The following is a 68,182-nucleotide window of genomic DNA, read 5'->3' on the forward strand; positions in this document are numbered from 1 at the left end:
GCCTTCCAACCTTAAATGGTACTGTATATCTGATGAACTGTTGCCTAGTACTACTTCTCACAGTAACAATGTTGTATATCTGATGAACTGTTGCCTAGTACTACTTCTTACAGTAACAATGTCCAAAACTGTCTAGAAAACTATACTTTCAGTGTGCCAAAATACCATGAGCTAGCTTAGCTAGCGTTCTATGCGAAAAACACAAGACTTGTCATGATATGAGCAGTTGACTTGACTCGCATTCAAACACCTAGTACAAGGATGCTGCCCCTATCAAGTATCAAACTCTCGTCCATGCATCATTCCCACTGCCTCGCTGGGTCTCTGCATCCTTGTCTCCAGCTTCAGAGGCACCTCTTGCAACCGAGTCTTCCAATGCCTCCAGGAATGAGGCCACCGTGAACTTATCTGCCATAATCACAACACGCACAAAAGTTCAGATACCAAAAATGATGCTACCATACTTACCCTGACTGCAAAATTTGCGAAGGGAAAAAATGTTTCCAAAGTTCAGCAACAAGCATCATGAATGGTTGGCATTTAGTTTTTTTATCATTATTATACTGCCTAAGCCTTAGGTATAATAACAAGGCTTCCTCGCTGAACAGATTGCCTTTTTATTTATTTTACAGACATTAATTACCCCAAGCACACTACATATACGAATCTACTATCAAGTGGTTAGAGTTGGAGTCTGTGAAAAGGATTTACATTTGCTGGGGTCAACCCAAATTGAGCAAGATCTATCTGCCCAGTCCGTAGAACCTGTCACACAACCAAACATCAAAATCAGCATACCACTACTACCAGGAACTAGTAACATCACCATGTAGCACATGTGAATGGTAAGGATGAGTAACTAACGTGGGTGAATGCATCTAATTGTTGGCGCAAAGGAGGACTTTGGAGAAGCTCAACAATATCACCAGGAGTCCATGAGCCCTGGAATTGAGCAATGACAATGAATGTGAGCTGCAAGGTTCGGTTAATCTGGAAGCACAGGGTAACATATCATCTCAGTAGTACATGTTAGTCGCTGAATTCTCATTCTTGGTAGGAGAATTCTTACTCTCATCGAGAGAGGATGACACTAGGAGTTGGGCAATTTTTCTTGTCTATTTCTCACACAAGCTCACACAAATGCCATACCAACCTAAGGGGTTGGGGTTACATATTTATAGGCTGCTAGCTAGCCAAGCATATGCCAAGATGCTAGTCTAAGATGCTAATATGTGTCCTAGCTAAGATGATGTCCTCTAGTCTAAGATGCTGTCCTAAAAACAGAAAAACAGCCACAAGGACCATGTGAGCATCACAGCCCCACAAAGACCAGCCACACATGAGACTTATCCATCATTCTCCCCCTAAGTCTTGTGCGTCGTCTTGTGGGAGAGTTGAACCATCCCGGTCCTGGAGCAGAGCTCAAGGAACTTGATCCTCCCAAGGGGCTTGGTGAGCAGGTCCGCAAGCTGGTCCTTGGTGTTGATGTAGCTCGCCTTGATGCTGCCTTCCTCCAAACAGCCTCGGATGAAGTGGTACCTCACCGGATGTGCTTGCTGCGTTCGTGGAACACGGGGTTCTTTGCCAGGGCCAGAGCGGTCTTGCTGTCCACCCTGAGCTCCACCGCTCTAGTCTCTGCTGAGGAGATCACCAAGCAGTCGAGCGAGCCAGAGCGCCTGAGTCGAAGCGGTGGAGGCCGCTATGTACTCGGCCTCGCAGCTGGACAGGCCACCACTGCTGCTTGACCGACTGCCAGCTAACGAGGCACTTGCCGAGGAAGAAGAGGATCCCGCTCGTGCTCTTGCTGGTGTCGATGTCGCCGGCGTGGTCGCTGTCGTTGTACCCACGAAGTTGCCGCCCCAGGGCACCTCGGGTAGTAGAGGCCGTGGTCGAGAGTCCCCGCAACGTAGCGGATGATCCTCTTCAACCACAGCCCCCCCCCCGGAGAGAGCCAAGCATCCTCCACCCTGCTGGTGCTCCGTCGTCGGTCGCTGCATGAACGACTAACGTAGCCGACGGAGAATGCCAAGTCCGGCCGTGTGTGGGCGAGGTAGCGAAGGCTCCCCACAAGACGCCGGTACTGCGTAGCGTCCACCTCCTCCGTCGTGCTGTCGCGGCTCAGCTTCAGCCTCTCCTCCATCGGAGTGAGAGCTGGGTTGCAGTCGGTGAGCCCAGCTAGCTCAACGACGCGCTTGGCGTAGGCGGTCTGTCGAAGCGTGATCCCAGAGTCATCCTGGTGTACCTCGATTCCCAGGTAGAAGGAGAGAGGCCCCAGGTCACTCATCTGGAAGGTGGCCTTCATCTCTTCCTTGAATGCCGCCACCTCCGCATCCTTGGTGCCGGTGATCACCAAGTCGTCGACGTAGACACCCACCAGCAGGGCATTACCTCCATTGCCCCGTCGGTAGATGGCCGCCTCGTGCGGGCTTTGCTCGAAGCCCATCCCCTTTAGCGTGGAATCCAGCTTGGCATTCCACGCCCTCGGTGCCTGCCGCAAGCCATAGAGGGCCTTGCGCAGGCGGAGCACCTTGCCCTCCTTGCCGGGGATCGCAAATCCCGGCGGCTGGTGCACGTAGACCTCCTCCTTCAAGTCGCCGTTAAGGAACGCCGACTTGACGTCCATGTGATGAACACGCCAGCCCTCCTGGGCAGCTAGCGCAAGGAGGAGTCGCACGGACTCCATCCGTGCCACGGGAGCAAAGGCGTCGTCGAAGTCGACCCCCTCCTGCTGCACGAAACCTCGTGCCACCAAGCGAGCCTTGTGCTTGACGATGGCACCGGCTTCATCCCTCTTCAGCTTGTACACCCACTTAAGGGTGATCGCGCGATGACCACGAGGAAGGTCAGCAAGCTCCCAGGTGCGGTTCTTCTCAACCGCATCCATCTCCAACTGCATCGCGGCGCGCCATGCCGCGTGTCTCTCGGCCTCTGCGAACGACCGAGGCTCGCCGTCGTCACACGCAAGGTGCAACTGCGCCTCCAGGTCGTGAGGCACCAGTCCCGGCACCGGCTGGTCGCCGAGAAGGTTCTCCATCGTACGGTACCGCAACGGCTCGCCGTCGTGGTACGCGTCGACGCGCTCCTCGTCGTGAGAGAGCGGAGTAGCGAGCTCAACCGGGCGTGCTCGACACGAGCTGGTGGTGGAGTAGACGTGCCCGGAGTGGTGCCTGTCGGTGCTGGAGTGCGTGGCGTTGCCGGCTGTGGTGGAGCCGGCGAAGAACTCATCGCAGCCGAGGTCCTGGCTGGAGAGCGTGGTGCTGTCGGAGTAGCAGGCGCCGGGGTCGGTGGAGGCTCGGGGACTGGGGTAGACGCGCTCGCCGAAGAAGAGCTGCCTACTCCCCCAGCTCCCTCGAAGTGGACGTACTCGACAGTGAAGTCGTCGTACGTCGGAGCCGAGCCGTCGTCCACCGCCTTGTCCCACGCCCATCCTCGCCCTTCGTCGAACACAACGTCGCGCGCCGTGCGCACACGCTGTGTCTTCGGGTCGAGGATGCGGTAGGCCTTCGAGCCCTCCGCGTAGCCGATGAACACTCCCGGAGTGCTCCTGTCGTCGAGCTTGCTGATGTGGCCAAGCTCCTTGGCGAACGCGAGGCAGCCGAAGACCCGCAAGTGGGAGACCGCCGGCTTGCGCCCATGCCAAGCCTCGTACGGCGTCCTGCCGTCGAGCGCCTTGGTAGGCGAGCGGTTGAGGATGTAGACGGCCGTCACCACCGCCTCTCCCCAGAAGACAGCCGGCATCCCCCTCTGCTTGAGGAGGGCCCGAGCCATCCCCACAACCGTCTGGTTGCGCCGCTCGACGACGCCGTTCTGCTGCGGGCTGTACGGCGCGGAGTAGTGGCGCTGAATGCCCTCGTCAGCGCAGTACGACGCGAATTCAGCCGCCGTGAATTCGCCGCCGTTGTCGGTGCGCAGCACGCGCAGCTTGCGGCCGCACTCCGCCTCCGCAGCAGCCTGCGCGCGTCTGATGGCGTCCGCAGCCTCTCCCTTGCTGCCGAGGACCATCACCCACATGTAGCGGGAGAGGTCGTCGACGAGCAGCAGGAAGTAGCGTCGTCCTCCCGGTGTGGCCGGTGTCACCGGGCCACACAAGTCCCCGTGCACGAGCTCGAGCCTCTCCTTGGCTCGAAAGCTCCCGCTGGGGAAAGGGGAGTCGCCTCTGCTTCGTCAACACGCAGACGTCGCAGAGCTGCTCCACATGGTCGAGGCACGGCAGGCCTCGCACCATCTCCGTGGCACTGAGCCGCTTCAGGGCCTCAAAGTGAAGGTGCCCGAAACGCTCGTGCCACTGCCACGCCTCGTCGTCCCGACGAGCAGCGAGACAGAGGGGTTGTGCCACCTGCACGTTAAGGACGTAGAGTCGATTTGCGCTTCTGGATACCTTGGCAAGAAGGCGACGACGACGATCCCAAATCCTCATGACTCCGTCCTCAACCACCACGCGCGAACCGTTCTCATCCAGCTGTCCCAAGCTGATGATGGAGTTCCTCAACGCGGGGATGTAGTAGACTCCGGTGAGCAGCCTGTGCTCACCAGACACGGCGGTGAAGATGATGGAGCCGACGCCCTTGATCTCCACGCCGGAGGCATCCCCAAACTTGACGGAGCCTCGGACGCTAGAGTCAAGCTCGGTGAAGAACTCCCGTCGACCGGTCATGTGATGGGTGGCGCCGGTGTCGAGGCACCACCCGTCAGTCTTGTCGTTGCCGGAGCTGTCGCCGAGGAGGGCGTGTGCTTTTGGCTCGTCAAGGTGGAGGAGAGCCGCTGCGGCCGGTGCCGCTGGAGGTAGCTCGATGCTGGCATGTGCCATGAACAGAGCCGGCTCCTCCTCCGCCTGTGCGACGTGGGCCTGGCCGCGTCGTGGCTGTCGACAGTCCTTGGCCCAATGGCCAAGCTGGCCGCAGTTGCGGCAGGCGTCGTCTCGTGCCGGCTTGTGCCTGCCGGCGGCGCCGCCCTGGGCGCCTCCGCGGGCATCACCCTCGGCACGTCCTCGCGCCCCGGCCTGGGCGTCTCTGCGCGCCTTGCGTGGCTTGCCACGCTTGCGGCCGCCTGTCGCGGAAGAAGGCTCCCCCTTCCTCCGGTCACCTGGCTGGCAAGCCACTGCTCCCGAGTGAGAAGGAGCTTCCCGCCAGTGGTGATGGGCCCCGAGAGGGACTGTGGCTCATCGCTGTCGACGACCTTGAGGCGACCTATCGCCTCCTCGATCGACATCGTGGAGAGATCCAGCAGAGACTCGATCGAGCGAGCCATCTGCTTGTACTTCTCGGGGACGCAGCGGAAGAGCTTTTCGACAGCTCTCTCCTCGCCGTAGGTGTCGTCGCCGAACTGCACCATCTTCTGCAACAGAGTGTTGAGACGGAGAGCAAAGTCATCAACGTCCTCACCTGGCTTGAAGGCCAGGTTCTCCCACTCCTTGCGAAGTGCCTGCAGTGTGGACTTGCGGGCGCGGTCGCGATGCGTGCGTGCCGCAGCGATGGCGTCCCAAGCCTCCTTGGCAGTCCGCTTGCTGGTAAGCGAGAACTGCATCTCGGGCGGGACTGCAGCGATGAGAGCATCCAGCGCCCGTCGATCTAGGTCGTAGTCGACGTCGCCGTACCGGACTGCCTCCCACATGTGCCGCACCTGGAGCTTTACCCTCATCACCGCAGCCCACTCGACGTAGTTGGTCTTGGTGAGGGTAGGCCACCCACCGCCGGGACCGACGTCCCTGACAACAGCCTGGAGCCCGTGGTAACCACGGTACCGATCCGGGGAGAGAGAGCCACGCTGCCTGTGAAGGCCGCGCTCTCCATCGACCCGTCGGTACCGATCCGGGGAGAGAGAGCCACGCTGCCTGTGAAGGCCGCGCTCTCCACCGTTGCCGTGCGCGCCTCCTCCAGGAGCGCCGCCGCCGTGCGCGCCTCCTCCAGGAGCGCCACCGGCGCGTCCGCGCCTGTCTGGGCTGCCGCCGCGCTCGTGGGCGTGCGCGGCTGCCCCAGGAGCGCCACCGCCGTGCGCCTCCTCCAGGAGCGCCGCCAGCGCGTCCGCGCCTGTCTGGGCTGCCGCCACGCTCGTGGACGTGCGCGGCTGCCACTGCGCCGCGCGCGGCTGCCTCCCTCTCTAGCAGCTCGAGGTCCGCGTCGGCGGTGTCGTCGCGGAAATGGAGCTGCCGATGCTGCCGCGCAAAGCCTCGACCTCCCGCCGCCGCCCCGCTGCTTCCGCCTCCGCTCTGGCTGTTGCCAGCTCCGCCGCTCTAGCCTCGACCCCTTGCCGCCGCCGCACGGGTCTCTGCCGCCGCTCGCTACGCGTTCCTCTGCCGCGCAAGTTCGGCCCTCTGCCGACGGCCTGCTCGAGGCGACCGAGCGCTGAGACTGCCCGCGGACATGACGCGCTACCGGTGGCGCTGCTACGTGTGAGAGGGCTGCTTCAGACGAGCTGGGAGAGGAGTGAACAGGAGCGGCCGGAGGAGCTGCTGCTGTCAACAGCTGGGGCTGTTGTGGGGCTGAGAGAGAAGATGAGCAAGAGATGCTCAAGCTACAGGATAATACGGCTCTGATACCAGTTGTTAGTCGCTGAATTCTCACTCTTGGTAGTAGGAGAATTCTTACTCTCATCGAGAGAGGATGACACTAGGAGTTGGGGCAATTTTTCTTGTCTATTTCTCATACAAGCTCACACAAATGCCATACCAACCTGAGGGGTTGGGGTTACATATTTATAGGCTGCTAGCCAGCCAAGCATATGCCAAGATGCTAGTTAAGATGCTAATATGCTGTCCTAGCTAAGATGTTGTCCTCTAGTCTAAGATGCTGTCCTCTAAGATGCTGTCCTCTAATCTAAGATGCTGTCCTAAAAACAGAAAAACAGCCACAAGGACCATGTGAGCATCACAGCCCCACAAAGACCAGCCACACATGAGACTTATCCATCAGTACAAACCTCCGGAAGATGTGATGCCAATTGTTCAATGAGCAAGTTCTCAATTAATGGCAAGACCAAATCAGGCTTCAAGATGTCTCCTAGTCCTAGTCCTGCAACACCAGCACGAACCAAGAGATTAAAAAGAAACCTAGTTGATCAATAACAAGAGTGCACCAGTTTACCATAGCACTTACCAGCATCAGGGTCAGAAGATGCAGCACCTGATGTACCAAGAGAATGTAAGTACAAGTTCAGAGAAGCATATAGGAACTCACACAATGGAAAGTATTTTTAAGCTGGTACCTGATGGCTGTATTGCACTCAGAATTCTCTGCAGATCCTCCAAGCGTACAGGTCCAGCAGCAGACGTCACTTCACCAGCCAAATCAGCAGTCATGCTCTCAACTAAATTCCCAGCTCTGGCATGAAAGAAAGGTACAGAAGTTATCAAACAAGATCGTATGCAAAAAAATGTAAAGCTTTCATCCATTAATATGTAAAAATATCGCAGGTTTAGATGAGAGCAATTTTTTCCCCACATTTTGAAAAACTGTATTTGCTTATAACTGCATAATAAAATATCATGATGCAAACAAGGGCAGTGAAGGCAATGGACAACATCAGCCAGATAAAGACGATGCTGACATTGTTTCTGACACTGCATCGAGCATATATATTAATACATGCAGTTTCTATTGCCATGGCCATACAGGTTGATAGGGGGTTAAAAACACATTGGATTTATGTACCTGGAAGAGATATCATCATCAGCCGTATCTTCAGACATTTCTGCTTCAATAGGTACTCGAAGATCAGCCTCAGCATCTGCACAGCAATATGACTTAAGACAAATGACCAAGAACCAAAAGATATGTGCTGACTCCCAACATTAAGAGCTTACCTAATGGTCTATTTATGTAGGCATTAACTTGCGTGCAAGTCTGCGCATCCCCATCAGCATTTGGTTCCTGAAAAAAAAAAGAGAGCACCATGATAGTCAAACCTTGAGAATGACAAAAGTGCTACATCTTTCACAACAGAAACTTTCAGTTTCACACATAACTGACCTGCATCCAGAAGAAGAATTTTCTGCTGTCATGCTTGAACTTCAAGATGTAAACCCTTCCAGAAGATTCTGTGACCTAATGAAGTCAACTAGGGTTGATCACTGAAGCATAGAAGTTCAATAGAATAACATGGAAAACATCTTAAACTTATATTACTCAATACCTTCTCAAACACTGCCTCATCAGGAAAGATGATTTGATCCTTTGAAAGATGGAATCAAGGACAGACAAAACTTCTGTGATGATGATATGAACTAAAAGCAGGGAAAAGTGGAGGCACAATATTCAAAGTCCACAGAGGAACCATATATAAGTTCAAACATTTGAAACAGGCACTTTCCGCAAACTAGGATTTCTAGCACAGCAAGAATTTCTTTGAAGTATTACTATCAACTAAGAAAACCAGAACAGAGCAAGAAGTGCCTACAAAAAATACACGTGCAAGAGGATACATCTTCAATGATGTTCTGTCCACGATCAAGCCACTGAAAATGGACTAAGCCTTCTTCACCCTACAAAAGAGAGGTTTGCAGTGAAATTCAAATAAAGAAATAATCAACTAGCTTAGAAGTTCTATTGTTGAGCTTAGTATAAGTTTCAGTATCCATACCCTCCCAACACGGACAAGACCCTTGCGTGTGTCTGGAACCACTCGTGTTCCCTCACGAGACATCTTACCGGCACGAAACTCACACATGATATCCTGACAAATACATCAAGGAAATACATTAATACACATTTACCAATTTAACAGCTTATATGATATAACAACAAAGCAATGAGATTGCAAATTTTAAACATACAGATCATTCACATTCTGGCAACTGAAGAAGATTTCAGTGCTCTGTCATTGAATGTAAAACTATTAAGCATTATTGACTAGTGTCCGAACAAATGATGGTAACACAGATTACTTCCCGATTAAAATAGGACTTCATCAAGGGTCAGCCTTGAGCCAATATCTCTTTGCCTTGGTAATGGATGAAGTGACAAGGGACATTCAAGGGGATATCCCTTGGTGTATGCTTTTTGCAGACGATGTAGTGCTAGTTGATGAAAGCCAGGCGGGAGTAAATAGGAAACTGGAGTTGTGGTGACATACCCTTGAGTCCAAAGGTTTTAGAGTAAGTCGAACTAAAACAGAATACATGAGATGCGACTTTGGCAACGCTGCACATGAGGAGGGAGAGGTGAATTTGGAAGGTCAAGTGGTGCCTAAGAAAGATACCTTTCGTTATCTAGGATTGATGCTACAGAAGAAGGATGGAGATATTGATCCAGACGTTTGCCATAGGATCAAAGTAGGGTGGATGATGAAGTAGCACCAAACATCTGGCATTCTCTGTGACAAGAGGGTACCACAAAAGCTTAAAGACAAGTTTTATAGAACGATGATTAGACCCGCTATGTTGTATGGAGCAGAATGTTGGACTACAAAAAGACATGTCCAACAACTGACTGACGCGGAAATACGCATGTTGCGTTGGATTTGTTCAAGTGTTAGAGTTGGAGTCTGTGAAAAGGATTTACATTTGCTGGGGTCAACTCCAAATTGAGCAAGATCTATCTGCCCAGTCCGTAGAACCTGTCACACAACCAAACATCAAAATCAGCATACCACTACTACCAGGAACTAGTAACATCACCATGTAGCACATGTGAATGGTAAGGATGAGTAACTAACGTGGGTGAATGCATCTAATTGTTGGCGCAAAGGAGGACTTTGGAGAAGCTCAACAATATCACCAGGAGTCCATGAGCCCTGGAATTGAGCAATGACAATGAATTGTTGAGCTGCAAGGTTCGGTTAATCTGGAAGCCAGGGTAACATATCATCTCAGTAGTACATGTTAGTCGCTGAATTCTCATTCTTGGTAGTAGGAGAATTCTTACTCTCATCGAGAGAGGATGACACTAGGAGTTGGGGCAATTTTTCTTGTCTATTTCTCACACAAGCTCACACAAATGCCATACCAACCTAAGGGGTTGGGGTTACATATTTATAGGCTTCTAGCTAGCCAAGCATATGCCAAGATGCTAGTCTAAGATGCTAATATGCTGTCCTCTAGTCTAAGATGCTGTCCTAAAAACAGAAAAACAGCCGCAAGGACCATGTGAGCATCACAGCCCCACAAAGACCAGCCACACATGAGACTTATCCATCATTCTCCCCCTAAGTCTTGTGCGTCGTCTTGTGGGAGAGTTGAACCATCCCGGTCCTGGAGCAGAGCTCAAGGAACTTGATCCTCCCAAGGGGCTTGGTGAGCAGGTCCGCAAGCTGGTTCTTGGTGGTGTTGATGTAGCTCGCCTTGATGCTGCCTTCCTCCAAACAGCCTCGGATGAAGTGGTACCTCACCCGGATGTGCTTGCTGCGTTCGTGGAACACGGGGTTCTTTGCCAGGGCCAGAGCGGACTTGCTGTCCACCCTGAGCTCCACCGCTCTAGTGTCTCTGCCGAGGAGATCACCAAGCAGTCGAGCGAGCCAGAGCGCCTGAGTCGAAGCGGTGGAGGCCGCTATGTACTCGGCCTCGCAGCTGGACAGGGCCACCACCTGCTGCTTGACCGACTGCCAGCTAACGAGGCACTTGCCGAGGAAGAAGAGGATCCCGCTCGTGCTCTTGCTGGTGTCGATGTCGCCGGCGTGGTCGCTGTCGCTTGTACCCGACGAAGTGTGCCGCCCCAGGGCACCTCGGGTAGTAGAGGCCGTGGTCGAGAGTCCCCGCAACGTAGCGGATGATCCTCTTCACAGCCTGCTGGTGCTCCGTCGTCGGTCGCTGTATGAACCGACTAACGTAGCCGACGGAGAATGCCAAGTCCGGCCGTGTGTGGGCGAGGTAGCGAAGGCTCCCCACAAGACGCCGGTACTGCGTAGCATCCACCTCCTCTGTCGTGCTGTCGCGGCTCAGCTTCAACCTCTCCTCCATCGGAGTGAGAGCTGGGTTGCAGTCGGTGAGCCCAGCTAGCTCAACGACGCGCTTGGCGTAGGCGGTCTGTCGAAGCGTGACCCCAGAGTCATCCTGGTGCACCTCGATTCCCAAGTAGAAGGAGAGAGGCCCCAGGTCACTCATCTGAAAAGTGGCCTTCATCTCTTCCTTGAATGCCGCCACCTCCGCATCCTTGGTGCCGGTGATCACCAAGTCGTCGACGTAGACACCCACCAGCAGGGCATTTCCTCCATTGCCCCGTCGGTAGATGGCCGCCTCGTGCGGGCTTTGCTCGAAGCCCATCCCCTTTAGCGTGGAATCCAGCTTGGCATTCCACGCCCTTGGTGCCTGCCGCAAGCCATAGAGGGCCTTGCGCAGGCGGAGCACCTTGCCCTCCTTGCCGGGGATCGCAAATCCCGGCGGCTGGTGCACGTAGACCTCCTCCTTCAAGTCGCCGTTAAGGAACGCCGACTTGACTGTCCATGTGATGGACACGCCAGCCCTCCTGGGCAGCTAGTGCAAGGAGGAGTCGCACGGACTCCATCCGTGCCACGGGAGCAAAGGCGTCGTCGAAGTCGACCCCCTCCTGCTGCACGAAACCTCGTGCCACCAAGCGAGCCTTGTGCTTGACGATGGCACCGGCTTCATCCCTCTTCAGCTTGTACACCCACTTAAGGGTGATCGCGCGATGACCACGAGGAAGGTCAGCAAGCTCCCAGGTGCGGTTCTTCTCAACCGCATCCATCTCCAACTGCATCGCGGCGCGCCATGCCGCGTGTCTCTCGGCCTCTGCAAACGACCGAGGCTCGCTGTCGTCACATGCAAGGTGCAACTGCGCCTCCAGGTCGTGAGGCACCGGTCCCGGCACCGGCTGGTCGCCGAGAAGGTTCTCCATCGTACGGTATCCGCAACGGCTCGCCGTCGTGGTACGCGTCGACGCGCTCCTCGTCGTGAGAGAGCGGAGTAGCGAGCTCAACTGGGCCGTGCTCGACACTGAGCTGGTGGTGGAGTAGACGTGCCCGGAGTGGTGCCTGTCGGTGCTGGAGTGCGTGGCGTTGCCGGCTGTGATGGAGCCGGCGAAGAACTCATCGCAGCCGAGGTCCTGGCAGGAGAGCGTGGTGCTGTCGGAGTAGCAGGCGCCGGGGTCGGTGGAGGCTCGGGGACTGGGGTAGACGCGCTCGCCGAAGAAGAGCCGCCTACTCCCCCAGCTCCCTCGAAGTGGACGTACTCGACAGAGAAGTCGTCGTACGTCGGAGCCGAGCCGTCGTCCACCGCCTTGTCCCACGCCCATCCTCGCCCTTCGTCGAACACAACGTCGCGCGCCGTGCGCACACGCTGTGTCTTCGGGTCGAGGATGCGGTAGGCCTTCGAGCCCTCCGCGTAGCCGATGAACACTCCCGGAGTGCTCCTGTCGTCGAGCTTGCTGATGTGGCCAAGCTCCTTGGCAAACGCGAGGCAGCCGAAGACCCGCAAGTGGGAGACCGCCGGCTTGCGCCCATACCAAGCCTCGTACGGCGTCCTGCCGTCGAGCGCCTTGGTAGGCGAGCGGTTGAGGATGTAGACGGCCGTCACCACCGCCTCTCCCCAGAAGACAGCCGGCATCCCCCTCTGCTTGAGGAGGGCCCGAGCCATCCCCACAACCGTCTGGTTGCGCCGCTCGACGACACCGTTCTGCTGCGGGCTGTACGGCGCGGAGTAGTGGCGCTGAATGCCCTCGTCAGCGCTAGTACGACGCGAATTCAGTCGCCGTGAATTCGCCGCCGTTGTCGGTGCGCAGCACGCGCAGCTTGCGGCCGCACTCCGCCTCCGCAGCAGCCTGCGCGCGCCTGATGGCGTCCGCAGCCTCTCCCTTGCTGCCGAGGACCATCACCCACATGTAGCGGGAGAGGTCGTCGACGAGCAGCAGGAAGTAGCGTCGTCCTCCCGGTGTGGCCGGTGTCACCGGGCCACACAAGTCTCCGTGCACAAGCTCGAGCCTCTCCTTGGCTCGAAAGCTAGCCCGCTGTGGAAAGGGGAGTTGCCTCTGCTTCGTCAACACGCAGACGTCGCAGAACTGCTCCACATGGTCGAGGCACGGCAGGCCTCGCACCATCTCCGTGGCACTGAGCCGCTTCAGGGCCTCAAAGTGAAGGTGCCCGAAACGCTCGTGCCACTGCCACGCCTCGTCGTCCCGACGAGCAGCGAGACAGAGGGGTTGTGCCACCTGCACGTTAAGGACGTAGAGTCGATTTGCGCTTCTGGATACCTTGGCAAGAAGGCGACGACGACGATCCCAAATCCTCATGACTCCGTCCTCAACCACCACGCGCGAACCGTTCTCATCCAGCTGTCCCAAGCTGATGATGGAGTTCCTCAACGCGGGGATGTAGTAGACTCCGGTGAGCAGCCTGTGCTCACTAGACACGGCGGTGAAGATGATGGAGCCGACGCCCTTGATCTCCACGTCGGAGGCATCCCCAAACTTGACGGAGCCTCGGACGCTAGAGTCAAGCTCGGTGAAGAACTCCCGTCGACCGGATCATGTGATGGGTGGCGCCGGTGTCGAGGCACCACCCGTCAGTCTTGTCGTTGCCGGAGCTGTCGCCGAGGAGGGCGTGTGCTTTTGGCTCGTCAAGGTGGAGGAGAGCCGCTGCGGCCGGTGCCGCTGGAGGTAGCTCGATGCTGGCATGTGCCATGAACAGAGCCGGCTCCTCCTCCTCCGCCTGTGCGACGTGGGCCTGGCCGCGTCGTGGCTGTCGACAGTCTTTGGCCCAATGGCCAAGCTGGCCGCAGTTGCGGCAGGCGTCGTCTCGTGCCGGCTTGTGCCTGCCGGCGGCGCCGCCCTGGGCGCCTCTGCGGGCATCACCCTCGGCACGTCCTCGCGCCCCGGCCTGGGCGTCTCTGCGCGCCTTGCGTGGCTTGCCACGCTTGCGGCCCCCTGTCGCGGAAGAAGGCTCCCCCTTCCTCCGGTCACCTTGGCTGGCAAGCCACTGCTCCCGAGTGAGAAGGAGCTTCCCGCCAGTGGTGATGGGCCCCGAGAGGGACTGTGGCTCATCGCTGTCGACGACCTTGAGGCGACCTATCGCCTCCTCGATCGACATCGTGGAGAGATCCAGCAGAGACTCGATCGAGCGAGCCATCTGCTTGTACTTCTCCAGGGACGCAGCGGAAGAGCTTTTCGACAGCTCTCTCCTCGCCGTAAGTGTCGTCGCCGAACTGCACCATCTTCTGCAACAGAGTGTTGAGACGGAGAGCAAAGTCATCAACGTCCTCACCTGGCTTGAAGGCCAGGTTCTCCCACTCCTTGCGAAGTGTCTGCAGTGTGGACTTGCGGGCGCGGTCGCTGCCGATGCGTGCCGCAGCGATGGCGTCCCAAGCCTCCTTGGCAGTCCGCTTGCTGGTAAGCGAGAACTGCATCTCGGGCGGGACTGCAGCGATGAGAGCATCCAGCGCCCGTCGATCTAGGTCGTAGTCGACGTCGCCGTACCGGACTGCCTCCCACATGTGCCGCACCTGGAGCTTTACCCTCATCACCGCAGCCCACTCGACGTAGTTGGTCTTGGTGAGGGTAGGCCACCCACCGCCGGGACCGACGTCCCTGACAACAGCCTGGAGCCCGTGGTAACCACGGTACCGATCCGGGGAGAGAGAGCCACGCTGCCTATGAAGGCCGCGCTCTCCATCGACCCGTCGGGACCGATCCGGGGAGAGAGAGCCACGCTGCCTGTGAAGGCCGCGCTCTCCACCGTTGCCGTGCGCGCCTCCTCCAGGAGCGCCGCCGCCGTGCACGCCTCCTCCAGGAGCGCCACCGGCGCGTCCGCGCCTGTCTGGGCTGCCGCCGCACTCGTGGGCGTGCGCGGCTTGCCCCAGGAGCGCCACCGCCGTGCGCACCTCCTCCAGGAGCGCCGCCAGCGCGTCCGCGCCTATCTGGGCTGCCGCCACGCTCGTGGACGTGCGCGGCTGTCCACTGCGCCGCCCGCGCTCGCGCTGCCTCCCTCTCTAGCAGCTCGAGGTCCGCCTCGGCGGTGTCGTCAGCGGAAATGGAGCTGCCGATGCTGCCGCGCAGAGCCTCGACCTCCGCCGCCGCCGCACGCGCTGCATTCGCCGCCGCCGCTGCTTCCGCCTCCGCTCTGGCTGTTGCCAGCTCCGCCGCTGCTAGCCTCGACGCCCTTGCCGCCGCCGCAGCGGTCTCTGCCGCCGCTCGCTCGCGTTCCTCTGCCGCGGCAAGTTCGGCCTCCTGCCGACGCCGCGTGCTCGAGGCGACCGAGCGCTGAGACTGCTCTGCGGACATGACGCGCTACCGGGGGGCTGCTACGTGAGGAGAGGGCTGCTTCAGACGAGCTGGGAGAGGAGTGAACAGGAGCGGCCGGAGGAGCTGCTGCTGTCAACAGCTGGGGCTGTTGTGGGGCTGGAGAGAGAAGATGAGCAAGAGATGCTCAGGCTACAGGATAATACGGCTCTGATACCAGTTGTTAGTCGCTGAATTCTCACTCTTGTTAGTAGGAGAATTCTTACTCTCATCGAGAGAGGATGACACTAGGAGTTGGGGCAATTTTTCTTGTCTATTTCTCACACAAGCTCACACAAATGCCATACCAACCTGAGGGGTTGGGGTTACATATTTATAGGCTGCTAGCCAGCCAAGCATATGCCAAGATGCTAGTCTAAGATGCTAATATGCTGTCCTAGCTAAGATGTTGTCCTCTAGTCTAAGATGCTGTCCTCTAAGATGCTTGTCCTCTAGTCTAAGATGCTGTCCTAAAAACAGAAAAACAGCCACAAGGACCATGTGAGCATCACAGCCCCACAAAGACCAGCCACACATGAGACTTATCCATCAGTACAAACCTCCGGAAGATGTGATGCCAATTGTTCAATGAGCAAGTTCTCAATTAATGGCAAGACCAAATCAGGCTTCAAGATGTCTCCTAGTCCTAGTCCTGCAACACCAGCACGAACCAAGAGATTAAAAAGAAACCTAGTTGATCAATAACAAGAGTGCACCAGTTTACCATAGCACTTACCAGCATCAGGGTCAGAAGATGCAGCACCTGATGTACCAAGAGAATGTAAGTACAAGTTCAGAGAAGCATATAGGAACTCACACAATGGAAAGTATTTTTAAGCTGGTACCTGATGGCTGTATTGCACTCAGAATTCTCTGCAGATCCTCCAAGCGTACAGGTCCAGCAGCAGACGTCACTTCACCAGCCAAATCAGCAGTCATGCTCTCAACTAAATTCCCAGCTCTGGCATGAAAGAAAGGTACAGAAGTTATCAAACAAGATCGTATGCAAAAAAATGTAAAGCTTTCATCCATTAATATGTAAAAATATCGCAGGTTTAGATGAGAGCAATTTTTTCCCCACATTTTAAGAAAAACTGTATTTGCTTATAACTGCATAATAAAATATCATGATGCAAACAAGGGCAGTGAAGGCAATGGACAACATCAGCCAGATAAAGACGATGCTGACATTGTTTCTGACACTGCATCGAGCATATATATTAATACATGCAGTTTCTATTGCCATGGCCATACAGGTTGATAGGGGGTTAAAAACACATTGGATTTATGTACCTGGAAGAGATATCATCATCAGCCGTATCTTCAGACATTTCTGCTTCAATAGGTACTCGAAGATCAGCCTCAGCATCTGCACAGCAATATGACTTAAGACAAATGACCAAGAACCAAAAGATATGTGCTGACTCCCAACATTAAGAGCTTACCTAATGGTCTATTTATGTAGGCATTAACTTGCGTGCAAGTCTGGGCATCCCCATCAGCATTTGGTTCCTGAAAAAAAAAGAGAGCACCATGATAGTCAAACCTTGAGAATGACAAAAGTGCTACATCTTTCACAACAGAAACTTTCAGTTTCACACATAACTGACCTGCATCCAGAAGAAGAATTTTCTGCTGTCATGCTTGAACTTCAAGATGTAAACCCTTCCAGAAGATTCTGTGACCTAATGAAGTCAACTAGGGTTGATCACTGAAGCATAGAAGTTCAATAGAATAACATGGAAAACATCTTAAACTTATATTACTCAATACCTTCTCAAACACTGCCTCATCAGGAAAGATGATTTGATCCTTTGAAAGATGGAATCAAGGACAGACAAAACTTCTGTGATGCTGATATGAACTAAAAGCAGGGAAAAGTGGAGGCACAATATTCAAAGTCCACAGAGGAACCATATATAAGTTCAAACATTTGAAACAGGCACTTTCCGCAAACTAGGATTTCTAGCACAGCAAGAATTTCTTTGAAGTATTACTATCAACTAAGAAAACCAGAACAGAGCAAGAAGTGCCTACAAAAAATACACGTGCAAGAGGATACATCTTCAATGATGTTCTGTCCACGATCAAGCCACTGAAAATGGACTAAGCCTTCTTCACCCTACAAAAGAGAGGTTTGCAGTGAAATTCAAATAAAGAAATAATCAACTAGCTTAGAAGTTCTATTGTTGAGCTTAGTATAAGTTTCAGTATCCATACCCTCCCAACACGGACAAGACCCTTGCGTGTGTCTGGAACCACTCGTGTTCCCTCACGAGACATCTTACCGGCACGAAACTCACACATGATATCCTGACAAATACATCAAGGAAATACATTAATACACATTTACCAATTTAACAGCTTATATGATATAACAACAAAGCAATGAGATTGCAAATTTTAAACATACAGATCATTCACATTCTGGCAACTGAAGAAGATTTCAGTGCTCTGTCATTGAATGTAAAACTATTAAGCATTATTGACTAGTGTCCGAACAAATGATGGTAACACAGATTACTTCCCGATTAAAATAGGACTTCATCAAGGGTCAGCCTTGAGCCAGTATCTCTTTGCCTTGGTAATGGATGAAGTGACAAGGGACATTCAAGGGGATATCCCTTGGTGTATGCTTTTTGCAGACGATGTAGTGCTAGTTGATGAAAGCCAGGCGGGAGTAAATAGGAAACTGGAGTTGTGGTGACATACCCTTGAGTCCAAAGGTTTTAGAGTAAGTCGAACTAAAACAGAATACATGAGATGCGACTTTGGCAACGCTGCACATGAGGAGGGAGAGGTGAAGTTTGGAAGGTCAAGTGGTGCCTAAGAAAGATACCTTTCGTTATCTAGGATTGATGCTACAGAAGGATGGAGATATTGATCCAGACGTTTGCCATAGGATCAAAGTAGGGTGGATGATGAAGTAGCACCAAACATCTGGCATTCTCTGTGACAAGAGGGTACCACAAAAGCTTAAAGACAAGTTTTATAGAACGATGATTAGACCCGCTATGTTGTATGGAGCAGAATGTTGGACTACAAAAAGACATGTCCAACAACTGACTGACGCGGAAATACTGTATGTTGCGTTGGATTTGTGGTCACACAAGGATGGACCGAGTTCGGAACGATGATATACGTGATCGTCTAGGGGTAGCACCAATTGAAGAAAAGCTTGTCCACCATCGGCTGAGGTGGTTTGGCCATGTCCAAAGGAGACCTTCAGTGCACCAATGCATTGTGGAGTCCTAAGTCGAGATATCAATGTGAAGAGAGATAGAGGAAGACCATAGCTGACATGGGGGGAGACAATAAAAAGAGATTTAAAGGGTTGGGATATACCTAGAGATCTTTATTTGGATAGAAGTGCTTGGAAAGTAGCTATTGACGTGCCTGAACCATGACTAGGGGCTCATGTTGGGTTTCAACTCTAGCCTATCCCAACGTACTTGGGACTAAAAGGCTTTGTTGTTGTTGTACCAAGAGAAACTATAAGACCAAACAAATCCAGATATTGCCCAGCTCACATAACCAGATTGGAATGAAAGCAGCCTTCAGACGTGGCATATTGACATGTTTGAGTACCCTGTGCAGTAGCAGCAGAGGTGGGCTGGTGGCTTCTAAATTTGCATAGAAGTAGCATAAGTTCAGTGTCCGGAACAATTCTATCTGTACTGATCTCAATTCACAAGCACTTGAGCCTGTTGTTTGGGCTGTATATGTAATAGGGCCCAAGATACCATGTGGAAGCATATATGTACTCCATAGCATAGCAATGGCGTAGCAATCCAAATATTGTATACCAAAAGGCTACACTGCTGTAGAACTTAAATGGGGGAAAAACATTGTTACTCTTCTGAGAGGAAAACCATGAAGTCACTACAATTCACTATCTAATAAGCTAGAACTGATAGGTTCAGTGGTAGAGTCTTACCGCCTGTGACCGGAAGGTCCCGGGTTCGAGTCGCGGTCTCCTCGCATTGCACGGGCGAGGGTAAGGCTTGCCAATAACACCCTTCCCCAGACCCCGCACAGAGCGGGAGCTCTCTGCACTGGGTACGCCCTTTTTGATAGGTTCAGTGGTCTCCATCGGCAAAAGAAGGTGATTGACGCAAAGTATAAGCCCTACAAGACAGAAATGATTAATGCGGATGAGTACAATCTTTGGGAGTAGCACACGACACAATAGGCCACCGGCATTTTTTTTTTTTTTTTTTTTTGCAAATAACGGCTGTCTGTTTCGTGCCTGAATAATTAAGATTAATGAAAGATATGACACGTACAAGATAGTGGAAGTAAATTCCAGTAAAACTCTATGGATATCTGTTATAACCGGTATAGATGCATGTGCACGTGGTCCCCTTTCCCGGAATGCAGAAATAGGCACTTCAATTTTATAAGTTATTATTATTAGGAATAAGCATGGACTCGTCAACATAATAAGAGATTTAAAGAGATATGACTAATGAATCTGTAGTTTTCGCATTATCAATTCCCCTATTGTCAGTCAATTGTATCTACAGAACCACCTGCACTGCCATCTGTCCTAGGTATTCAGTAGTACCGAAAAAACGGCATTGCTTAGCAAGCTTGCCAGGGCTAGCACACACAGACACAGGGGCCGGGCTGTTTATAATAAATAAGCTTGAAAAAGACAAAACAGATGCGTTTGCTTGGATCGCGGCGGGCGGAACAAACCCGAAATCCTTTTTTTGGGGCATAATATCACCGTACGAGACGCTAGCTGTAAAGAAACGATCAGCATAACAAGCCGTAGTAAACTCGGATGGTCGGAGCACGAGCATCCGACCCCAGCAACATGTGGAACTCGCATTGAAGGGGGGGAGGCAAGAGTCGCTCCCCCGAGAAAGCTAGGGATTGCTTTGCTTACCGAGAGTTGCTTGTATCCCAAGCCCCGAGTGGCGACGGATCTGCAGTCCGGTCCGCAGCAGCCCGGCTCCAGCAGAGGGGAAGAGAGAGGCGGCCGCGTTCGCCGGTTTCGCCCCCTTGTCGTTGTGTTGTGGGATGGCCGCCTCGCCTCGCCTGGATGGAGAGAAGAAGAAGGACGAAGAAAGCGGGCCACCAGCCTATTTGTGTTGTGTTATGTTAGTAGGCCGTTTTTACGATGGGATGGGAGCAATGAATGAGCCCACACGGCCCACTTCCACCTCTCAATTATTCGCTCGCTTCCGCCGCCACAGGGTTCATCAGCAGAAGCTGCTTGCTTGTCTGGTGGTCTCAAGCGCCGCCGCCACCGCCACCGCCGTCCTCCTCCTCTACTGGTACGCTCGCTCACTTGTATCGATTTCTTCTCTTCCCACGCCTCTATTCACAGCAGAGCAGTTGCTGATTCCCTTGCTGCGCTAGTTTCATCTCAGATTTTGCTTCGGGGTTCGACTAAATTTCGTCGGATGGACACCCAGCCGGTTCTAGCTCCCGCTATCGATGCCAGCGCTAGCGTCATGTGCCAGCTGCTGAGCCCCGAGGGAGACCCTCTCGGCGCTGCGCTCTATCTGCCCCAGAACGTCGGGCCCCCGCAGCTCCAGGAGATTGTCAATCAGCTCCTCCACAATGTATTACTTTACTCTAATTGTTTTCTTTCCCCTCTATCCAATTCTTTCATCTTACCTTGCTTCCCTATTGCTAATTCATTGATGTATTGTATTCATTCATTCAGGAGGAGAAGCTGCCCTATGCATTCTACGTTGGAGACGAGGAGCTCTCTGTCCAGCTGGGCGCTTACATGCGGCAAAAGAATGGTGAGATGAGATCCCTCAGCAGTTTAGCGCATTCCCCTTTTGCCTCTCTTTTTTTTATGAAAGGCAAACTGTGTCGTATGTGCTGCCATCTAATTCCTACTTCCATACCTTGTTTTCTTAAAATCTAGCCAATGTTGAGGTTACTCTGCGCATAGTATGCCAACCACAAGCACTTTTCCGGATCAGGCCAGTCAACCGATGCTCTGCCACAATTGCTGGTATGTCTCCCTGCCTGTTGTTCTGTTAATCATCCCTCCTAGCTATTATTTTGTCGACAAAATAAAATATACACACAATTGTTATTTTGCTGGTCATGTCCAGTTAATTCAATAATATCTTGTCTACCACAACATTATGGTCATATCCAGTTAATTCAATAATATCTTGTCTACCACAACATTGTGGTCATATCCAGTTAATTCAATAATAAAAATACACGCAATTATTATGTTTCTTTTGGGAGTGTTTGTTTGCCAACCACAACATGCCACAACTCGCCATGCCCTAACCTGCAGCATGCTTAGCCACCGTTTGGAGGAAACTCCAGCGTCTCTTGTGTGTTTTTAGCAGCCATTCCTTGCCAAAAGTTTGGCGCAGGATTTCAGCACCGCAACTTGCCGTAGGTTGGGCGAGCTGTGCTTTAGTTATGGCTGGTTGCAGCATGCAACCAAACAATATGTTTCTCCTTGAATGGTCTACTCACAATCTTCTCTTTCTGCAGGCCACACGGAAGCTGTAATTGCTGTTTCTTTTAGCCCTGACGGAAAGAGTTTGGCGAGTGGTTCAGGTGACACCACTGTTCGCTTTTGGGACCTGAGTACGCAGACTCCATTGTTCACATGCAAAGGTGGAATGCTCAGTACCCTATCCTTGTTTATTAGTGATTTACTGCAATGCTGCCCGTTCCTTAAATTCTGGTTCTTGGGTAGGTTGCATACATCCATGTTGGCCAATTTAATCTTAGTTGCATGGCAAACCACTAAAATGACCTTGGAACTAGCCTTTTATATTATTAGCAGAGTAATTGGACAAAGAGAGGATTACTACAATATAATACGCTGATGATCCATCTATGCACTTTTGCTGTATAAACTTATGAATTGGAACCTTTGAATCATTGAATGATGGCATATTACAGCTTCTTTTAATGACAAAGTGTTTTTCCAATCTATATTGTGCATGTTCAAACCCATTCCTTGCAATGAACATTGAACACACTACATGAACCATTTTTAAGCCTAATACTCCCTCCGTCCAAAAGTCTAAAGCGCCTTAGCAAAATTGAATTTTCTAGAAGTCTAAATCATCTAAGCTTCTCTCTCCTGTTGTACTTGGTTTCCAGCGCTCACAACTTGTGTTCCTGGCCAAATGAATGCATTGCCGTTCATATACTCCCTCTGTCAGGTTGGTTATTCATCTAGGAGCTTCCGCATGCAACAGCGTTAGCATCTGTTTACACGGGAAAACCGACAGACACTGGTGCATTAAAGGGAGCACGCGATTAAATGAAAATTGGCATGCCTGGAGTCCTCCTTGATCACAGTGCTCGAGGCTTTGGATGGAGACCTTATCTTCTATATGCAATCTCTGTTGTAGCACACTTTAATCTTTTGCTAGTAAAGCCTGCCAGTTTCTACCGTGACACTATTGTCAAGTTTGTCTTGCTTGTATGTTCTTTCTTTGCTGCACTCTATAACTTATGAGACTTTTGATAGTTGCACATCTGTGCACTGCGCTTCGCCTATGTTGTTTCTAACCCTCATATTACAGGACACAAAAATTGGGTTCTCTGCATTGCGTGGTCACCTGATGGAAAACAACTTGTTAGTGGAAGCAAGTCGGGAGAACTTATATTATGGGACCCAAAAACTGGAAACCAATTGGGCACTCCACTTATGGTACAATCATGCGTTGCTTAGTTTTTTAGTCCTAGGCCTGCTGAACAATGATTTTATAATTATGGTAGCCTTTCTTTTCTGTGTTGTTAGGCTAGACTGTCCTGTGTATATATTCCCAAGCATGCATTTGTATGACCCACAATTCGAAATAGATGATAATTACTACTACAAACTTTATTCTTTCTTAGTAGGTTAAATGTGTCCATATCATACTTTGCATCTTTCAGATGTTTCTGTTTCCAATGTCCACCACTCATTTAGTGTGCCTTGTGTTACAAAATAGGGACACAGGAAATGGATTACTGCTGTATCATGGGAGCCAGTTCATTTACAGTCTCCATGCCGCCGCTTTGTAAGTGCAAGCAAGGATGGTGATGCTCGCATTTGGGACGTCACCACAAGGAAATGTGTTATTTCCCTTACAGGGCACACTAGTTCAGTGACTTGTGTCAAGTGGGGTGGAGATGGTTTGATTTATACTGGGTAAGACATAAATTATTGGTCCTTTCCTTTTTTTTGGAAAAAATATTATAGCTTTGGCCTCTTGTATTCTGCACTTATTCATTTACTACCGTGGGAAATATGAGTGCTCTTGAATAATTGATGTTTACTAACAAATCCAGTGATTCCATCATGGTTCAATACTGTATACTATATACTAGCGTTATACAGAGTACGAGAAAATAAAAATTAGACCTGCTGATCTATTAAGTGTGAAAACTTTGCTTTTTATCTTTTCATCAGTAGGAGTAAATTGTCTTCATCATAGATTCATTGCAAATTCTTCTGATGGTCTTGTTCCCCTTTTTCTATGAATATAAGGTGAAGTCTGCATGTGTGCCAATTCTTAAGGTTTTTCTTTCGAGAATTGTGGAAAAAGAATTTGATTCTCAGTTAGATAATTCCTAGATTTACTATTGACCTATTGTAACCTAATCGGGTAACAAGTTGAAATTATCTGTCAACCAGAAATAAAAGGCTCGTTCACTTACATATGTTTTCTCCTTTTTTTTTTAATTTCTGTGCTCCTTGATACTTTATTCAACTCAGATGTCTAGAGACATGATAAATCAGTTTTAATTGACCATAAGTTCTTAAACTTGTCATTACAAATGACGCACAATAAGAAACCTTGCTCTTATGTTTTTTTTTAACTTGAAGTTATTTTTTTCCATATATCAGTCTGAACACAATTCTTCTTTCACTGTAGTTCTCAAGATTGTTTAATCAAAGTATGGGAAACTTCTCAGGGAAAGTTGGTCAAAACATTGAAGGTGTGCATCAATCCACAAAATATTTGCATACTTATGCTCTGATGCTCATGTGCCTGGATACTCGATTATTGTTTTGTTTAACTTAAGAGTTTATAATTGTACTTTACTTAATCGTATTCTGAAGTTTTATCTCACTATAAAATCATTGGTGTTTTCATTTCATTTTCTAAAGGTAATTGTTCTTGCATATTCAGGGTCACGGGCACTGGGTGAATTCGCTTGCCTTGAGCACGGAATATGTTCTCCGTACTGGAGCATATGACCACACTGGCAAAACATTTTCGACTGCAGAGGAAATGAAAGAGGTATATTGATGGCACTTGGCCTAGTGCTTGTATTACCTTTATTTTGTTGCCTATCCTAATAGCAAATTAGTTTTGGCTCAAGATTACATATAATATATGTCACCATTTTTTATGAATATTGTCTTTTTGGAATATTTTTCCTCCTCACTTGACAACCTTTTGTATTTAGGCTGCTCTTGCGAGATACAAGAAGATGAGGGGTAATGCTCCAGAGAGACTAGTTTCTGGTTCTGATGATTTTACAATGTTTCTTTGGGAACCAACAATTAGTAAACAACCTAAAGCTCGCATGACTGGTCATCAGAAGGTATAGCGTCTCTCGTCTCATTGCCTCCAGACAACATTGTTTTTTTGAAATTTCCAGACAACATTCTTGTATTAGTATACATGTTTCCGCTGGCACATGTATTTATTTATATCCTTTGTTGTCTTAATGTGGATATTTTACAGAATCGTTAATGTTTATTTTCCTACTAGTTTGGCAGTTAACGCGTATGATGTATCTCCACATTCAGTTCACAGTAGTATTTGAAATAATTATGGCTTTTGTACTCAGTTGTCCATAAAGTATCGGATTGCTTGATCAAGTTTTTTTTCTTAGGTTGTGTAAGTAACTGTAGTTAATTGTTTGTTTATATGCAATTGTAAGTGATCATTTTGTTCGTTTCTTTTTGCAGCTTGTAAACCATGTTTACTTTTCCCCTGATGGGCAATGGTTGGCAAGTGCATCCTTTGATAAATCTGTCAAGTTGTGGAATGGTATTACAGGTAAATTTGTTGCAGCTTTCAGAGGGCACGTTGCAGATGTCTACCAGATCAGGTGAGTTTTTTTTAATGAAAAGAATAATTCCCCAGATTTCAGACATTCCAATGCTTGACAGCGTTATTTCTCTGTAGCTGGTCTGCCGACAGTAGGCTTCTACTTAGCGGAAGCAAGGATTCCACTCTAAAGGTATCTATATATCTATTTATATGTGTTCACTTGACTTTAGCTGTACTGTTGTGCTGTTCATTCGACACCAACCTTGTACTTCCTCCCCTATAAAAGAAACTTTGTACTTCCTCCGATTCACATATATAAGTTCATTATAGGACACCAACATGGTATCTAATATTGCATTTTGACTTGCAATATCTATTGTATTTTTTCTTTAGGGCGTGGTGCCTATGTGTGCCCAAGTTGGGAAAGAGTCCCATTGCTGTGTATAAACTCTTTTCCCACCTTAATTGAAAGGCAGAGCTCCTGCCACTTCTTTCAATTTTTTTTTTTTTTGCAATATCTATAAGAATAAGAATAGAGAGCTGCTCTAGGTACAACTATTTCGTATGATTTACATCCGACCAGAAGCAGCACAGCTAGACATTTCAGTCGTGTGTGAAGCTAATTTGATAAGAATGTATATTATCTTAAATAAAGGCAGTTATATATTGTGAAGGTATTCTTCACGAGGAATGTACCAGTGCCAATCTTGCTGTCAATCTATATAAAAATTTAGAAAGTGATGGTCAAAGTTAAACGAGTTGACTTAGGAAAAAAACCCAGGTTGACTTGTATTTTGAAATTTAAGGAAGTATTCGGTTGTACTTGTGGTGTGATTATTTGGCTTTGTTAGTAATTTCAAAAGCTATATCAAGTCAGACGTGGTTCAGTTCATTATCCAAAGAAACATGAATATAGATTGGTCTTTTTGTGCTCACATGCCTCGGTACCGAGAATTCAATGAATGGGTGTAGCAGTGTCTCCAGATGCTGATGCTTGTAGGTTGGAATTTTGAATGGACAACCCGTGTGAGTATCTGTTGCTTTGCTGATATATTATACATTTCAGATTTGGGATATTCGAACACACAAGTTGAAAATGGACCTGCCGGGCCACGCGGATGAGGTATTTCGTTGCTTTGACAAAATCGAGTTGGTCATCAATAATATTGTTGTATTGCTGATTACTGAGTATAAAGAGAGAACTGAGACGATGATGCATGTGATGATTATTAGGTGTACACCGTTGATTGGAGTCCGGACGGTGAAAAGGTGGCGTCTGGTGGCAAGGATCGGGTCCTCAAGCTATGGATGAACTGACAACCGGGGTATAGCTGCTAGGGATTGAAGTAATGATGGCAACGGGTACAAACCCATTGGGCATCGGGTTTCGGGTACCCGTTGCCATCTTTAGATTGAAGTATTATGCATACATAGATACCTAGACAAGAAAGCTCCTGGTCCTGTAGGGATGATGGCATTGTGTACCGTGGATGATATATATGATTTAGCGATGTAGTGATGATATATTGAAGGTATTTATAGAAATTTTGTCTATGCACTGGTGCTGGCATCGACAACATCTATCTACGTATGCACAAGACAAACCAGAATGAATTTGTGCGTGAAGCAACAGAGCGTTGCAACAATCATTTAGGTCCTGTTCTGCACAGTTTCAGGAGCTGTTTAGAGTTGAGTGTTTTATTTTGTTTTCCTATAACAAGATAAAATGAAACAACCCATCAAGTGAAACTCTTCTAAAAACCTTCTCTCACATGGGTGGATGTTGGATGTCAACTGGGGGGGGGGGGGGGGGGGGGGGGGGATGGAGCTGAAGAAACTGGCTTCTCCCAACTCCCTCTTCCAGAACATCTACTATGAACTTATTGGGTATCGATATTAGGGATATCCAAAGCAAGGAAGTTAGCGTCCATGCTGATTTCCCCGAATGGTTCCAGACGTATTAAAAAGTCTCGTCCGACCCTAAGGCCGCGGGCTCCGTCTCGCCCGACCCCTTGGGTGTGGGCTCCGTCTTGCCCGACCCCAAGGACGCGGGTTCCGTCTCGCCCAAGGCCGTGGGCTCCGTCTCGCCCTGACCTCGAGGCCGCGGGCTCTGTCTCGCCCGACCCCAAGGACGCGGTTTCTGTCTCGCCTAAGAGCGCGGGCTCCGTCTCGCCCGATGAAAGCTCTAGTTTGGTTTTGGTGAATTGATGAAACCCTAAGTGCTAACCTAGTTTATCAAGTGATCATGAGATAGGTAGCACACTTCAAGTGGAGAAGCTAATAAAGATCATAACATGACAATGGTGATGGCATGGCGTTGATCAAGGGCTTAAACTTGAAAAGAAGAAAGAGAAAAACAAAAAGCTCAAGGCAAAGGTATAATTTGTAGGAGCTATTTTGTTTTGGTAATCAAGACACTTAGAGAGTATGATCACATTTAGGATTGATAGCCGTACTATTAAGAGGAGTGAAACTCGTATCGGAATGCGGTTATTAAAGTGCCACTAGATGCTCTAACTCATTGCATATGCATTTAGGATCTAGTGGAGTGCTAACATCCTTGAAAACATTTGTGAAAATATGCTAACACATGTGCACAAGGTGATACACTTGATGGTTAGCACACTTGAGCAAGGGTGAAGAGAACGGAGGAGATGCTAGCGTCGGTCAAGTGACCGGACGCTGGATCCAAATGCACCGGACGTTGACTGCCTGCGTCCGGTCGCGCTGACTTGGCGGTACAGTAGCTAGGGTTTACCACCGGACGCTGGGCTGTGTCCAGTCGAGGAAAACCGGTTTTAGACCCTTACTGTACTCGACCGGACGCTAAGGCTCCAGCATCCGGCCAGTTTTGCCGGAGCGTCCGGTCAGCTTCATAGCCGTTGAATTCTGACGAACAACGTTTGAAGCTAGTGACACGTGGCGTCCATCTATGGACCGGACGCTGCGTCCAGGGTCCGGTCAAATGGACCGGAGCGTCCGGTCAGAGCGCAGTGTGCCCAGTGAAGGGGTACAACGGCTCTATTTCATGGGGGCTTCTATTTAAGCCCCATGGCCGGCTGTGGCTCACATCTTTGGTTATTTTCATTGACATAGCAACCTTGTGAGCCTAGTCAAAGTCCTCCCACTCATCTCCATCATTGATTCATCATCATAGTGAGATTGGGAGTGATCCAAGTGCATTGCTTGAGTGATTGTATCTAGAGGCACTTGGTGTTCGTGTTTCGCTGCGGGTTTTGCTTGTTACTCTTGGTGGTTGCCGCCACCTAGACGGCTTAGAGCAGCAAGAATCGTTGAGCGGAGGGTGGTGATTGTCTCCGGCTCCGATCGTGGTGATTGTGAGGGGTTCTTGACCTTTCCCCGGTGGAGCACCAAAAGGTACTCTAGTGGATTGCTCGTGGCTTGTGTGATTCTCATCTTGTGTTGGTTGTGCGGCACCCTATTGAGGGTTTGGCGTGTGAAGCCAATTAGCGCGTGAACCTCTAAGATAGTGAATCGCCACAACGAGGACTAACTTGCCGGTAAGCATGTGAACCTCGGTAAAAATTAGGGAATTTTTGCCACAGGACATCACGAAAATGCATATTTTGCTGCAACACACCGCCAACGCCATCGTTTGCTGAGTACCATTATGAATTCGATTATGTTTGCCACAGCACACCGCGACCATTATTTTACTGATTTCCAGAGTTTGGGAGAGAGAAACCGCAGTGAGGAGACAATTTTGCCCCTGCGCGTTGCTGGTCTGGTTGGACCAGGTAAAGTCGGCCTGGTCGTCTCCCTCCTACCGCCACCTCCCTTTTTCTTCCTCTGCTGGCGCCGTCTCGTTCCCAGAACCCTAGATCCCCATGGCTTCGAGCTCGCAATCCACGCCGTTCGGAGCGTCGCACTCGGCCTACAGAGACGAACTTCGGATTCCAGAGCTCGAGCCCTACAGAGATGAAGCAAGATTCTTGCCATTGGTACCTTGCTCCAAGTGCGGAACCCTTCTCATCGATCGCGTTTCACATAAGGAGGGCAGCAAGGGGAAGCGGTTCTACAAGTGTCCACTGTTGGAGCATGTAAGTTGTGGTGGAATTGCATCTCTTTTTTGGATGCGTTTTTTTGTTGATTTTTTCATCTCTGGTTTGCAGACCAATTATGCCTGTCGCACATACTACTTTGAAGAACACTATGTCCCTTTGTTGGTCTCCAAAGGTGTTCTTCCTCGCCATTTCAGTCAGCTTAGAGGTCATGATGGCGTGGGGCTGGAGGTGATGAAGGATGGCAAGGACATGTTGAAGGCCTGCCAAGGTGTTGATGCCTGCCAAGAACTGATGGAGAGTGCAGTCATTCATCTCAAAGATTCAGAGGCACTGCTTAAGGCATTAGTTGATAGCAATAGCAAATTGATGACAAAGATGGATAAGTTTGGAGAGAGACTGCTTGTAGTTGGTGCTGTAAAGGTGTTTATTTTAGTTTTGGTTTTGTTAGTGTCGTTGGTTAAGTGATGCATAACAACAGCTTATCATGTATCAAGCTATTAGCAGCTTATTTCAAAGACTCAATTTGTGAACCTTATCATGTATCAGTATGTAATCATGTATCCAGCATCTTATCTTGCATCTTCTTGCAACAGAATTGTGTCACACTCATTTTTGAACTGGCATAACACATAATTGTATCACACTCAGGAATTAAGATAAATTGGCATAACACATAATAAAGTCAGCATGCCAATAAAGTCTGGCCTTCATAACAAGCTTACATATCAGTGTTCATAACACAGCAGCCATAAGCTGTGACTTTAAACGCAAAAGGGAAACATAGTCTGCCAACCCTAGGTTTAGTACACTGTCTTGCTTGTTTCCATACTCTCAGATCAACTTCTTCTTGTTGATCCTCTTGTTGGTCATCTCTTCTGAAACAGCCACTGTCTTGCTTGTTTCCATACTCTCAGACTTCTTTTTCTTGGTTGTCTTGCTCACTTTGCTTGTCTTGGTTGTCTTCTTGCTTAGGTCCTTCTTCATTCTTTTCCCTTTCTTTTTCTGCCTCATGTCAGCTATTGGGGGGGGGGAAGTTTTAGCAGCATACTCCAATGCCCTCTTGTGACTGTTAGACACATAAAACAATAGGAATGACAGGAAAAGGTGAGGAAACAAGTGACAATGCTGGGCTATTTCAAGACAGAGATTAAATACCTCCTAGTGTTTGCTGCTGGGCTATTAGTCAGAGCTGGTGGTGCAACACTGATTTCTTGAGACAGAGCTGGTGCACCTTCAATTTGTGATTGTTGGGTGGATACAGTTGTTGCTGCAGCAGTGGTCTTCTTTGTCCTTGGTCTCTTTGCTGGTGGTGGTGCATCAGAGTCATACACAGTCTCATTGCATGTCTTCATCATGTGACCAAACTGACCACACCTCTTGCACTGTCTTTGGGAAGTTGACTTTCCACCTTCTTCAACACCTTTGATCCTCCTAGTTCTTGGATGGCCTGCAGCTCTCTTCAACAATGGGGGCCAAAGTTTGAAACCCATATCTACTTCAGGCCATTGATTCCTATCGGTCATGGGCTTGATCACATGTTCATATGTCTTCTTGAACTTATCAACTGAAAAGTAGTCAGCCACATAGTCCTCAACACTTCTATTGCGCATTGAATGGATGAGACAGAGAGCATGAGTACATGGCAATCCAGAAATCTACCACCTTTGACAGCTGCATGTTTTGCTCTCAAGATCCACAGTATGCCTCCAAGTTTTCAATTCTTTAGTAGTACCTTCAATCTCTGCAGTGTTGTTGGGCCCCCTATGTATGACATACTACAAGTTTCTACTCATAGCATGAAGTTCTTTGGTGACTTGAGGCAAGATCTTGTCTGTCAACCTCAGTGACAATGCCCTTCTGATATCTTGCTTCTCCATGATCATTTGCCTAATCCTATCCAACAGAGGAATTAAGGCAAGGGACTTTTCATTCCTAATCCAACTGTTGAAAGTCTCTGCTATGTTGTTAGTAACATAGTCACATTTGCATGCATGGGAGAACCTCCATCTACACCACAAGTGCTTGTGGTTGTCCTCTATCCATTGCATTGCTCTTGGTGATGCAACCTTCATGATGTTGTAATGGCGATCAAAGTGTCTTTGGTTGTAAGCCCTGTTGGCTGGCCACAAGTGCTTCTTGAACACTGCACCTCTATACCTCTTGTTGAAATTCTTCACTAGATGTCTCATGCACTCCCTATGTTCTACTCCATCTGAGAAGACAGAGGCAACTCCCTTATCTATACCTTTCCCTGCATCTGTGCAGATCACTAGGCCTAGAGGAGATCCAATGGCAACTTTTAGTTTCTCAAAAAACCACTGCCAGTTGTCAGCAGATTATGACTCAAATACACCATATGCTACTAGAAAAAGCCAGTTGTGTCCATCCACAGCTGAAGCAGAAGCTAGTTGCCCTCTCCATCTCCCTAGTTAGGTGGCTTGAGTCCACACCAAGGAAGGGTCTGCATCCATTCAAAAAACCTTGAACACAGCTGTTGAATGCCACAAACATCCTTGTGAACCTCATCTTCTTCCCAACCAGAGCCCACTCAATGTCCACAATGCTTCCTGGATTTGTCCTCTCCACCTCAGCCTTGAATCTAAAAACATCTTCAAAGCTGTCATCCCACTTGCCTTGAAGCTCTTCTAGAGCCATTGCCATTCCATCCCAAACAACATAGTATGAAAGTGTGATGTTGTACTTTTTCTCCAAATCCTTCTTCATTTGGGAAGCTCTAGTTGTTGGGTCATGCCTCAGGATGTTAATAACCCTGTCCCTCACCCAGTGATTGTTAGCCATGCAGTTTTTTTCTAGATTTGCTGTGGTAGCACAAGTATGTTTCTAATACATCTTTATCTGCCAACAACAAGTAGACATCAATAAGTAAACATCATGATCATCAACAAAAGTCATCAATAAGTATACATCATTAAACATCATGAACAAACCTGCCAAGTTTTCCCATCCTACAATTGAGAAGCATGTATCCTCCACTTGCACCTTTTCTTCTTGCTCTTGTATCCTTTGCAGTGCCCTCTATACCTTTTGGCTTCACTATAATGAGCTGCAATTTCAAATTCTTTTAGAATAGCATACTGTCTAATAGCCCTCTTAAAGGTGTCCACATCCTCAAATGTGACACCACAAGCTATAGTTGGGTTCTCTAAGTTAGTAACATGCTCAGAAGTCTCACAACCAGCTTCATCATCAACTAACAAATCATCATGAACAAAAGAGTCAGAGTCAGCAGCTCCTTCTTCTTGGTCATCTTATTGGTCTGCCATATATTGGTTCTCATCATTGATCCCAACATACTCCTCATCATCTTCTTCCCATGCCACATCATCATCAGCAGGCTTCTTGCCTCTTCCCTTTCTTCCTTGAGTAGGTATGGATTTCTCAGCTGATTCACCAGAGTTAGTTGAGTCAGCAGTGTCTGAATCACTCACTTCCTCGCTGAGAGACTCAACTTCCTAGGAACCTAAACTAGACATGGCTGCATCAATAGACTGGTTGTTCTGCCCACCATCATTACCAAGCAATGGGGGATCAACAGTAGCACATGCCTCATTATCCAAAGACACACTCTGACTAAATGAAACAGGAACTGTATCATAGAAACTCACAAACAAAGGTAGCCTCCTTAGCTCCCAATAGTTCTCAGTAGCATTCATCAAAGTTGAATCAGAGGTTAGACTGGTATAACTTTGCTTGTGCTTGTTAAAAAACACAAATTGAACCCCTGATTCTTCCCAGGACACACCCTTTTAGATACATCCACAGTTAAATCCTTGAGATTAAGAGTGTCCCTATCCCGAATTAGCTGAAAATCTGTTGCACTATGACCAACATGCCTACCAGTCATCGCAAACCTCATAGTAAGCTGGGACACGCACCGCTATCCGTATTGCAGAACTAATGTCCATCCTAAAACAAGAATTCATGAAAACCCTAACTAAATCATCCTCAATTTCATTGCAAGACAAGAACAACAAACAATTGATGGAAGAGGGGAAAGTGCATACCCGTTAGGAACCCATGACAGATTCACCCCCTTCGACGGTGAATCGATGCTCAGGCAGAGCCGCTTCTGTTGCACCAGTGAAGCCATCTTCACGCATCCATGTAATAGGCACGACGGCTACGACGGTGAGGGTGGAGTCAGGGGGTGGTGGTGAGGGGTAGCAGCTGCGGTTGGCGACGGAGAGTGGCGGTGAGGCCGTGAGGGAGGTGATGGCGGCGAGGGAGAGTGTCTGCGAGGGAGAGTGGTGATGGCGGAAGGGAGAGTGGAGAAGACGAGCTGCGACAACGTTGACCTGGTTTGGCTAGGGTTTGGCTCGACCTAGTCGGGTCCGGCTCAAACCTGGTCTGGCTCCACCAAGTCGGGTCTGGTCGACCAATGCCAGTCCACAGGGGCATCTGATGTCATTTTAGAAGGTTTCTCTCTCCCAAACTCTGGAAATCATTAAAATAATAGTCGCGGATGTGCTGTGGCAAACATAATCGAATTCATAATGGTACTCAGCAAACGATGGCAGTTGGCGGTGTGTTGCAGCAAAATATGCGTTTTCATGATGTCCTGTGGCAAAAATTCCCTAAAAATTATTGTGTTCATCATTGATTCCGAGGTGATTGGTCTTCATTGTTATTCATCTTCGTGATTGATTGGTTCTTTTCATCTACACGGTGGTATAACCCTCTTGATCACTCTCTTTACTTTACCGCAAACTAGTTGACAAGCTCTTTAGTGTAGCTAGTTGTGAGAGCTTGCATGCTTGGTTGGTGTGGCTCTTTAGTTAGCCTTTGAGAGCACACTAACATATGGTAGTGTCATTGCTCTTGTGTGAATTGACACTATCTAAACTAGAATTGTGGTAGGTGGCTTGCATTTTGAGTAGGCTAGCGCAACACTTGCTTCGCCTCATAATTGTCTAACCATTTGGTTAAGTGTTGTTGTAGAGATTTTTATTAGGCTATTCATCCCCCTCTAGCCATTAGGACCTTTCACCCGACCTCGAGGACGTGGGTTCCGTCTCGTCCGACGGGGACCCATACCATCACCAACCACTCCAGGTCCAAGCATATGGGCCTGGGTCAAAACTCTGACGCTAGGGGAGAGGCTGACACGCCTCGATGTAACACGTGGCCATGACATGTCATACCTGGGGATTCACATCAAGAATAGTGTCGGGCGTGCCAGTGCTATTCTGCCTAATCCTTGTACGGACGCTAACAGGCGCGTCAGTTCACCACGACGTCCACGCGGGACGGAGTGGAACGCCATGATCGATAAATGACGCCTACGCATGGCGCTAGTGACGAACATGGCCACGATATAAGCCATCCCTGTTGACATCTACAGGATCGGTGGGACCCGCATGAAAGAGAGGAAGGACCCTGCAACCCTAGGAAGCCTTCCTCTCTCTCTTGATTCTTCTCTTTTTCATCCTCTGTAACCCGCAGCTTTTCCTTCACCTATAAAAGGGGAAGCAGGGCACCCCATGAAAAGAGGGGATTGGAACACAAGAGCACGACACGAGCACACGGCTGAGCGGCAAGCGAGCTCTCAAGCACCCGTTCACTCATTCCACCAGAGACTTGGGATCCTCTCCCTCTCTCGCCTGTTTGTAACCACTACTTGCAAACCAAGTGTCGGTAACACGGACAGCAGCGAACTGGACGTAGGGACGTTTCGCCCGAACCAGTATAAACCCTTGTGTCCTCCAAGCACACCATCTGAGCCAGACGCGCAAACACAAATTTACTCGTCGGTGGTCCGAAAACACCGACATAACTTTTCTAGCAAATGTTTCTCCAAAAACAGTTTTAGTCCTACTGGAGCCGAAATTATTGGGGGGAAAAAAACCAGCTCATGGATCAAGACTCTTTAGTTTGGCCCAGAATAACCACATGGCCCATTAGTAGGTTGGCCCAGACCAGTACAGCCCAGCCAAGAGGGGAAGGGGAACGAAGAGGGACGCAGCGCTTCCGTGGAAGGAGAACGAAGAGAAACGCAGCGCTTCCGTTCCGTGGCTAGGGTTTTGGCGTCCGGAACCGCAGCCATCCAGCTCTTTCCGGCGAGGACGAGACACGTTGTGGGGCTAGTAGGCGGCGCCTGCGGTTTCGGCGGTCCTTAATCCCCTCTCTCGGCAGGGCACAGATGGCGTCCGGCAGTCCGGCGCTCGAGCCGCTCGTCGACCGTGAGTACCCCCAAATCGACTAGCCATATGATTTCTTCGCTTCCCGACCTTCTTCTGTCTGATGCTCTCCTCCTGCTTCTGCAGAGATCATCTCCGTCATCACCAACGATGGACGCAACATTGTGGTAAGCAAAGCCCCCTCAGTCTCTTGCTGCCGTGCCATATGGTGCTTGTGGCTAGTTAATTCATCTTGTTTTCTGCAGGGTACGCTCAGGGGATTCGATCAGGCCACCAACATTATCCTCGACGAGTCCCACGAGAGGGTCTATTCTAGAAAGGTTAGTTTTGGATTGCTTCCCCCAATCAATCCTCACCTTTCATTTGAATTCTAAGTACTAGCCTACTAGGGATTTGCATTCAATTCACAACATATGAAACCAGTTGTTTTTTTGTAAAATTGAAAACCCAATGCCCTCCAACACACAGCTATACCAAACCAAACCACCAGAATACCTGGTTTAATTGGATGCCATCTCATCAACACAAAGTCACCTTTAGCGCTCATGTACGAGCTCATGTACGATGCCAGACAAGTTATGTTGTACTCCTCGTCTCCTCGATCTTATGGAATCATTGCCTCATATATTTTTTTTTACATTCTGTCCTTTGATAATTCTGATAATCAGTGAGCCATTTAGAGCAACTTTTCAAGTTCTCACTGAGTGCCTGTTTACCCCCAATCAGGCCTTCAATCTTATTTACCCATAGCGTTCTACGTGGCACTGATGCTCTGCTTTCAAGTACTCTGTTTCCTGTATGAATTGAACCCTTTGTCAGCACAGATAGGCTTACAAGTATGACTCATTCAGTACATATTGTTCATTACAGAGTTTGTCTTCCATTGGGTACGGATTTGCATTGGTTTCCTTTTTGTCCCCACTTTGTTAATCCTGCGGTTCTCTTTTGTAGTACTGTAAACTGGTTTATTTCACGATCCTTGGAAATTTGCTACCAAAAATGTAAATGCTGAGAAATTTTTTGTGCCTTAAGGTTGAACACTGATTTAGTACAGAATGAGTCTACATTACAGTGAGCCATGTGTCGTCCGGCGTTTGGATAGTTGATCTTTGATAAGTTGATGAGTATCGTGTACTGACATCCTAGTTTCGAGGATTGATTGAATTGTTCTGACTGAATTTAAGTGTGTTTAAAGTGCTTAAGAATGATTCTTTATACCCACTGATGATTTAACAAATTATATGCTGCACTGGTTCATGAATCATGATTCAGGTAATTACCTTTGACACCTGACATCTCTAACGATGTGTTCTCATCGAACTGTTTGCTACTCTGTTATATGCATGATACTGCTCCACTTTACCAATTCACTTTTTTGATGCATTAGATGCCCACTCCATGTTTCTATGTTTGCTCAGTGGTCTTTTAAGGCCTTGGCCCTATTTGGATTTTTTTTGGGCGGGGGGATTCTGACGAGTATCTCTCATAGAGATATGGTTGGTTCAGAACATTTTTCCATGGCCCATCCTGCTCTTCTCCCTTCTAGTTGAAGCCTCCTCTGTTCAGTAGTGCATAATCATGGCATTAACGATCTGTAGGCTGTTTGTATCCTGAAGGTTCTTAGGTTGTGATAGTGCTGTGAACTAGCTGTCTTGTATTATTGATCGATTGCACAACTGGGTTGAAATGAAATACCAAGCGGTTGCACAATTCCTCTCGTGTACTTGCATACTGCATGTGCCTCTCTCATTATATTCTCTAATTTTTGCTGCGCATGAGAATTTAGCAGTACATTTGGATTCTTGAGCCTTATGAGAATGATTGCACTTGCAGGAGGGAGTCCAACAACTTGTACTTGGTCTGTACATTATCAGGGGTGACAACATGTAAGATATTTCCTCCATGTCCTTTGAGGTTTTTGTTGCTTCCTTCTGGAAGTCAATAATGCACTCGTTTTCAGCTAGTACTGCATGTGCTCGGTTTCAGAAATATTTAGTATTCTACCAAACTGAAGCTGAACCTAATAGTCGTTTGTCCCATTCTTGATCCCTTGACCTCATGTGATACATGCAGAAGCGTTGTGGGCGAGGTTGACGAAGAGCTGGATTCAAGATTGGATATGTCGAAGCTAAGGGCGCACCCACTGAAGCCCGTTATCCACTGAGGTCTGAGTGTGTCTTGGGTACTCTGTGGACTGGATGAGTCATTGTTGAATGCAGGATGTATCATCATCATCATGAAGAGGGGACTGATGAGTAATATGAACATGTATCTTGCGTATTGTGAATCAATGAATATGTGTTAGTTGTTGGGTTGCTTGCCTACGCATTCTGTAAGACTGCAGTTGCCTATTTTCTTTTTTCTTTTTTCGTTTTTTTTTTCAAAAAAAGGATTGCAATTATTGCTTTGGATCCCGTGGGATGGATGCCAGTGCCGGGTGGGGGTGATATATGAATAGCAGTGATAAAGATCCAATGCAAGGGAACTCAAGTCGACTGAACTGAAATCAATTGGCTGTACTCGTAGATACAATATGCTTGATTCGGCTCAAAATAGGAAGAACGAAAGAAATAGGGGGGAAAAAACAGGGAGGAGGATCCTCTCGTCGTCGTCATCATCATCTTCAACCTCGGAGTCGGAGGCACGGCGGCAGGCAATTATATTGCAGACAAGACAGGTGCAGCAGCAGTGCACAAGTGCTGAGGGCAAAGTATCGCGCTAATGGCTCCGCATTAGAGGTGCGAGAGGGACCGGGCATCTCATATACCCGGCGAAGCATAATTCGGGGCCTCAACGCGGTCTAATCTGAATTTGGGAGGACCCTTGGATTGCTATTGGCGTTACTAGACGGCCGATCACACCCAGGGGTCATACGGTGCTCACACGGGTCGTGGGATGAAGCTTTGGTGCGTGATGTTTTCTGGGAAGAGGACGTGCGCTACATCCTAGCGACGCCTACAAACCCAGGACACGATGATTTGATAGCTTGGCATTTTGATACAAAAGGATTATTTTCGGTGAAGTCAGCTTATCATGTACTTGATGATGAGAAGCATCGATCCAAGCTGCGGCAAAAGGGAGAAAGTAGTAGCAGCGGTAATACAGGGAACCAGGCGGGTGTCTTATGGCGCAAACTGTGGAAGATGTCCTGCCCTCCAAAAGTGAAACACTTCATGTGGCGTCTAGCACGAAACAACCTTTCTTTGAAGATGAATGTTGACGGCTCTTAACACCCTCTTTTGCCATCAACAATTAGCCATGAAATGCATAAAATCAAGCATGAAATGACATTTTATGTTTAGATTTCACTTGGTTCCACATGTATTTTGGAGAATTGTGCTTGCAGGAACAAAATAGGTAAAAAGAAGCAAAAACATACCTTCTAGAAGCCATCCACGTGGCCAGGAGAGGCAGGGCCCACAAGGGGCGCCGCCCGGCCCCACCTGGCGCCCTGCCACGTCACTGATCCGTGGGAGGGTGTCCTAGAGTGCTGTGGAGCGTTGATCCACTGTCGGTTCACTCAGTGGCCGAGATTCACTTCGCTTGGATTGAAGAGCCCACCGTCATACAAAGAGGAGATCCAAACCGACCTAAGCACCGCCTTACTGTGGGAATTTCGACATGTGCTGTCTTTGCCACCGCCTTAGAGAGCTAACCAGCACCCTACGATGCAAGGTCGGTGGAACCAAGGGCCGGGTGGTGCCCCCTTGAGGCCGCCCGGCGCCCAACTAACCTCCACCACCTTGGTGGCTGCCTATAAGTACCCCCTACCTCACTTCAGCTATAAATAGGACTCGTGATGCTCATTTGTAAACACACAAGTGAAGAAAGAGCTCTCAAGAGAGTAGCTTAGCTTAGGATAGCTAGTCTCTAGAGAGAGAGAGAGAGAGAGAGAGAAGGCGAGGAGAAGCTGGAGGAGGAGCCGGGCTTGTCAGCGTCCTCTTCTTCGTGTAGCTCCGTGACTCTTCTATGGTAATTATGTTCTCATTCTTGCATTAAGTTTTGTTACATTTTTGTTGTTTACGGGTTTCACCGCTTGGTTAGAGTGCTCTAGTCTTATTTCATCAGGATCCAGATTAGTGTAGTAAGCGCATAGATTAAGCGTGGTGCTTAGGCTATACCTTAACTGTGTTTGCAGCTAAGTCTCCGGATAGATAGTGGTAGGTGGCAAGTGGTGACAGCCTTGTCCATCCTCTATATTCCACCACGATAGGCTTAGTTATTAAATCGTAGGGCTCGTGGCAGACCTTGTCTAGTTAACCCTCCTGGTTGGTAGGCGGGTCGTGCCCCGAAGTAAACAACTGTTATTTACCATTCCTTGTTCAAGCAATAGTTATATAATAACCCATAGTATTCACTCCTTTCCTCCCCAACATCCATAGGAATCCATTAGTTCTAGATTTAGATCACTCCTTGTTCCCTGTGGATTCGATACCCAGGATTACTCTTTGGTGAAAAGCTACTCTGACAACCGTGCACTTGCGGTCTATTCTGTGTGTGCCACCCCTGGTGTCAACAAGCTTTTCTAGTGCCGTTGCCAGGGAAACGGTAGCTGATCATCTTGAATCTAGAATTAGGATTTTAATTTTCATCCTTGTTTTAGCCTGTTATGGAAAACATGTCTATATACCAATATGCCGCTCCACGGAGTACGCGATTAGAACCACCTTTATCATCCCAACCTATATTTTCTGATAGTTTTGAACTACGCCCTAGTTTCATAACTAAAGTTCAGGAGCATATTTTCTCCGGAGATGAGAAAGAAAACCCATACATTCATCTGCGTGAATTCGAGCAAGTGTGCTCATGCTTGCATATTTCAAGCATGTCACAAGAGACCCTTAAGTGGAAGCTATTTCCGTTCTCTTTGACGGGATTAGCCAAACTATGGTACACTCGAAACGTAGGAAGTGTACATAGAGAATGGGAGGTGTTGCAAACTAAATTTTGCATACCTTTTTTCCCCTATCTTCCGGGTAGCTCAACTCCATCGTGAAGTTCTTAATTTCTAGCAAAAGGGAAAAGATACCTTAGGTGCAGCCTGGGCCCATTTTAATGATATAATATGTTTGGGCCCGACCTAACTATTCCTGATCCTGATATTGTTACAACATGTATATCTAGGACTTAGTAAGGAAACTGCCCATTATGTAGATATCTCATCAGGAGGATCATTCCTTCATTTGTCTCCCCGAGGAGGGAAAGATGTTCTCAACAAAATTGCTGAGAATACTCCCTACACGGGTATTCATGATGAATGTCCTGAAATAAATAATATTTAACCACAAGAACTAGAAGCTCTAGACGCCAAAACACCGATTCTTAGTCCCGCTCAGCCCTCTAGTAGCTCTCCTGAACCAATACCCGAACCAATTTCTGAACCCCTAGAGGAGGAAAAAAAAGCCCTTTAGAATTTCCCTTTGAAATCGAGGATAATTTGTTTGAAGATTTTGAAAATGTTAAAAACTATCCTCTTCAAGCAAAACCATCTTCGAGACAACGTTTTGACCTTTCCGATGAAGAATTTAGCCGTGAAGATCTGCAAGACCTTTCTACCATCCTTAGTCATGAATGGACTATGGAGGCTGAGGTAGCAGAGAATGTTCTTCGAATTGATGGAGCATCAGATTCGGTGCACTGTCAAATCAGAGGAAGGGATATAGAAGCCTCGTATAACCCTGTCATAGGTTTAAATTTAATATCCACATCTTTCATAGCTAGGAATCTACCCTACATTCCTCTTTATCCAACGAACCAATGTCTTAGAGACCTGGATGGTAATATTCTCAAAAGTCATGGATTAGCCAAGACTGTTCCGGCCATCATTGATGGTGTGGAAGCCTTCTTGGACTTCTATGTCTTTGAATCTGGCAACTTTAATGTCATCATAGGACAACCTTGGTCCAAATTTCTATCGGAAGGATCTACCAAATGCCAATTAGATGTCCGATTTGGTTGGAAGGAATATTATGTTCCTATCACTCGGGCAATAAATGCTATTGCCGAGCAACCTCCTGATCCTGACCCTTTAGAATAGGCAATAACTAGTGTCTCACAAGAAACAACCCAGCCTGATTTTGAGGAGGACGCTCAATTCTTTACTCAAGAAGAAGCCGAAACAGGGCGAACCCTTTCGTCTAGATGAATCTGAGAGACCACCTCGACCCCTAATCGAGTTGAAACCTGTCCCTTCTAGACTTAAATATGCTTTTCTTGACCATGATCCTAAGACCCCGGTGATCATTAGTGATAAGCTATCCAAGGCCAAGACCTACAGACTCCTCATCGTGTTAAAAAAGCATAGATCTATTTTTGGCTATTCGCTACAAGATCTAAAAGGGATTAGCCCTACTCTTTGCACGCATCGTATTCCTATAGACCCTGAATCAATCCCATCTAGGGAACCTCAAAGATGACTTAACAACGCTATGCATGAAGTTGTCAAGAAAGAGGTGTTAAAGCTCTTGCACGCGGGGATTATTTATCCGGTCCCTTATAGTGAATGGGTAAGCCCCATGCAAGTAGTCCCTAAGAAAGGTGGAATGACAGTCGTTCAAAATGATAAGAATGAACTCATACCTCAACGGACTGTCATGGGTTGGAGGATGTGCATAGATTATAGGAAGCTAAATAAAGCCACAAAGAAAGACCATTTCCCGTTACCTTTCATAGATGAAATGTTAGAAAGGCTAGCCAATCACTCTTTCTTCTGCTTTCTGGATGGATATTCAGGCTATCACCAAATACCCATCCATCCCTGAAGATCAGAGTAAAACCACTTTTACTTGTCCATATGGAACTTATGCCTATAGGCGTATGTCTTTTGGACTATGTAATGCTCCTGCATCCTTCCAACGATGCATGATGTCCATCTTTTCTGACATGATTGAAAAGATCATGGAAGTCTTTATGGATGATTTCTCATTCTATGGCAAGACATTCGATGGCTGCCTAGAAAATCTAGATAAAGTCCTTCAAAGATGTGAGGAGAAGCACTTAGTCCTAAATTGGGAGAAGTGCCACTTCATGGTTAGAGAGGGGATAGTTCTAGGCCATAGAGTGTCAGAATGTGGGATAGAAGTGGATAAAGCAAAGATCGATGTGATCGAGCAACTTCCACCTCCCACTAATATTAAGGGAATTAAAAGCTTCTTAGGCCACGCTGGTTTCTATAGAAGGTTTATAAAAGACTTTTCTCAAATTGCTAGACCTTTAACTAGTTTGCTAGCATAGGATGTTCCTTTCAACTTTGATGATGAATGTCTGAATTCCTTTCATATATTGAAAAGGCTCTCGTTTCGGCCCTAGTCATACAACCCCCTGACTGGAGCTTACCTTTTGAAATAATGTGTGATGCTAGTGATTTTGATGTTGGTGCTGTTCTTGGTCAAACTAAAGATAGGAAGCATTATGCCATTTCCTATGCTAGTAAAACTTTAACAGGATCACGACTTAATTATGCAACCACTGAAAATGAGCTTTTGGCTGTAGTTTTTGCCATAGATAAATTTAGATCTTACTTAGTAGGGGCTAAGGTAATTGTTTATATAGACCATACCGCTTTGAAATACCTCCTTGCTAAGAAGGATGCTAAACCCTATTTGATCCGCTGGATTTTGTTACTCCAAGAATTTGACTTAGAAATAAAAGATAAAAAGAGAGTAGAAAATTCTGTAGCAGATCACCTCTCACGCTTGCAATTTCATGATAGTGACAACCTCCCTATAAATGATTTCTCGCGTGATGATATTCTTCTAAAAGTTACACACATAAATCTGTGGTATGCAAACATCATTAATTTCATAGTAACCAGCTATGTCCCGTCGGGTGAAAATAGGAAGAAATTGCTATACCAAAGTAGAACCCATTTGTGGGATGATCCATATCTCTATAGAGTCTGTTCAGACGGACTCCTTAGAAAGTGTGTCCCTTTAGAAGAAGCCACTAAAATCATAGAAAGATGTCACTCTGCTGAATATGGAGGCCATTATGGACCCTTTAGAACACATGCAAAAATTTGTCAAAGTGGTTTCTTTTGGCCCTCCATGTATGAAGACACAAAAGAGTTTATTAGGAGGTGTACTTGGTGTCAAAAACATGGAAATATAAACACCCAAGATGCCATGCCACTTACTAATAATCTCCAAGTAGAATTATTTGATGTTTGGGGAATAGACTTCATGGGACCATTCCCAAAGTTTTATGATTCTGAATACATCTTAGTGGGTGTTGATTATGTCTCAAAATGGGTAGAAGCCATACCATGCCGAGCAGCTAATGCTAAGCATGCTAAGAAGATGTTTCAAGAAACTATCTTCCCCTGTTTTGGTGTCCCTAGGATGGTCATTAGCGATGGAGGACCTCACTTTATTGATAAAAATTTTAGATGCTATTTGACCGACCAAGGAATCCAAAATAGCATAGCCACATCGTACCATCCTCAAACTAGTGGGCAAGCAGAAACCTCTAATAAGCAAATTAAAAATATCCTATAGAAAACTATAGAGGAGATGGGGACAGGGTGGAAACATAAGTTGCCAGAAGCACTTTGGGCCTATAGAACTGCCTATAAAACACCCATCGGTATGTCTCCATATATACCAACTAGTGTATGGGAAGACTTGCCATCTTCCCGTAGAACTAGAATTCATGACTCATTGGGCCATTAAGAAATGGAATATCACTACACCACAACACTGATATAGCATCACATGTGTGTCGTTATAAGTTCAGTAATACCGTTGAATAGTTGGTCGCTATAACTGCTCCACGGACTAAGTGTCGGTAAATATACTTTTTCAGATGAACTATTGGTCGCTAAAAATATTTAGCTGTAATGTTGAACCATCAGTCGGCATAAAACAGTAAAAAAGACATACCTTCGGTCGCTATAGGGTCATGCCTCGAGAGCGTTGGAAACGAAAAAAAGGCGTGTTCCCCAAAAATTTCAAGGCCAGATGCCCCTCCACTTCAAACCCTACCTCTTCACCTTTTCAACCGTCGCCCACACCAACTCCCCAGCCACCGCCTGCCAGCCTCCCTTCAGTCCCGCCATCCTCCACGGTCTGCGCCAAACCCCCGCCGTCGCCGCCCCAATTCTCCGCCACCCGCTAACTTGACATCAGCCGACCAAATTCCCCCTACCGCCCCTCCACTGGTTCCCAGCCCTTCATCTTCCCCCAAATCAAGCTCGATTCAACGCGTAGCTCAAAGGGGTAGCCCAAGGAGAAGTAAGAGAAGAGCGGTGCTCGGGAAGAGAAGCGCGCCGCCGCCATCACCACCGCTGCTACTTTGTTTGAGCTCATCCCACCGCCCGACTGACTGATGGCCACGAGGCATAGGGCATGGTCCTCCCCCACCTCCCTGTTCACCCCATCTTCCGGCACCAGGTAACCAACTGCTTGTGCCTTTCTCCCTACCTTGTAGGTCCCCTTGGTCCTAATCTGATCCACTGCAGGTGGGGGTGGGGTTTGCCGTTGCTGCTGCTACTTGGGGATAGGAGATCCGGATGAGGATGTCATGGATTTATTCTCTCAAGATTTCAATTTTGATTATTCCACTCTACATCACTATCGGCTACTTGGTTAGATTCTACTAGATCCCGCAGCTATAGGTAGGCACTAGATTATCCATGGTACTGATATCGATGACCCCCTATTCTGTTCCAAGATCTGTGCGAATCTACTGATGCTATTGCTTTGTTCCTGCTCTGTTCCTTAGTGTAGCCAAGATCTGAACAAGCAGACGAGTCAATGGAAAAGAAAAACCAAACTTTGCATTTTGGTATTAGGTTTATTAAAACCTGCTGCCTCCTGCTCACACGATAGAATTCGAAGCACCATCTGCACCCTGCTCTTGCTTTGCCTTTGTGCTCTAAAACCTACTTTGCTCAAAATGTTACTAGCATGATAGCATCACAGAATAGTGGAAAAGAACTATAGATATATTACTGTGAACGATTGTGGTTGGAACACAGGTGTATCTTGATGATAACATATATGAAAACACTTTGTACTTATCTTCGCTAGCTAAAGCTGAAGGTTGTGTGAGGTGATAAACAAATGAGTGTGCCAATGTTTCATTTTTAGCTGCTGCTTATGATTCCACAATTTTATTTTTACTAGTTTGTTCAGATAATATAATCACAAAATTAGTGTTCTGTATTGTGTCAGGGCTATGCCCTTGTTCCAAATTAGTGAATTTAGCAACTTTGTTTCTAAATTGAACCACTCATGGGCTCTTAGTAGGAAAACATAATTTGCCATCTTATAAAGAGATTTGCCATGGTATTGTGCCCTGCCTTTCTAGTCATTAGTCAATCAGCATAGCAGGATCGTCTGCAGATACAGTTGTTCCCTTGGACCAACATAATCTAATATTATTTTAAACACTCGTTTGTTTCATCCCAGCTCCATGTCTCCATCTCAGGAGTACAATTAACTTTGACTTATATGCTCTGTAATTGAGCATTTTACTGAAGTTTATCATGCCCCTGAAATGGAACGAGTTCTATCTATATCATTTCCTGTGTCTATTTTAGATCTTGGTACCATCGTATGCTTGAGGCTTTACAATTTCATGGCTGTGTAATTGTTTGGCCATGTTTATTGAAATGCATAGAAATTTCTACTGTTGCCGTCATGCCAGGGCGCCTAATGTTCTAGTGGTAAGTAAATTTTCCTAATGTTCATTTACTGCTGTAGTTCACCAGATCTGGAAAAGCAGCCGAGTCAATGGAAAAGAAAACCATAATTTTGTATTCTGGCATGATAAGTAAATTTTCTAATGTGCATTTACTGCTGGTCTAGCCATGCACATATTATCCATGGTAGTTGGTTTGTTGTCACCAAGGTTTGGAAAACCATAACAAAAATGCAAACTTACATTTTTTGCCTAATCTATGTACTGTACTATTTTGTTTTCCAATTTTAGGTATCAACTTACTTGCACTACTTTAATTCACTACTTTGTTTTCAAATAATCTACTAATCCGCAAAATTGCACTACTTTACTGTGTTTCTGAGCTTTTCATTACCTTGTTGATAGTGTTGCATAGCATTTGTGAGTTGGTGTTGAATTGTACAGAATTGTGATAGGTTGGTATTTGTGTAGGAACTTTTCTTCAAAGACTAAAAGGCCCAATTCATGCAGAGATTGATAAATTGACAGAGCTAAATAAAAATCACTATATGCTTTCATGTGAATTCATGCTTTTCATTTGCTACAAGGTGTTGACTAATTTTTTTTACATTCGTGGGTGCAGTTATATGTAGTATAATAACTTCACTAGATGTATTCATATTTCAGACATCTTTTTCTACCCTCAGACACCTACTGAAGCTGTAAGAATACACTATCTTGTTCCTCTCTTTATGATATATACATAGATAGTTCAGTTGAGTGTGTAAGAATTCTTTATCATGTGTTTATTTGTAGGAGGAAATTAAATTGTATAGATCTTGATCTGAAATGTGGGGCAGCATTTTATATTAGTTCATATTTTGGGCCCTTGCATTTTTTACTTTCATCAAACAGCTATTTGTGATGTTGATACACTGCAATCACACTCTTCAATAACTGTATTTGAAATTTCTGTGATTTGTCCATGTCCTAGAAATTTTAGATAATAAACTTTTTGATTCTATGATGCAAATACAGCATCCAATGGGAAGTTAACTGCAAGCAATTTACTTAGCTTGGGCTCTATAAGATATATTTCAGAAAGCATATTTTAGTAACGACTTGGCTCGAATAACTTTAAACTCCCTGTATGTGTAACTTATTAACCCTAGGTCTTTGGCTATTTGCTTATATTCATTTTTTGTTTGTTTGTTTGTCTATGGGAACTTAACTGCAAATACTAACCTGACATAGCTTTTAAATACACTTTATTATCTGCATCCAATTAACTTATTTTCCTTTGAACTTTACAGCTATTTCATTTGTTCATACCTTTTTGTTTGTTTTTCTATGAAAAGTGTATCTAGGTTGGATTTGTTTGACCTCTTGGTGTTTATATATAGGTTAGTGAAGCTAGCCTATAAAGGCATCAAGTAAAGAGCAGATCACTTTAGGTAATCCAGCATTGGCCAACAACGAGGTGCTGACCAAAGAAATACATTAGGAGATTACCTCAGTACCTTCTTGATGACACACAAGGCCCACTAGTTTCTTCTTTAGACGAAGATCAGCAATGGCCAGGGTAGACTCCCTCTCACTTGCCATGCCAAAGCCCACATTGCTTGTTCTATAAAAATCATTTTAGCTCATGTTTGGTAGTTCTTGCATTATAGTACGAAGGTACACTCAAGAAGGACATGTTGATAGCACAAAGGTGAATATCCCTTTTTTCCCTCTGAATCCTACATTACTTTGGTAATGACATGCTCTATTTGCTTTGGTGCCTCCCAAATCTTTGGAGTGGCAAAATTCTTATGGGTTGGTTGAAAAGAGATAATTCTAGGTTCTATGTTGCTTAATTCTTATGGGTTGGTTGTGTAGAGAAGTAGCAATCCATGTGCAAGCATTGCTTTTATCAAATTAATGAAATGTATTATCTGTCTATAACCTATGCTTTCCAATAGTTTATTTTATATACTTGCTTTATTTCAGAACACTACCTTCCTGCTTCCTGATAAAGGGGAGACAAAAGCTTCGTCTGCAGATGCCCAAACTTTTTGCAGAGAAGAGATATTCAAAACAAAATAAGGATTTTCATGCAAGCCATAGATTTGCTAAAAACTGTTAGTGAAATTTCAGTATTGAGCTTTTGGTGTTAGTGAGCTAGGCTTTTGGAAACAAATGGTGGATGTATGACTTTTGTTCATTAGGAAATAGGATAGGATGTAGAGGTAGAGGTGTTTTTTTGACGCAGAGGTAGAGGTGCTGATGGCTTGCTCATGCACAAACTTCATGTATGCATGAATGAACCAGTGTCAATGTATTATGCTCATATTAATCAATGTCCATGTTTGCATGGTTAATGTATACTGTAATGAATGTTTGTGCATTGATAACATACAATTTTGGGGTCATTATGTATTGATTAGCAACATATATTTTGTCTCTGTGTGAATGGTTCGTGTCGGACTGTTAGTTGCTAAAAGTATTTATAGCCTCAAACTATGTGTCGGTATATATAGCCCCTAAGGCGTCTGATAGTCGGTCGCTAAAAACTTATCGGTCGGCATAGGCTATACCGACACCACTTTCAGCGTCTTCAAGTAAGTGTCGGCATAGATCTATACCGACTGATGGAACATTGCTATATCGACCTATACCGACCGACCGTACGTCACTATTCTAGGGGCTGTGGTGTAGTGTATGACATAGATTTAGCAGGACAAAATCAGAAAATGCAAATCTCTAAGCTAGAAGACTGGAGAGGAAAAGCTTATCATAGTGCCAAACTCTATAAAGAGAGAATTAAACGATGGCATGATAAGAGAATTAAGAAAAAAGAGTTTAACCTTGGAGATAAGGTATTTCTCTTTAACTCTAGGGTCTGACTTTTTGGGCATGGAAAGTTGCAGAGTAAATGGGATGGACTGTTTAAAGTAGTTGCCACTTCACCCCATGAAGCCATCACACTAGAAAGCGATGAAGGCAACATTTTCAAAGTAAATGGGCAACGCTTGAAACTTTATTATGAACACAACATGCAAGAATTAAAGGAGCTAGACATAATAGAATTTATAACCTTCTAGCACCTATGCATGCTCTTGTGTTTTGAAATGGGCTAGGTAGTGTATTTGTATAAAAGGGCTATACGACCCATTCCAATGCAAGAAAAATATATACTTGGGATTCTGGACCCTCATTTGACATGACTAAGGCAAGGGGCAGGCACGGGCCATCTGCGCCACGCCGCCCGGCACCATGTTGGCGCCGCCTAGGTGTCCAGGTGCATCCTCTATTATCCCACGTGCGAGGGGGCAATGATCCTAGGCATTTCCTTCATTATCACCACGTGTTTATCCGAGATTCCAACTGATTCTGGTGATCCAAAGCATGGGATAATCATGGGAAGCCTCATCCCTTCTAGCTACCTCCCTATAAGTACCACCAACCATTCCTTCTATCTCCACAAGCATTCCTTCCATTCCTCCACCTCCAAGGCGTAGACTCTCTAGTCCTTCCACCATGGGTAGCAACCCTCCAAAGAATAGCACCTGCTTCTCGCACAGCCGCTCGTGCTTTGATCGATGAGATCGATCAAGAGGGAGTCCTAGAGGTGCAGCCACTAGCCTATGCCACCCCACCGAAGAGTCCATTGGGGACTCCGCCTACCAGGAGCCCGAGGGGAGCTAGCCCAGCACCGCCCTGGCCCCTATGAAGCACTCCTTCAACTCTCCTCCACCCAGGCAGTGTCCCCAGCCGCTGGACTTCTCTAGCAAGAAGCTCCACAATAACTAGCCCACTCGTCCAACCACTGAGGACATCACCCCGAAGAAGCCAATCATGGTGCGCCTTTACCCCACGCTAGATCTACCTATGCCCATGCCTGCCAATGAGCATCGTGCCCTAGTGATCTCCGACAAGTTGGAGGATAGCCTATCTCTCACCAATAGTGAGAGTACTCGTAGCATCATCCCTGTTGACAGTAGTTACCAATCATTATAAACATCAATATAACCCAAAATAATGCATGAAAATGATCACCAACATAGACTTAGGGGTTTAAACTGACAATTTCCATGAGTTTTGATGAATCTGTGTTTTTAGCAGGGTTTAATCAGAAAATCATCAAGCGGGACTTAAACGTTAAAGGAAAAATCAGAATTCCACCATGAAACCAACTCCAGAAGGTTCCAGGAGGACTCTAGAATCCACGTCACCGAAGCAGGAGGCTGAAAGGCTACCAAGTGGGGCTGCCCGGCCCCACCTAGAGGCCGCCCGGCCCCATAGGGGCCCACCTATCAGCCTCATTGCTATGTCAGTTTCCCACTGCCTCCTAGGATGCATCTAAGTTGTTGCTTAAGTCAGTTTGATCCAAGGGCTCATGTTGTATTCTTAGGGCTATATAATCTAGCCCCCTCCCTCTAGGGAGACTCAAGTCATCAGATCATAAGTCATGGCTAGACAGAAAACTAGGGTTTCTAGAGATTAGAAATTAGAGCTCTAGTTCTTCAAGTTTCTAGTATAGATTAGATAGCAAGGTTCAAGAAGAGTGTGGGCTATTGCTCAGGATTCCAGATCTGCCATCTGGAGACTGGTATAGCCATTAGTATATCTATATTTATGACTTTGTGCCACTTTAATATTATTATGTTGCTGTTTATTATGTTCTTAGTTTGCTCTAGTTGTATGCTTGATATAGTTATGATTAATGATGAGTTTATGCACATGTTTGCAAAGTGCTTAGCTCATTATGCGCGTGAGTTAATTGGTTGATGCTATGTAAGTCTGGTGCTTAGATATTGTTTGCCTGCGGATGTCCTCTGCACTCTGTGTCATGTGGTAGATCACGGATGTGACACTCCTGTTGAGTCTTTTGTAGTCCACTCCCTATTTGTAGAGCACATATAACATGATTGCGAAGGTAGACAAGCTCTGTTCTTGATCTTCCTTAGTAATGTTGCTTATGCATAGATCCAGAGTTAGTTATACTATAGATGAGAGTGTATATATTAGGGTGTACAAAAGACTTAGTAGATAAGTAATGACTTAGGAATCTTTTGCTCTTAACGAATCTCCTGCTTAGCTATACTACATTTTATGAGTCTCTAATTCTATCTCTAGAATACCACTATTACCTTACACTTATTATTTATTTACCCTTTGACTTAACCCTGCAATAGCATGAGAGTGATTATTATCATAAGTATACACATTTGTCAATATCTCTATGCCAACACCACTCCATAAGCTTCTCCTTGTGGTAAAAATATAAATAACGATACCTGGTATACTCCCGAGTGAAATGCTACAATGATATATTATCTGTGCAGCTTATGGATACTTTAATATATATATATTTCTCTAGAGTTTACAAGTGTCATTAATAATTACCAACCATGCATTTCTGGCATTATGCTAGGGATGACAACCTAGTAACAAGTGATGCTAAGAAATGCCAACAAGCATTTCTGGCGCCTATTGCTAGGGAGGAGCACATGGCTAAAGAGAATTGACCAAATAAATACTTATTGATAAAATCATAACCTCGGCTTTAGCAGGCTTACCCTTGTTTGTCTTTGTTCATATCTTATAAAGGGTATTGCAGACTTGTTTGTGATTCACCAATAATTTCCAATCAGAATCAACTGAATCAAGAGGAAGCTCAACACCAGTTCATGAAGTCAATGGCTGAGAAGACTCTACATGAATTCTCTGCTCCAAGCACGAAGAACATCCGCACTAGACCAACACTCAAAACCAACAATCTCGAGTTTGAGCTCAAGCCAAGCCTCATAAACATGGTGCAAGCTACTCCATTCAGTGGAAAGGCACATGAAGATGCTAGCACTCACCTTCAGAATATTCTAGAGATTAGCAGCATAGTCATCATCAAGGACATTGCTCAAGACATCATACTACTTTGCCTGTTTCCATTCTCACTAGTGGGAAGAGCAAAGCAGTGGTTCTACATCAACAAAGATCACATCAACACTTGGGCAAGATGTTCAAGGCCTTTATAGAAAAGTTCTTCCCTGTAGGCAAGACCAATGCCTTAAGAGGAAAGATTTCAAACTTCCAACATCAGAAAGGAGAAACCATTCTAGAAGCATGGGAACGTTTTCAAGAATACATTTCAATTTGTCCTTATCATGGGATGGAAGATTAGTTGCTCATGCAAAGTTTCTACCATGGATTAACTAAAAAGGCCTCGTGAACAATTCTATGCCACTATTGGAGGATCATTTATGTCACTCAGCCCCTAGAAAAGCTAAAATTCTTATGGAAAAGATAGCCTCTAATCAAGGCTGGTCATCATGCAACATTCAATTATGCAATAAGAGTGAAGAAGTACCAGAAGATGTGTGTGCACTGTCAACCAAGATGGACGTCTTGTTGAATTGGCTTGAACAGCGAGCCAATTACAAGAAAGATCGTCAGGCTATTCAAGATGCATTTAATGCTTAGAATGTATGTGGAGAATATTTGGGGGTTGAATTCCCTGAATATCAAGAGGATGCAAACATCATCATCAACAACTCTGCTCCACCACAATAGAGACAAGGGTGGAATCAACAACAACGATCGACTTACCAAGGTAATAGCTATAATACTCCTAAGCAACCATCCTTGAGAGACCTGATCTTAGAACAAGCTAGGATTAATGAGAATATTTCTAAGAAGCTTGCTTTTAATGATAAGGTCCTAGAAAGCATAGATACTAAAATGGATAGTTTTTCTTCTACTATAAAAGACCAACTTAGCTATAATAAAAAGATAGAATCACAATTAGCCCAGTTGGCTGCTGCTCTGCCCATTGCTACTAACCTTGAGAAGGTAAACGCTATAACTACAAGAGGTGGAAAGTCTACTCGTGATCCACCATATCTGACAAGGACACGCAAGACACCAGTGGTAGTGTAGGAAGAGGATAAAACAACCGACGAAGTTGAAGAATTTGGGACACAAGAGCGAGAATTACAAGATTTTCATGACACGACTCTCCTACTATTTCCACACAGAAATCGGAAAACCAAAATGGATGAGCAGTTTGGTAAGTTCGTAGAGGTAATTCAAAAGCTATATATCAATATTCTGTTGTTAGATGCCATATAGGTACCTACCTACATGAAGTATCTCAGAGACATCCTCAACAACATAAGACCACTGCCTTCCACTAAGGTAATTAAGTTAATAGAGGAGTGTAGTGTGGCCATCCTAAATACTTCACCTGTCAAGAAGAAGGATCTAGGGTGTCCCACTATCGATTGATCAATTGGGAGCTAGAACTTCGAGAATACGCTATGCGATCTTGCAAGTGTCAGTGTCATGCCCAAAAAGGTCTTTGACAAGCTCAACTATTCAACACTCACGCCAACATCAATGTGTTTGCAACTAGCCGACCAATCGTTACGCTACCCTACAGGAATCACCGAAAATATTCCAATAAAAATACAAAACTTTTTGTTCCTGTAGATTTTGTAGTACTTGATGTGGCAGAACCACCTAATCTAATGCCCTCCCAAGAGTATTTGTCTTCCATTAGACACTAAGTACCTAAGAGAGTGCACTAAATCATGTTGTTCCGTCGAGCACACCCCAAAGGAGAACTCGAAAATCCACTTTTGTCCATCAGGATCATAAATGAGAGAATAAAGCCTACAATATTCTTAACCATTTCTTACATCACTTTATTACAACATTAGAGTACCTAAACAAGTTGAATGCAATGGCAGAATTAAGACAGTTTTACATGTAAACGAGTTTATACATTTTAGGTTTACATTTTTATCTTGCAACAGAGAGCAACATATGATCAGAATTACAGCGGAAATAAAGATTAATGGTGAATCATAAAACTTTTCTTCTAAAACTTTTAGTGAGGGTTATAAATAAACTACTACGGTCGTAGCGTGAAAGGAATCCTCTCTGAGCCCACTAGGAGGTTTCACACACAAAAATCATCTACCATCCATCAGTCACCTGCAACAGGGGGAATAAAACCCTGAGTACTCTATTGTACTCAGCAAGACTTACCTGACAGGAGGAAAATAAAAGACTCCAAGGATATGCAAGGCTTATTTGGCTTGTGGGTTATTGCATCTGCGGAAGCATTACTAAACGTGCGCCCTTATATTAAATTTTATTAACAGTCATCATTAGTCCATTAACTATCCATTCTATGTAAGCTCCTATGCTACTTTCAAGCAGGTGGTGAGCAATCAGAACCATTTTACCATCTTTCATATTCTAGTTCTTACTACAGTGCTAGACCATAGCCAAGTCGGTACCGTCACATAGAAATGGTGATTCATGAATCAATGTATCCTAGCTGGGTACGCCTAAAACACAGACCCCATTTGTACCCCAGGCACAAACAAGACCAACCCATTCCACTCCTATCGCAGGGTCTAGGTCCCCGTCCAAACTTGGACCCAAGCCCCCACACTTAGACCTAGTCTCAGTATGGTGCTTAGACCTCCACCTTTCCCCACCTCCAATCAGTCGGTCTAGAAAGAGCTGGAACCCGTGATAAGAGCGTAATGAGCCTTCCCACTCCCATAAGCAAGTATGTGCTCATGATAATAAGTCTATGACCTGACTACCATCCACAGTAACTGACAGTCCTTAATCGATACAGGCGGAACAAATGCAATTCGAGCCTTGCATATACCAGGTCTCCAATTATCATCCATATATATTCCATGTGATAGTAATATAATAACAACAATAATATCATTCCTATCTCTCGCGAGTGACAGGTAATCACTTGACTTCTATCGAATCCTATAGCATAGCCATCTACACGATTATAACATACTAGTAGGACTCATAGGATAAGGATATATATATATGCAAGTGATTTTCATTCAACTCCTTAAAACTTAATGCACAAGCATAAATTAAAGTGCAGAATAATAGGGGTTATGCACCGGGGCTTGCCTGGGTAGGATATAACCAACAGTTAACATTCCATTGTGGTGACACGATCATCCTAGACGCCATCATTTCTGCTACTCTAGTCGACTCCACAATCCATCGTGGTTCCTATTATGACATTCGTGGATGCAGCGCAGAAACGTAAATAATCACGACAATCGCCACTCTAAAATATGATTACATTGCTATGCCAATGAGTTGACTTTAATGACTAACGTACTAAGCAACAGTAGTCATGTTGTCAACAATGCGCTATTTTACCACAGTATTTTAGTTATACCATTTCAAAGTATTTCTTTATTTTGTTTAATATATATATTCGAACTAGGGCTCATTAGCTATACTAGCAAAACAATTATTCTAGAGCCACAAAAATTACCGTAGGCACCTAAAAATGTTAGGATTTTGGTGTAAAAATTCTAGAGCCAACACTACTACCAATTTGCCACAGCAATTCCTACAAGTTTGTATTTTCGCAATATTAAGTATTCAAATTAATTAGGTTACTCTTGAAAGTATTATGAAACTAGGTGAACTAAAATATACTAGCAGATGGATCATAATTTTATGAACTTAACAAAATTTGTTTCATCAATTTTTGGTTAACTACAAAATGTTCTATTGAATTTAAAAGTTTGCTTTTAGCAATTAAATTAAGAAACGCTTTAGAAAAGAAAAGGGCCGGCGGCCACTTACTCGGCCCAGCAGCCCAACGCGAGGCGTGGCCATGTGCAACAACTGACCTAGCAATGGCCCAAGGCAAGGGAGCCCACGCGCACGATCATTTTTGCAAAGGAGGGCTTGTGCTCTTTGGAAATCAAACGACGCATTGAGGTTCTGTTTCTCTAGACTAGGTCTTTGCACAAAACACCTCGGAAAGAGCTGCCTTCGCAACGGGGCAGTTCTCGGTGTGCCCACGCACATTGATGTGGTGCACCGACGGCACTGGCAGCTGCACCGGTCATGCTAGACTTACTACGACAGCAACCATGAACCGACCACTACCTACGGCTAAACCCTCAGGGGTAGGCGGTGGTTAGAGGCTCGGTGGTGCACTGTCGTGAGCTGTAGTGGTAAGCTCTAATTGCGATGGCGGCACGTCTGTCCTGACAACCTACGGCGCCATTGGAGGGAAGGGGTTAGCGAAGAAGCACCGGTAGCTCATGGGGATTCAAGCTGTGGTGGCGGCTGAGGCAGGAGGGGTGCTAAGATGGCTTGGCCACGTGCGATTGATCTGTGCAGCGGCGTTCCGAGCGTGGCACCGGCGCGTCACTACATCGATGGTGAGCTTTCTAGCCAAAACCTGCGTGAGCACCAGAGGGCATGAGTCGAGGCGAGTTTAGAGCCACAAGCAATTGAACTATTACCGCTCTGATCCTACCTCTCTCCCTAGTCCGAGGTCACGGCAGCGAATATGGCCCACGATGAGCTAATCACCGAATTGTCATGGCATAGGACTCTACCACGGCTAGATGCGGTTGAGGCAGCTAGCTAGCTCTCCCTGCTACTTACTGACATGAGGAGATGGGCTAAGAAACCTTGGGCTAGGCAAATTTGAAAGGTGGGGCGTGGTGCCTAGGCTGAGGCCACATCGTGGGGAAAAGCATGTGGATGAGCTCGAGCGGTAGGGTGTGTTAAAGCAGGACTCTGGTCATTAGTGGTAGAGCGAGCTCATGCACATAGGTGAGGAGACCAGGCAGCTTGGCACGATGTTCAAAGCAACAAGCGGTAGGACCCAAGCAAGATCACCTGTGTCGGCTAGCGGGCAAAACAGGGCAATGAAGCGTCCCATCGCCACTACATTCCAGCCCTTGACTCATCACAATGGCAAGGTTCTAGCTTAAGCACTAGGCGGGGTAGGTAGGACAAGGGGCGGCAGTGAGTACCACATCGATCAGCGCGATGTAGTTGCAACCATGGTGTAGCCTAGTGGCTAGCCATGCGAGCGTGGTGCGCTTGCAGTAAGTGGGACCAGCCGCATCTAGCTAGGACCGACCATCGCCCAGGGCAAGGCCGTGCGGCATTAGCCAGCCTGCAAGCTAGCCGGTGGTAGTGGCTCAGCCACAGTTGGAACTTGGCAGCGGCAGCGCTCGCTCTTGGATGGTGACCGCGCCCACGGGACCGACTGGTGCTAAGCATGTTTTTTAAAACAATCCAAAAACTGCTAACTGTTTACACCAAAATTTGGAGAAGAACGTGGGAACTCATAGACTTCCAAGATTGTGCTAATTAAGGAATCGATTGCATGAGGATTGATATCAGCCGGTTCGGATGCGACACTAGAATCAGCTCTCTTTGAATGACGTCAGCAGATAACGATGATGAGCTATGATTGGCATCGGGAAGAATACATATCGGACTCTACAAAAGGGGAAATATTAGGGTCCAAGTTATCTTCAGATAGGAATGTTTTCTTCATACCAAAGATTATACCGAGTCGTACTTGAGCCAGTTGAAGGGACTCCAACTGCACTGTCAGGGCTAATGATCACAGAAAATAGAAGAACTATCAAGATAAAGACAGTGGAAATCAGAATAGAAGCGTTCATGGAACTCATCTTACCCGCCACCGCGGCGTCAGACTCGGCTAGCCCGTGCTCAAACGGCACTGGCCTCCTCCTCGGCCGCATGAAGGGCAGCCTAAGAGACCCCGAGGCGGATCTCGAGTCACCTTGGCATAGTGGTTCTGAGCTGCCCTCCACTCTCGGAGGAAGCACCAGGCATTGTCACCATTGTACGAGTCGGAGGAATCCGACGATGAGGCCTGCACAGAAGATGTAGCGTTAGAGGGCTCGTTGGCCCAAGGGAGAGGACGAAGACTGTCATTCACAACAAACCTATGGGTGAGTCAGAATAGTTCATTGTCATGAATAGAAGATGTCAATCTCACCTCATGCATCGGAGGCGCTGGTTCACCGGCATGTTCTCCTCTGGGATCTCCTTCGCTGCACGCTTGCCGCGGTTATCCTCGCCAGCCATGAAATTGATTGGATCTATAGGAAGGGAGGAAGGCCGCTATGAAGTTTTGCAAAGGTGGAGAAGTGCAAGGAAACAGGAGCGATTGCAAGTGTAGATGTGTTCAAGGCTGAAACCCTCGGCTGGTATTTGAAGCCACAGAGCGAAGAGGTGGACGCCTTAGGAAGTGCAAAGGGCAACCGCAATTAATGGAAGGCGAAGTGCCACCTCACTAATGCCGAAGAGAATACGGTGTTGGTCGACTGAGGGTAGAAAATCGAAGGGTTCTCTTAATAAAGGTCATGTTTTTAGACTTAATTGGATTAGGATTGGAAGTCTGGAATCAGTTATTTTCAAAATTGTCTCTTTAGCCGAAGAAAGAAATACAACGAGATAGCAGAAAGTATGGTTATCATTAATTCTACACAAGATACATGTTAACATGCAGATTACAAGGCTAGAACATCCTGGATTGCTTTTAGTATTTCTAGCCGGATAGCATCGAGTTCTACAATCTATTGCTTGTCTCCTTCGGCTGATCCAGGAATATCCTCAAGGCTACTGCGGACGACCCTGCCTTCTCTGACCTTGGCCAATAGTTCTTGTTTCTTCTGATTAATGGCATCATGTATTTGAGCCAAGTTGGACTTGTGGTAATCAATGGTGGCTTTCACCTTCTCTATTTCCTTCTCAAGTTCCGCACGCCTGATTTCCAGTCGAGTCAGCTCTAGATCAATCCTATAGGAGGAGTTCTTCAAATCATCAATCAGTTGTATTACCTCTTTGGCCTCCTGCATATTGGAGTTCCTCTTGGCCAGTGAAGTTTCATGATTAGATAGATTCCTCTAAGCCTTTTTAACCTTCAGGACCTGATCTGCAAAAATAGACAAAGAAGTCAAGACTCTAGAGAGAGCTAGGGATGAATTACTCTTAATAGCCAAGAAGACTCTCTGCATTGAATCAGTGTCTTGGACCAAATCGGCTATGTTCTTCTCAAACATTGGCAATATGTCCCTTAGCCGATTCTAGGTCTCTTCTAACAAAGCCTCCTTGGAGGAGATCGCTGACGAACTGATTTCATCTTCATCTAGATACTCCTCAAGCTTGAAAGAATAGCTTAGGGCTAGAAGAATGAGTGCCTACACTTAGGAGAATCTTGATTAGAAGGATTGGATCAGTTTATGATGAAATGGACGGTGAAATAGATACAATACCTTTTCTGTGATAACCTCTACCTAGAGAGAAGGAACAGCTGATGATGCACCAGTGATGTCTGGTTGACTCGGCTCTGAACTCTCAACATTGACATCTACAAACCTCAGGGAGGATTTTTAGTTCATGTTTGTTGTAGAGAAATGAGCTAAGCATATGACTTTCTTACCATCAGTTGTGTGCTAAATCGGGGAATCAACAGTTTGGATATCAGCAATGACAGGATTACTTTTGATAAGGCGACTGTCAGACTCCTGCTCTTGCATAGGTGTTTCCTTGAGAAGTATCTGACATGGTAAGAAATCAGATGAAGGATGGAAATTGAATAAAATTAGGAACTTTTGAGAAAATACTCCAACAAGCATCAAGGATAAAATGGAAAAACTCACATTTTCTGCCATTGTGGAAGCATCGGTTATTTCCACTGAAATCGGCTCCTTTTGAGAATCAACCGATGAAGGTTTAGTTGGCGCTGAATCAAATGCCTAGGACAGTAGCTCTGCACCTAGGGCTGATTGGGACGCAATGGTTGATAACTGTGAAAAGGGGGATCAAAAGTTGAACATCCGTTTGAGAAGAATATGGATTGTTTACCTGAGCAGCTGATGTTCTCGTTCTATGAAGTCTTTTCCTAGTAATGGCTCTCTGGGTTGTCCCTTGGACCACCTTGCGCTTTGAAGATTAGTATGTCACGATCATGGGGGCATCATAAGTTTTCATCAATTTCTTCAGTGAATGTGTGGCCAATCCTATTCTTGAGACTGGGCATGGTGGCTGACAATCTATAGGATGCCCTTTCCTATCCAAGCTTGGAGGATCGAATTTAGTATCCTAAAAGGGTTGGTTAGAATAGTTGGTAGGAGAATTCACCAAGTAATTTCTCTAAAAAGGGAATGAAAAGTTACCTCACTATCAGAAGCAAATTCCCCATGCAGAGCTATGCACAAAGGGTGAACCTAGCCCACAGAAGAGGTGGGAGCGCCATTCTTGCCACCAGGAATCAAAAAGAGTGGAAGATAAGATAACCCTAATCCAGTCATGCAAACAAAGGGAAGGAAGATCTGATCCCAATTGAAAGACTCAGGAGGCTTCCATCACCTCACTGATATCTTTCCGTGGCTTCAGTATGTTCTTGAAGAATAGTTGAGGAGGTAATTGACTGAGGCCAAACTGATGAGCCACAAATGAAGGGTTGTAAAACTCATAAGTTGGAAGATTGCCTAGGATGAAGGAACCTATAGCCATTTTACCAGTGGCCATGACAAAATTTGGCTGGAAGAACATAGGGCTTGATGAAGGAATTGAAGATGGCAGTCAGTTGTCTCATCCAAACAGCCTGATTCAAATTGAAATTTGAAAGGGAAGATCAGCTCATTGTTCCCATCCTCATCATAGGGTAACCAAGTCAGGACGTCTGCATCAAACCCTCTGTAAATTTTTTTGAAGAGATGACCAACATCGACATCAATTACTATAGCCGATGTAGCCTCGTCGTAGCTCGTACACTAGCGGGTTCTTCCTTCTTCACCCTTATATTCCTTATCAAAGTTGGAGGAAGGAAAGCTGAGGTTTCTGAGATTAGGCCTTACAATCTTATGCATATATAGGTTCAGCCATAGCTATATCAACCACCAAGGGCCATTGATAGTATGCACTGGTTCGTTCTTCAGGTAATTGGGCAGCCACCTAATACATCAGATGATAAGCAGTCCCTAGCAGATACTTTCCAAGTGGGACATCCTTGCCTACTGCCAGATGCTCTGCCATAAGCTTATGGTTGTAAGTCGGACCATATGACGACCCATAGAAGATGAATCTCTCCTACCACATATTCAAAAAAGCCACATATTCCCTCTCACTAATAGTTGATTCGTCTCCAATATGGTTTATAATATAACTTGCCCATCCTGAGCAATATGATATTTTGGCTAATCTCTTGGAACCAGCGCTCAAGTATTCATAAGGCTACATTGATCTAGTTATTCTAAGGCCGGTCAACATGTAAACATCAGGCCAGGGTAATGGTTATCGGGCCATGACCGAAAATGAAAGCATTCAGGGCATTGGACCAGAAATAAGATGCGGAAATCAAAAGTGAATCATTCCTCTCCATCCTAGACAATGAGAGTGTCAAACATTGATTCAAATCATACACCTCCCAATCTTCGCCTTTTTCCTTGGATACCCTACGGAAATAATCTCTCCACCCCTTGGGCATTTTAGGCCAGTTTCTAAAGGGGGTTTTGATAGTCCAGGAGGATAAATCTACTGCAGATTATTTGAAGGGGATTTGGTTGGTCTCTTGGCAGATAAAATCAGATGGGTCAGAGTCACCCATAGGCCCAAGAAAATAGACATTGGAAGCAATAGCCGATAGAATCAAGACTTTGTTTCTCATTTCCTAGAAATCAGATGAAATAAATTTAAGAAGAAAGGAAATATAGGGTAGCAGCTGGTACTTGGGGAATAGAAGCTTGGAGGCATATCTCAGGGGATGTGGTCGCTGGTCGCCATTGTAGCCGAAATAGATTTGAATCCAACGAAGATCGCTTGAATAATGACTTGATAGAATAGAGGATTTGCTAGGGTTTGAGGCTTCGGCGATGATGGGGTTGGCTAGTTAAAGTTGGCTCAAGAAAGAAGGAGAAAGCAAATAGGCCGAGTGAATTGGAAGAGATACTATTGGGATGTTATATAAGACTTGGGCCAGGGAAGTCAGGAGTCATGCGTATATCTCGGAATAGAACAGTTGCAGCATGGTAAACCAATAAACTAGAATTTGGGAATAAAATCATTTTATCCCAAAATTGGGGGGCATGTGTTTACACCAAAATTTGGAGAAGAAAGACTTCCAAGATTGTGCCAATTAAGGAATCGATTGCATGAGGATCGATATCAGCCGGTTTGGATGCGACACTAGAATCGGCTCTCTTTGAATGACGTCAGCAGATAATGATGATGAGCTATGATTGGCGTCGAGAAGAATACATATCGGACTCTACAAAAGGGGAAAGATTAGGGTCCAAGTTATCTTCAGATAGGAATGTTTTCTTCATACCAAAGATTGTACCGAGTCAGTACTTGAGTAGGATTCGTGTTTAGGCTCTGGGTATAAATATTGAACCCTGGCTATTTGTAAAGACACACAATCAATCAAACACAAGTTACTTACTTTTTCGGCTCTGGCCACCCCTTAGGAGTAGGGGTAGAGTAGATCTCGGTGAGTTCTTCAGCGAGCAGGGCTGCATCGGTCCGGCCGACCTCCGACTTGTTTGTAAGTACCATCATGACTTATACTTCTATTCGTACGGCTGCATTGATCCAGTCGACCTCCACTGTGACTCTGGTATAAGCTAGTTATCGACTCTTGTTTAGTTCAAGTATGGTTGCATCGATTTGGTCGACCTCCATTACTCGAACTAGATTAAGGTCAAGTTATCGGCTCTATCTAAGGGTGGCGTCCTTCAGATAGATTCATTAAGTTACTGATATTGCTTATTGCTTTCTTATTTTATTTAATTACAACAATATCACTTCACCCGATTGGGATTGATCTAGATCGGCCTTATATCCTGTTTAACCCATCGTTTATTAATCTAAACTGATATAATCTGCACTTTAAACAATGAGTTGTGTTTTATCGGCTATTTTATATCAATCTTGATCATGCATAGTGTGCGGTTAAGGCATGTCTAGGTCTTGAATAGATCTATTGGCTAACAAGAACTATTCCATGGCCCGTTATCATAGCCTGTGTGATTCTATCTCACACCCCACTGTTAGCATCTGTAGAGTGGGGATCGTTATTTGGTAGATCTATTCCTGATAGGGCATGACCTTAATTGTGCGCTATGCCTGAACGGTTGTTTTAGCCGATATCGAGTGCTTTCACATATGCAGTTCACTGTCATGAGACCGTTGAAGTAAAGATAGGTTGAAAGATGTGTTAGCCCCATGATCTTATTATTATATTATGGCCTATATGATTCTGCCTCATGCCCCACTGATATTAGTAATAAGTTAGGATCATCGAATTTATCATTGTTTCTACGGCCTGCATGATTCTGCCTCATGCCCCATTGGTCATAACGATAGATGAGATCTAATATGTTCATTAGATTTATCTCTATTAAATGGTTAAATGATGATGAGTTATTTCTTTTATATAAAAAGGGATTCGGTTACTTGCAGTCATTGGCTTAGCATAAACCGATTATTGTTGATATCCTATTACCATTGACCAGTATTTGTCTTAGCGATATTCAACCTGAATTATAATAGATTTTCCTTCCATAATTTCATGAGCTTTAACTGATTTATTCTTATGAATATGCTAGAATCAGCCATTTAGTCGATCTCCTTCCACATCAGCTCTCAAAGCCACACATTCGGGACTATCTAGCAACACCGGCATATTCGGCCTTAAATTACTGATTAGCTTTCTCTCCTTGTCAATTGCAGGGTTAAATTGACTGGCACATCTCAGGAGAAGTGCGCAGGATCGATAATCCCTGCGTTGAAGCTAAGCAGATCTCCAGCTCCATCGAGCGGACCCTTTCAGCTTGCTCGTATGTCCTCGGCATAGGACGAAATTTTGTGCCGACACTAACGATCCCAGATGAAGTTCAACTAATTTCCCTATCCTACAGCCAGCAGTGCCAACTATCTAGTGAAGCAATCACCAAGAGCAGGGAGCAACTAGGAGGAGAAGATAGATGTATGCCAACATGGGCTCATCGCTCTAAATGTCCATTCATGAATGGAGCGCCAATGACACGATCCAGACACGTTTTAACAAAGTTAGAGCAAATTCATGAGGGTATCATAAAACCCAACACCACTAACCACCTAAGCCATGCTCAAGTGCACACTTCAGGGACAACTAATTGTACAAGAACATGAAGTTGGTGCCTAACAATTTTTGTTAGAATTTGGATGTCAAAATGGCATTGTCTACTTCCTTTTTCTGACTTCAAAAAGTCAAAAGCTTCGATTGGAGCTACGCAACTTTTAACACTTTTACCCTAATTTCTAAAAGGCCTAACCCTATTAACCTCGACCAACCTATACTCCCTGCAATAGCCCATACTTCCTACTAACCCATAGGAGCAAAACATCTGAGCTCCCAAAACATCTGAACTATTTTACTCAATTTAATTCGTCAAAAATGATATTTTAAACACAATCCAAATTCTTACCGATTCAACAAATGATCCCGTTAAATCACGGATTCGATGTTTCAGCTCCGAAAAACCCTAGTTACAATATTCACTTCCAAAAATTACAGCTGCATTCTTATCTACCCTATTCGCTCATCATTTTACATAAACACTATACATAAGTTATATCTTGTTTTTGTTTACCGAGATCGCTTTCCTGTTTCATACGTGTTCTAACTTGTTAAAAATTGAAAACCCATTCGGCTTGATTTCTCTAAGACCTTAACTTAGGTGCTAAGTCAGCTCATAACACCCGAGGTGTTACAACCTTCCCCCCCTTAAAAGAATCTCATCCCGGGATTTGGAGCAAGAACCAAAAGGGAAAACATGATTACTTTTCATAGACCTGAAGGTACATAGGAGGTTACACGGCTTTGGCCATTAAACCATGCAAGGATTTAGGGATACATAATTAAGAACAAACCTAGTACAACCAAAAGCTTAATCTAGGAGTCGAGATAGACAGGGACAATGGAGAAACAACAAGAAAATGATTATCCAAAACATGGCATATGTCTAATAGATCTAGAAACAGGAGACTGAGAACTCAAACATCATGAACCCTAAGACCAAACTTACCAATAGTGGACTTGAATTCCTTCGATAAAAACTAGATCCCTTCTTCTTCTTAGATTACACAATCACCTCTAACTAGCAACCCTAGTTCCACGAACGACGACTGGATCTCGTAGCTCTGCTTCGGATTTGAGGGGAATGAGGATGGAAGAGGAGAGCAAGGGCATCTTATTGTGGCGAATGGAGGTGGGGACGTAGTGCACCAGGAGTGGTGGTGGCATGGATGGGAGACACTAACGGTTCATGAGGTGGGAAAAAAGTCAGCCATGGTGCGCTCCCTGCGTGAGCTTGAGCAGAGGGAGGATAAGGGAGAGGGGAGGGGATTCGCTCGGTTGGGGAGGCATACGGGTGGTCGTGTTTTCAAAAGAAGAAAAAGGAGAGGGGAATGGGGGTGATGGGGATCGAGAGCTGATAGGGTGCCGAGAAAAAGGGAAACACATAGTGCATGAGTACATTGGATGCGGCATAATGCTGTGGTCACACGAGAACAGAGGTACTAGTGGACCCTGACACTGACGGCATCCATAGGGCATGCGGCAATAGTGACCTAGCGTGCGTAGTGCGAGCGAGCTAGACATAGGGCTTGGGACATGACATCCACTCAGGCTTTTCCAATCACTCCTGACTACCCAAAGGCTGACTTTTCCTTGTTGCTTTTCTTTTCCTTCCCTTCCTTGACCACAATATGCGCCAACCTAAGATCACGACATACATGCTTCCTCCAAAACCATATTCTCTTGTTTACTTTGAGGGAACACTATTTCATCAACCCGTTGTGGATTTTCCGTTTGAACACCTGAATATTTCCAACAAGAATATTTTGTATCAAGAGCGGTACGGCGGTGTAACTTGGTAAAGGTGATGGTCAACAACCTTGATACCAGTGTGTGCTGAGCAGTGTCCTCCATGGTAGCTATTCCATAGGGGCCCTCAGTTTTGTCATGGCACCATAAGCTATTACGACCGTCACAAAATGTACCTTGTGATGAAAATATAGAAAACCGTCACAAAATGTGATGACCTTTTGTGACGGTTTTGTTGCGTCATCATGTATTGTTTTCATTTAATGACGACCGTGACTGTCACATATTGGTTGGTCAACTCATCACCTAATACGCCAACCATCATAAATTGTGTCCTGGGAACCTAATTTAGACAAGTTATTGTGACAAATGTGAGGTCGTCATAAAATTACCTTCATTCGATGATGAATGTGGCATTGCCATATGTATTAATTCAATGACGAATGTCACATAGACTTTTCCAGCATTCTCATCACAGCTCATACATATCAGCCAAGCCATCATCCACATACATTCCAGACCATAAGACAAGACACAATTTCTTGCAGGTTCAAACATCACACTAGTACCAGGTTTTATCACACAAGTTTAAACATACAAACATATGCAAATAAGTTGCACATAGTTTTCTGACAACATAGTGCACAAAGTCATTCCAACAAACACAGAGAAAGTTTGGTGTTCTCACAATGTAGCAAAAGATTAGGCAAAGGCATCATCAACTAAAACATCAGTGCAGACCTACCTCAATCTTTATAAAGTTTCAACACAGCTCGTAGCAGTGCATTAGTCTCTTCAAACTTGGTATGCATCCCCCTCACTTCCTCTTTGGTCTGGCGCAACAAATTTTGGTTTTCTTCAAGTGCTGCTTGGTTTGCTTCAAGTGAGGCCTGTTGAGCAAGAATCTATGCTTCTGACTGTTCGTGCTTCCTAGCAACTTCCTCTCTTTCTGCTTGGAGTGTTGCCTCAAACTGAGCTTCTACTTCAGTGCTTCTTCTGGTTCCCTTTCCTTCTCTACAAGCATATGTTCATACATAGCATGAATCCACTTAACAAGGTCATAGAAGTGCTCACCAAGCATTTACTTGAGTAAAGTACATGTATCCAATAATTATGTAACTTACATATATCTCATTTATAAGAGGAATACGACCATTTTGTGGACTATTCATATGATCCCCATTTTGTAGTCATATATTTACTGAATATGGATTTCTTTTACAACTAGACTCTCAAATATGATATACAACTAGAGCAATGTCACCTTTATTTTACAGAAAACAACACCAATTTGTCCACTAATAAGCCCCAATGACTAGATGTTAAGCCAAAAACATGCAATCTATATGGATATCTTTCCCTCATTATAACTACTGTATGCTGGTAATGCCAAGGCTACTGACATTGCATTCCCACAACCAAAAGAGCAACTTGAGTAAAAATAACATTGCAGGTAGGTAGCATTCTACTTTAGTCATTCTTACAGTTTGTTTTCTCTGTATGAATTTGGATAATTGGGTTGCAGTTTGGAGTACTAGCCATATTTCTACTAACTAAATTGCTTTATTAAATCACTAGCAAGGCAGTGCTAGTAACGATTAAAGTACTAGCCATATTTCTACTAAATAATCAAGCAGCAGTAGTACTTATAGGTACTAAAGAGTCTAAGTACAAGAGCACTACTTCTACTAATAGATCTCTGGTACGTATTTAATTTCTACTAACTAATCAAGTAACAGACTAGCAATAGTACTTGTACAGTTGTACTAATAAATAGGAGTACTACTTCTACTAACAGATCTCTAGTATCCCGTCTACTACGAATCCAAGTAGTAGTACTACTTCTAGCAAAAACGATTGGGATTTGAGAAGAAGAATCAGTGGATCACCGTAGCACGTTTGGAGAGAGTGGATGGTGATCGGTGCAGTCTGCAGTGTCGAAGATGCGCCCATAGCTTGAACTCCCCGACTGACCAACACGTGCGGTCGAGCACTCGAGCTCTGCCCTCCAGCAACCCATAGAAGGGCAAGCAGCAGGGATGAGATCCTCCTTGGGCCTGCGTTGGTGCTGCATCCAGCGCCGTCGCCGCTGCCCTGCACTAGGTACCGCATCAAGTGCTACCTGCCGCATGATGTGGTGCTGCATCCAGCACTTGCTGCCGCCGACTGCACTAAGGCTGCATCCTAGCGCCAGTTGACACTGCTTGCGCTAGGGCCTGCATCCATGCCATCACCGAGGAAAGTGAGTGTATGGTAGAGGAGAGGCAGGGATGGTGAGAGGGATGGGCTAGGCAGGATCCATCAGAGGAGAGGTCGTGCAAAGCGAGATCTGGATTATGGGCGGAGAGAGGGGCGGGCGAGCAGGAGAGTCTGAGTGACGGGCAAAGTGAGGGCTAGGGTTCTGACTGGTATTTATTTAAGGCCGAGTGCATCTTGATCGTCATTTCGATCTGACATCCAAGATGAAGGCGGGCCTTTGATTTGGGCTGTGGTGGGCCAAATTTGGTTAGGGTTTAGGTCT

General features: G+C 46.1%; 4 protein-coding genes and 1 non-coding gene across 7 annotated transcripts; 2 read left to right on the top strand and 3 right to left on the bottom strand.

The window, feature by feature from the left end:
• Positions 1-280: 280 nt before the first annotated feature.
• On the bottom strand, positions 281-20,194 carry LOC136516164 (26S proteasome regulatory subunit RPN13-like). The gene is made up of 14 exons (XM_066509538.1): positions 20,050-20,194; positions 19,093-19,283; positions 17,376-17,468; positions 17,218-17,277; positions 16,929-16,967; positions 16,766-16,840; positions 16,601-16,667; positions 16,449-16,524; positions 16,001-16,116; positions 15,892-15,918; positions 15,716-15,807; positions 9,649-9,726; positions 9,495-9,549; positions 281-408 (listed from the first exon to the last, which is right to left on the bottom strand). The coding sequence occupies exons 2-14, from the start codon at positions 19,246-19,248 to the stop codon at positions 281-283; spliced, it is 1,062 nt and encodes a 353-aa protein (XP_066365635.1). The 5' UTR covers positions 19,249-19,283; positions 20,050-20,194.
• Positions 465-8,807, bottom strand: LOC136518250 (26S proteasome regulatory subunit RPN13-like). The gene is made up of 12 exons (XM_066511891.1): positions 8,575-8,807; positions 8,417-8,476; positions 8,128-8,166; positions 7,965-8,039; positions 7,799-7,865; positions 7,647-7,722; positions 7,201-7,316; positions 7,092-7,118; positions 6,916-7,007; positions 865-942; positions 712-765; positions 465-473 (listed from the first exon to the last, which is right to left on the bottom strand). Exons 1-12 carry the CDS (start codon positions 8,659-8,661, stop codon positions 465-467), a joined length of 780 nt encoding a protein of 259 aa, XP_066367988.1. The 5' UTR covers positions 8,662-8,807.
• A 6-nt stretch (positions 20,195-20,200) lies between the features above and the next one.
• LOC136514959 (notchless protein homolog) lies at positions 20,201-26,737 on the top strand. Of its 3 annotated transcripts, none has more exons than XR_010773911.1 (14): positions 20,201-20,440; positions 20,526-20,731; positions 20,836-20,917; positions 21,046-21,135; positions 21,639-21,764; positions 22,688-22,815; positions 23,099-23,298; positions 24,026-24,089; positions 24,284-24,394; positions 24,564-24,701; positions 25,163-25,214; positions 25,292-25,346; positions 26,223-26,279; positions 26,390-26,470. XR_010773911.1 is itself a non-coding variant. In XM_066508657.1 (14 exons), the coding sequence occupies exons 1-14, from the start codon at positions 20,302-20,304 to the stop codon at positions 26,471-26,473; spliced, it is 1,623 nt and encodes a 540-aa protein (XP_066364754.1). In that variant the 5' UTR covers positions 20,201-20,301; the 3' UTR covers positions 26,474-26,737. The 3 variants fall into 3 exon arrangements, 2 of the variants coding, with proteins under 2 accessions (XP_066364754.1, XP_066364755.1); XM_066508657.1 differs by having other exon boundaries at positions 25,072-25,214; positions 26,390-26,737; XM_066508658.1 differs by having other exon boundaries at positions 20,309-20,440; positions 20,537-20,731; positions 25,072-25,214; positions 26,390-26,737.
• Positions 26,738-35,165: 8,428 nt separating this feature from the next.
• LOC136517993 (sm-like protein LSM8) lies at positions 35,166-37,661 on the top strand. Its single transcript, XM_066511647.1, has 5 exons — positions 35,166-35,381; positions 35,466-35,506; positions 35,585-35,659; positions 37,173-37,225; positions 37,413-37,661. Exons 1-5 carry the CDS (start codon positions 35,342-35,344, stop codon positions 37,501-37,503), a joined length of 300 nt encoding a protein of 99 aa, XP_066367744.1. The 5' UTR covers positions 35,166-35,341; the 3' UTR covers positions 37,504-37,661.
• A 14,347-nt stretch (positions 37,662-52,008) lies between these two features.
• On the bottom strand, positions 52,009-52,115 carry LOC136519325 (small nucleolar RNA R71). Its single transcript, XR_010774876.1, has one exon. It is a non-coding gene; the product is annotated as a small nucleolar RNA R71 (small nucleolar RNA).
• Positions 52,116-68,182: the final 16,067 nt, after the last annotated feature.

The sequence above is a fragment of the Miscanthus floridulus genome, chromosome 17 (assembly GCF_019320115.1).
Source record: "Miscanthus floridulus cultivar M001 chromosome 17, ASM1932011v1, whole genome shotgun sequence".
Lineage (NCBI taxonomy): Eukaryota > Viridiplantae > Streptophyta > Magnoliopsida > Poales > Poaceae > Miscanthus > Miscanthus floridulus.

Excerpts from the sequence above, each read along its gene's own strand:
- LOC136518250 (XM_066511891.1), bottom strand. The coding sequence starts at position 8,661 with ATGTGTGAGTTTCGTGCCGGTAAGATGTCTCGTGAGGGAACACGAGTG. Across the intron at positions 8,477-8,574 it reads GTCTTGTCCGTGTTGGGAGG|GGTGAAGAAGGCTTAGTCCA; the intron begins GTATGGATACTG and ends TCTCTTTTGTAG. Across the intron at positions 8,040-8,127 it reads ATGAGGCAGTGTTTGAGAAG|GTCACAGAATCTTCTGGAAG; the intron begins GTATTGAGTAAT and ends TGACTTCATTAG.
- LOC136516164 (XM_066509538.1), bottom strand. The coding sequence starts at position 19,248 with ATGGAGACCACTGAACCTATCAAAAAGGGCGTACCCAGTGCAGAGAGC. Across the intron at positions 17,469-19,092 it reads GGACCTTCCGGTCACAGGCG|GATATCATGTGTGAGTTTCG; the intron begins GTAAGACTCTAC and ends TGTATTTGTCAG. Across the intron at positions 15,808-15,891 it reads ATCTTCTGACCCTGATGCTG|GACTAGGACTAGGAGACATC; the intron begins GTAAGTGCTATG and ends CTGGTGTTGCAG.
- LOC136514959 (XM_066508657.1), top strand. The coding sequence starts at position 20,302 with ATGAGCCCACACGGCCCACTTCCACCTCTCAATTATTCGCTCGCTTCC. Across the intron at positions 21,765-22,687 it reads TCCATTGTTCACATGCAAAG|GACACAAAAATTGGGTTCTC; the intron begins GTGGAATGCTCA and ends CTCATATTACAG. Across the intron at positions 25,215-25,291 it reads GCAGATGTCTACCAGATCAG|CTGGTCTGCCGACAGTAGGC; the intron begins GTGAGTTTTTTT and ends ATTTCTCTGTAG.
- LOC136517993 (XM_066511647.1), top strand. The coding sequence starts at position 35,342 with ATGGCGTCCGGCAGTCCGGCGCTCGAGCCGCTCGTCGACC. Across the intron at positions 35,507-35,584 it reads ACGATGGACGCAACATTGTG|GGTACGCTCAGGGGATTCGA; the intron begins GTAAGCAAAGCC and ends TGTTTTCTGCAG. Across the intron at positions 35,660-37,172 it reads AGAGGGTCTATTCTAGAAAG|GAGGGAGTCCAACAACTTGT; the intron begins GTTAGTTTTGGA and ends TTGCACTTGCAG.